Consider the following 72089-nt stretch of genomic DNA (forward strand, 5'->3'; position numbering starts at 1 on the left):
ATCGGTAAATTGATTACACATGGCTGATTTTATCTACAATCAACTGAGGAGTTTGCCTTCAACAATGAGAGACTTCTTATCCAATCAGCTGAAGGCTTTAAAAAGAGAAGTGAAGATTTCAGCAGTCAGAATGGAGAATTTCCATCTGGAACTCAGTCAACCAGCTTCACCTGGGGAATTCATCAAAACCTTCATCAGAGTTCTCAGTTTGTGACCTGCCGTATGGAATTTGGACTTGCCCAATGTGAGCCAATTCCTACTAAAAATCTTACAATATTTACAAAAATATATAGTCTGTCCATTATGTTTCCATAGAGAACCCTGATTAATAATGTACCTATTTATAGAAATATATCCCCAAATTCATTTCATGATAACTTTATTTCCCTACAAACTAATCTCTACCTAAAGACTTTTTTAAAAAGATTTATTTATTTATTTCTCTCCCCTTCCTCCCCCCGCCCCCATTGTCTGCTCTCTGTGTCCATTCACTGTGTGTTCTTCTGTGTTCACTTGTATTCTCATCAGGCAGCACTGGGGATCTGTCTCTTTTTGTTGCATCATCTTGCTGCATCAGCTCTCTGTGTGTGTGTCATCACTCCTGGGTGGGCTGCAGTTTTGCACAAGGTGGCTCTCCTTGCTCGGGGGCCACTCCTTGCATGGGGGGCACCACCCTTACACAGGGGCATCCCTGTGTGAGCCAGCACTCCTCGTGCACAGCAGCACTCATGTGGGCCAACTCACCACACAAGCCAGGAGGCCCTGGGTATCAAACCCTTGGACCTCCTATATGGTAGGACCTCCTATATGGTAGGACCTCCTATATGGTAGGTAGGCTTCCCCCTAATGACTTTCTAATTCCATTTCATTGCTCATATCAGATCTGACTAAATCAGCTCCACTCAGAGGGTTATGTGCCTATAGATTGTATACAGGATGGCTACAAGAAGTTAACGTCAGATCTTGCAATAAGTGTAACATCTGAGATTTATATTAACAGTGGAGATTGGCAGTAGACAGAAGTCTCAAATATCTTGGGTTTTCCACATTCAGAGCAGGAAGGAACAAGGATTTATGGGGACCCAAATAAGGTAACCAGAGTATATATTTTTATAACACTAGTTTAAACAACTGAATTAGCAAAGCTAAAGAAAGGAATAAGTTCTATACGAAGTTTAGGAAAAAATGACACTGAAAAACAAGAATGATCTATTGGTTATCTGACAGATAGGAATGTTTTGATTCACTGAAGAGGCATAGTCTGCTAGGCAGCAGAAACAGCTACAAGATTTTCTGTGGCCTGGATAAGCTACCTCTCCTCACATGCTCATCTAATATCATTTCTTCTGAGTCTACTCACTAAAAGACCCTCAGGTTACAAATTCTGTATACCCATTATCTTAGTCCCAGGAAGAATTTCCTTGAGTGGTAGGCATCATTATTATGGTCAAATGAAATCTTAGTTTATAAATTAACAAATGAACACTCTACTCTAAACATGAACTAGTTCACTGAGACTCATTAAGTCCAGGCACAGAGAGGTTCGGTTTCTGGGCCCAGAAAGCCAAAAAGCAGACCCTAGGATTGCCCACTACAGTTCTGACATCGCAAACCCTCCCTAAGAAGGCAGCCAGTGCAGCCAGCCTCTCTTTAACATCCAGAACTTATTATCTTGACTTTCAACATTCCTCGTCTGAAAATATCTTGACGAGTCTCATTCTTTTCACTATACTTCTCTTTCCTCTAAGAAACTAGAAAAGCAATGGAAAATCGACTTTCTCCAATTACCAATGAAATGTGAGACTGAAACTTCTCATGTCTTGACTTTGCAAAATAACTATTTTATCCCTTATATCTGGCTTTGAAGCAAAAGTCTTCTGAATCAAATACATTAACCCTACAGAGATTGAACTGATGGAAAGTGGGTATTTAGGAGCTAAACAGACAGGGTTTGAAATCTAGACCACCATTTTGCTTTTACTAGCCATATGAGTTTAGATAAATCCTTAATCTCTCTTACCCTTAATGTCCACATCTGTAAAAATAATAACACTTTAACATCACAAGATTATTATGAGAAGTCAAAGAAACAATACATATTCAAATATCTGGCATTTACTGGGCATTCATTTCCTTTTTTCACTGTAATCTTCTCTGGCTAATAGCTTTGGCATTCAGTAGTAAGATCTGCAGAATTTGTAGGATCTTACTGAAAGGTGCTACAACAATTACTAAATTCCAACCTCTTTTTCTGAAATTGCAAACTACATGTTTATGGTCTTGTGTCCAATATTAATTATACTCTTACCAGTTGTTAACTCCAAATGCATGGGTTTTATTCTTACTCATAAGGAAAACCTGTTCTTTCAATCCTTTAAGGGGCACTTGGATTTATTACATGCCCACTCTATGTTTAAACATCTAATGCAGCATCTGCCACAGAGCTAGCCCTCTTTCTTTCCTATAATTACCTTAGTAAAATTGTTAAAATCAGGATAGGTTACAGGCGGTTGAATGAATGATACAGAGAAAGTTAAGCCTAAGATTCAATAGATTTTTGATAGTTCCAAGAGAAAGTTCAAAACTGTAATTCCAGCTGACCTAGGAAACAAAAGATTTAACTATCCATCTATATCTATCACAACATTTCCCCTAATGGTTGACATCACCTGAAATTCTACTTTCTATCCCTGACCCTGAATGGTTTATACCCAAGGTTTGAAATCCAACTCTAGCCTCTGATTTACAGACTGTGTCCTTGAACAGAAAAGATGTAGAATGTAGAATGCATAATAATGCAGGCATGCAGATAAGCTCAAGTCCAAGATCTCAGGAAAAAAAATGGGTCAGAATGGAAAGAAATTGTATTGCAAATACTTTTCTTGCATTAATTTTAGAATTCATCAAGCTCTGTCCTATCCCTGTTGCCAGTTGTTATTGCTGAGTAAGGCACCAGGATTTGTGGGAAAATCCATTAAACATTTTACAAGGCAATAAAAATGTTAGGAGGCCAAAAAACTCTTTAACCTGTGTGGAAGGCAGAAGAGTCAGACTCAAAGGTTTTATTCCCCAGTCATTCAACTAAATCAGCCTTGCAACAATATCCCAAAAAAGGTATAAATAGAAACATTAATCACAAATGATGTACAGCCTTAAAGAAAAAGCTAACCCAGAGGCCAGCCTGCCCCTCAGAAATTCAGTTAAATTTGTTCTGACCCTCAAATCCATTGCCCGTAATGGTCAAAAGTGCTTCCACAACATCTGCAAGCTCAAAATTTCATTTACTTCTGATTCTCTCTGACTCTGAACACCTAGCTTCTCTTTAATTCCACAGTACCCTCTGTCCTTTTAGCAGTTTCCAAAAGAAAGCCATCAACCAAATCTAGAATTTCATGATTTGGGGAGGCTTTCCTGAAGATTTGGGGTTGCACATGGAGAGGGATTACCTCACGGTGTTCACATCCTTTCGGAATCCCCTAGTTTCACATTCAAAGGATCTGGGGCAACCAACAGAATCTCTTCCATCACTACACAAAACAGATTCAGGACCTACTCTGGCCCTGTGGGGAGTCACAAGTGCTACCTTAAGCCCTTACAAAAGCTCTTTCCCTAAAGACATCATTCACTTTCACAGGAGAATTCCAATGAATCTCCCTTTCTCCAACTTGTGGCACTGTAACATTCCAAATGCAGTCTTAGCTAGAGAAGAACACCAACATTTGTGAGTGTTTATCAGATGCCAACACTTTATGTTTACCTTCCTGATAAAAAAGACCCTGTGCAATCTATATCATACAGAATAGGAAACTGAGGTTCAAAGAGTTTCAATAACTCACGAGGTTTCAAGGCTAGTAAATGATGACCCTGGAGCTCTAACAGTACTCAGATTGACAGCAAACCATAGCTTAGCCCCCAACCTCCAGCTGTCTCCAGACCTGCCCTCTTACCAGAGCCTGAGCCACTTGACCTGTTCGGACTTAATGCTTCAAGCTATAGAATGCACTGAGGAGCTAGAACAAGGAAGTCTAAGCCACCGAAGGGAGAGAGCTCTCCTCAGTTCTCTTTTCTCTCTCCCTTGAGAAATCCCAAATCCCAAGTGTTTCCTGTGAACAACATTGCTATCGTCCTGTGAAAAGTCTGCAGGTTGCTCCAGGTAAAAATGCCAGAAAAAACCTATCTTACACTGATTTTGAAGTTTAAAAAAGAGCAAGGGACTCCTTCTAGAACTTCTGCTTGGAGGGGAAAAAAGAAATAAAAAAGGAAGAACTTCACTAATGTCGATACCGTTTTAAATCTCCATTTTATTTCCTCCATTTTAGAGAAACTAAAGCAATGGGCTAAGCAGCCCATTTTCATTCTGCACTTATGCTGACATTTCCCATTTTAAAAAACCAGAGGAGATCTGTAGGAAGATGGCAGAATAGGGAGCTCCAGGATTCAGTCCTTCTACCAAAACAACTATTAAACAGGCAGGAACTGTCTGAAACAACTATTCTGAAACTCCATAGGCCAGCAGAACACTGTACAGCATCCAGGAAAGAATAGGAGGAAGAGATAGATAAATTACAGTAAAGAACAGTAAATTGTGGGCTACCAGCACCATCACCCCATTCTCATGAAGCCACCTTGGGGTCTAGCCCATGGCTAGCTTACTGGTGACAGAAAGGGACATAAAAATCCTCTTCCCCAAGAACAAGGGTGGGCATAGCTAATCACTGATCATGGCTTTTGATTGGCAAATTGGGATTGCCGACTCCCCTGATTCTCAGCACCCCTGTTTCAACCCACCCTGGACAGGGTCAGTGGCAGCAGAGATTTAAAGACACTGCACTTCCTCAGGTATGCAGGGATTAGTTGAAGGGCTGCATTTGTTGGGCAGCCCAGGAAAGCTCAGCTTTGGGGAACCATCAGAGAAGCTCTTAGCACCCTTCTAATACCCTCCCAGGGTACTTAGAAGCCAGTCTGTGTCCACTTTGTGAATCCCTGGCCCTGTTTTGGCTGGAAAAGACTGACTTGGGAAAGCCATCTCTATTGTGCCCTCCTTCCAAAAGTTGCCATCTCGCAAAAGCAGCTTGAGACAACAAAAGGAGTAGGAGTATAAACAAACTATAGAGGTAGACAGTCTGGGACAAAGGCTCACTGGCTCCAAAGACCCAGGAGGGGGACATCTGTCTCCTGGGAAAACAACGGAGCAACTTATTAACAAGCCAAAGCCCAAGACAAGACAGAAGCCCAGAAAAACAGGGAAAACCTTGCACACTGCATTAGCCTGGGGCAGAGCTTCCTGATAGGAGGGCTGAAGTTCAAGGAAAGCTCCATACTATCACCAAGAAATGGACATCTCAAGGAATAAACCTGAGTTAATATTTTAAAATGTTAACTGTACAGTGTGCAATAAAAGAGTACAAGACAAAGAAAGAAACAGTAAATGATGGCTCATCCAAAGGAAGAGGATAAAAATCCAGAAAGCATCAATGAAGAAGACATAAATTGGGCATACCCAAAAAAAGCCTTTAAAAATTATCTTTACAATGTTCAAAATGATAAAGGAAAATACAGAGAAAGAATTAAAGAATATGAGGAAAACAATGATTGAGCCATATGAGAGTTTTAGTAAAGAGAATTTTGAAAAGGAAACAAACAGAAATACTGGAGTTGACAACCACAATAACTGAAATGAAAAATGCCTAGGATGGTTTCAAGAACATACTGGAGCTAGAAGAAGAATCAATGAACTTGAAAACGAGAGACTTGAAATGAGTCAGGCCGAGGAGCGGGGAGTAAAAAGAAATATTAAAAGCAAAAATAGCCTAAGGCAGCTGTGGGACACCATCAAGTTCATGAATATACACATTATGGGAGTCCCAGAAGGTGAAGAAAGAGAAAAAGGGGCAGAAGGAATATTCAAAGAAATAATGGCAGAGGGCTTCCCAACTTAGCAAAAGACATGAATATGCACCTCCGAGAAGTTCAGAGAACAACAGAAGATAAACATGAAGAAAAATACACCCTGTTATATATTGATGACATTACTGAATGCAAAAAAAAAAAGGACAAGGAGAGAGTTCTGAAAGCTGCAAGAGAAAAGCAACACGTTACATGCAAGGGAGTCCAAAATAGACTGAGAGCCAATTTCCCATCAGAATTCATGCAGGCAAAAAGGCATTGGGTTGAAATACCTACTGAAAGAAAACAACTGAGTCAAGAATATTATATCTGGTGAGACTTTCTTTCAAAAATTAGGGAGACATATAGACAGTCTCAAATAAACAAAAGGAGTTCATCACTGCTATTTCTGCACTATGAGCAATGCTAAAGGGAGTTCTTCATGCTGAAAAGAAAGGACACTAGAGAGTGGTCCAAAGCAGTATAAAAAAATAAAGACCAGTGTTAAAAGTAACCATTTGGATAATTACAAATGCCAATATTATTGCAGTGTATTGTTTGGTATGTAATTCTACGTCTTACCTCCTACAGATGTTAAAATACAAATGCAAAAAAAGTAAAGATAAATACAGGTTTGGGAACATAAAATGAACAAAGATATAATTGGTAACAAATACAAAAAATGGTGAGGGTACAAAGGGGTATGGGGAAAGTATATGTGCATGCTATTGAAGTTAAGTTGGAATCCAACCAAATATAGCTGTTATGTATTTAGGATGCTAAATGTTAGCCCCTTTGTAACCACAAAGAAAATAGATGGGAAATATATCCAGATAGACATGAGAAGGCACTCAATATGTTTTTTTAAAAAAAGCAAAAGCAAATAAATATAAAAGTAAGTATTAACAGAAGAGGAAAAAAGATATAAAACAAATGCTAAATAGAAAAATGGCAGAAGAAAGTCCTGTATTATCAGTAGTGACTTTAAATGTATATGGATTAAACTCTCCAGTCAAAAAGCAAAAATTGGTAGAATGGATAAAAAAGCAAAACCCAACTATATGCAGTCTACAAAAGACTCACTTTAAAGTCAAAGATACAAGTAGGTTGAACGTGAAAGGATGGAAAAAATATACATACAAGTAGTAAACAAAAGAAAGGTGGGGTGGTTATACTAATATCAGATAAAAAAGACGGTAAGTAAAAAACAGTTACAAGAAAGACCTAAATATAAAAGCTAAAACAATAAAACTCTTAGAAGAAAATAGGGAAACATCTTGAAGTCCTGGTAGTAGATGGTGAATTTTTAAACCTTACACAGAAAGCACGAGCAACAAAAGAAAAAAATGGATAAATGGGACCTCTTCAAACTTAAATATTTTATGATTCAAAGGACTTTGTTAAGAAGGTAAAAAGGCAGCCCATTCAATAGGAGAAAATATTTGGAAACCACATACCCAAAAAGAGTTTGATTTCCATGCTGTATAAAGAGATCATAAAACTCAACAATAAAAGAGCAGGCAATCCAATTAAAAAGTGGGCAAAAGATTTAAATAGATATTTCTCCAAAGAGGAAATTTAAGTGGTGAAAAAGCACATGAAAAAATGTACAATATCACAAGCTATTAGGGAAATGCAAATCAAAACTACAATGAGATATCAATGAACAATAGCCCTTATTTTAAAAAAGAGAGAGAGAAAAAAAACAGTAAGTGCCAGAGAGGATGTGGAGAAATAGGCATATTCCTTCACTATTGGTAGGAATGTAAAATGGTGCAGCCTCTGTGGAAGACCATTTGGTGGTTTCTCAGGAAGTTAAACATTGATCTGGCAATCCCTCTACTAGGAATATATCCAGAAGAAATGAAGACAGTGAACAGACATTTGCACACCAATGTTCAGAGCAGCCTTATTCACAATTGCCAAAAGATGGAAATGAGCCAAGTGTTCATTAACTGATGAATGTATAAACAAAATGCGATATATACATATGATGGAATACTACACTGCTGTAGAAAGAAATGAAACTGGGACATATAAGGTAATATGGATAAATCTTGACGACATTATGCTGAGTGAAATAAGCCAGACACAAAAGAAAAAATATTGTACAACCTTGCTAATATGAACTAAATACAAAGAATAAACATATAGTGTCAAAACCTAGAGAATAGATTACTAGGAGATAGGATGAAGGCTGAGAAGGTGTACTGATAATTAATGTATGTAGAATTTTTATTTAGCTTGACCGTAAAAGTGTAGAAATGGATAAAGTTGATGGTAATACATTATAGTGAGTATAATTAACATAGCTGGTTTATAAATGGGACTGGCTGAAAGGGGTAGTCTAGGGATGTAAATGTCCAGTGAAAGAAAGCTGGAAAATTATCTAGGGACTGAATAATATAGTGAATGTAGAGGTGGATGTGGATTGTAGTTAATAGTAGAAATACAAGAATATTCTTCTGTGAACTAAAACAAATGTACATCATTATCACAAGGTGTTAAGAATATGGAGATGCATGGGAAAATGCATTTAATGTAACTTATGGACTACAGTTAACAGCAATATTGTAATATTCTTCTATAAATGTCAGAAGTTTCTGTGTTAATAATAGGGGGGAGGGAAAAAATATACCAAATGTACACTATAGACCACAGTTAGTGGTAATAGTCTGATGATGTTCTCTCATATTACATAACAAATGTACCACAACAAGGTAATATGTTGGTGGAAGGGTATTCTATGGGAATTCTGCACACTGTGCATGATTGTTTTGTAAGTTCACAACTTCTCTGGTAAAATATATATATTTAAAAAGCAAGTACAGCTTAATTCAGGGATCATAAGTCAAGACCATGAGGCAGTGCATCAAGGGGACTTTTTGGGGTGCCAGTGATATTCTATTCCTTCATCTGAGTGCTAATTATGGGACTATGTTCATTTTCTGAAAATGTGGGTTATACATTTATGAGCTGTGTACTTTCAGTTTGTATGTTATACTTCATTAAAAATTTTACTTTAAAAAACAGTTATGAGGAACAAAGATGACCATTATGTACTGATAAAGGGGACAATTCAACAGGAAGGATATAACAGTTATAAATACATATGCGCCTAACAGTAGAGCCCCAAATATATGAAGAAATATTGACAGATTTCAAGAAAGAAATTGTCAGTTCTACATTAATAATTAATACACCACTCTCAATGATGAATAGACCATCTAGTCAGAAGATCATTAAGGAAGTACAAGACTTGAATGATACTCTGAACCATCTAGACCTACCACACATATATAGAATACTTTGCCAAACAAAAACAGAATATACTTTCTCCTCAAGAGCACATGAATCATTCTCCAAGGTAGACTACATGTTGGGTCATGAAACAAGCCTCAATAAATTCAAAAGTATTCAAATCATACAATGCATACTCTCTGACCACAAAGGAATGAAGCTAGAAATCAATAACAGAGGAAGAAATGGAAAATTCATAAATACATGGAAATTAAACAGCATACTCTTAAACAGTCAATGAGTTAAAGAGGATATCAGAAGCAAAATTTAAAAATATCTTGAGGTGAATGAAAATGAAAATAACAACATACCAAAACCTTGGGATGCAACAAAGACAGTAATACAAGAAGGAAATTTATAGCTCCAAATGTTTACATTAAAAAAGAAGAAAGACAGAATCAGAGAACTAACTTCAAAACTGGAAGAACTAGAAAAAAAAAAAGAGAGCAAATTAAATCCAAAGTGAACAGAAGAAATTAGAGTGGAGATAAATGAAAAAGAAAACAAAAAATCAATAGAGAAAATCAATAAAACCAAAAGTTGGTTCCATGAAAAGATCAATAAAATTGGCAAACCTTTAGCTAGACTTACAAAGAAAAAAAGAGAAAGGATGCAAACAACTGAAATCAGAAATGAAAAGGGGAATATTACTGCTGACCTTTTTGAAATAAAACAGACCTTAAGAGGATACTATGAACAACAGTATACCAATAAACTAGACAACCCAGATGAAATGGATGAATATTTAGATACACATACACTACATGCATTGACTCAAGAAGAGATAGAAGATCTCAACCAACCAATTACTAGTAAAGGAATTGAATCAGTACTTAAAAATCACCCAATAAAGAAAAGCCCTGGACCAGATGGCTTCATAGGGGAATTCTATCAAACATTTTAAGAAGACAACTCTAATTCTGTTCAAACTCTTCCAAAAAACTGAATAAGAGGGAATACTCCCTAATTCATTCCATAAGGCCAATCTCACCCCCAAAGCCCAATAAAGATACTATAGGAAAAGAAATCAACAGACCAATATCTCTTACAAATATAGATGGAAATATTCACAACAAAATACTAGCAAATGAATCCAACAGCATATTAAAGGAATTATACACCATGATCAAGTGGGATTTATCCCTGATAAGCAAGGCTGGTACAACATTAGAAAATCAATTCATATAATACAGCATATTAACAGAATGAAGGAAAAAACACATGATCAGGGAAGCAGGTGTGACTCACCCAGTTGGGCACCTGCCTACCACATGGGAGGTCCCGGGTTAGGGTTCAATGCCTCCTAAAAAATGAAGATGACCAGACTTCACTCCTGCTGCAATGAGCTAGACGTTGTTCCTGCCGCAATGAGCAGAAGCCACAAGCGAGCAGACACTACAGCCCCTGGGAAGCCAATGTGGCTCAGGCTGTTGGGTACTCATCTCTCATGTGGGAGAACCCGGGTTTGGTTCCCTGTGCCTCCTGGAGAAGGTGAGCACACAATGAGCAGGCAGACGAGAGAACAATCTGGGGAAGGGGGATAAATAAAGAAATATGAAGTAAATACATCTTTAAAAGAAGCATGATCATCTCAACTGATGCAGAAACGGCACTAGCCAAAATCCAGCACTCTTTCATGATAAAAACACTTAGACCACTAGGAATAGAAGAAACACTGGAACACTCCTCAACATGATAAAGGTCATATATGAAACACCCACCACTGACATCAAAGGTGAAAGATGAAAGCTTTCCCTCTAAAATGAGGAGCTAGGATGCCCAGTGTCACCACTGTTTTCACGATTGTACTGCAAGTTCTAACCAGGAGCAATTAGGCAAGAAAAAGAAATAAAAGTCATCCTAGTTGGAAAAGAAGAAGTATAACTTTCCTTATTTTCAGGTGACATGATACTATATACAGAAAATGCTGAAAAATCTACAACAAAGTTCTTAGAGCTAATAAATGAATTCAGCAAAATTGCAGGGTACAAGATCAACACCCAAAGCTCAGTTATATTTCTACGCACAAGTAATGAACAATTGGAAGAAAAGAATCAAGAATTCCATTCACAACAGCAACTAAAAGAATCAAATATCAAGGAATGAATCTAAAGAATATAAAGAACTTTTGCACAGAAATTACAAAACATGGCCAAAAGAAATCAAAGACAACCTAAATAAATGACACTCCATGTTCATAGATGGGACTAAATATCATTAAGCTGTCGATACTACCCAGAACAATTTACAGATTCAATGCAATCCTAATCAAAATTCCAACAACCTTCTTTGCAAAAATGGAAACGCATACCATCAAATTTATATGGGGGAGCAGATATGGCTCAAGTGGTTCAGCACCTGCTCTTCACATGGGAGATCCCAGGTTCAGTTCCTGGTGCCTCCTAAAAACAACAGCAACAACAACAAAACAAACAAACAGAAAAACCAACTCAGAGGAGTTGATTAACTCAGTAATTGAGTGCTGGCTTCCCACATACAAGGTCCTGGTTCAATCCCTGGCCCTATTACCTCAAAAAAAATTTTTTTATATGTAAGGGTAAGGGAGCCAGATTAGCTAAAGCCACCTTGAAAAAGAAGAATGCAGCTGGAGAACTCACACTTCCCAATCTTAAAACCCATTACAAAGCCATGGTAATCAAAACAGCATGATCCTGGCACAAGGACAGACATGTAAACCAAGGGAAGAGAACTGAGGGTTCATATATCAATTCTCATATTTATGGCCAACTCATTTTTGAAAGGGGACAGAGACCACTCAATTGGGTAAAAAAAAGTCTCTTCAGCAAATGGTTCTGGGAAAACTGGATCTTCTTGTGGAAAAAAAAGGATTCCTATGTCACACCATATACAAAAGCAACTCAAAATTGGCCAAATATCAAAAACAAAAGAGCAAGAGCCATCAAACCTTTAGAAAAAAATGTAGGAAAGCATCTTTAGGAACTTGTATTAGACAATGGTTTCTTTAGACTTTATACCCCAAGCTCAAGTAACAAAAGAAAAATATAGATAAATGAAACCTCCTCAAAATTAAAAACTTTTGGGAAGCAGACTTGGCCCAGTGGTTAGGGCATCCGTCTACCACATGGGAGGTCCGTGGTTCAAACTCCGGTTCTCCTTGACCAGTGTGGAGCTGGCCCATGCGCAGTGCTGATGCGCGGAAGGAGTGCCGTGCCACGCAGGGTTGTCCCCGCGCAGGGGAACCCCACGCACAAGGAGTGCGCCCCGTAGGGAGAGCTGCCCAGCACGAAAGAAAGTTCAGCCTGCCGAGGAATGGCGCCACACACAGAGAGAGCTGACACAACAAGATGACACAACAAAAGGAAACATAGATTCCTGTGCCACTGACAACAACACAAGTGGGCAAAGAAGAATACACAGTGAATAGACACAGAGAACAGACAACTGGGGTGGGGGAGAAGGGGAGAGAAATAAATAAAATTAAATAAATCTTTTTAAAAAATTTAAAACTTTTGGTCCTCAAAGGAATTTATCATGAAAGTCAAGAGAAAACCTACACAGTGGGAGAAAATATTTGGAAATATTCTATCCATTAAAGGTTTAATTTCCATGATATATAAGGAAGCCCTCCAATTTAAGAACAAAAAGACAAACAACCCATTAAAAAATGGGCAAAAGACTTGAACAGACATCTCTTCAAAGAAGACATACAAATGGCCAGAAAGCATATGAAAAGATGCTCAACATCATTACACATCAGAGAAATGCAAATCAAAACCACAGTGAGATACCATTTCACACCCATTAGAATGGTTACTAGTAAAAAAAAAAAGCAAATGGAAAATAACAAATGTTAGAAAGAACGGGGATAAACAGGAACACTCATTCCTTGATGCTGGCAACATAAAATGGTACAGCCTCTGTGAAAGACGCTTTGACAGTTCCTCAGAAAGCTAAATGTAGAACTACCATATAACCCAACAATCCCACTATTAGGCATATAACCAAAAGAGTTGAAAGCAGGGGCTTGAACAGATATTTGCACACTAATGTTCATAGTGGCATGATTCACAATTGCCGAAAGATGTAAGCAACCCAAGTGCCAATCAACAAAAAATGGATAAACAAATACAGGATGTACATATATTGGAATCTCATTCAACCATAAAAGGAATCAAGTCCCAATACATGCAACAACATGGATGGACCCTGAAGACATAGGGTTGAGTGAAAAAAGCCAGACACAAAAGGACAAATATTGTATGACCTCACTGATTTGAAACAATTATGATAATCAAACTCATAGAGTCAGAATCTAGATTAAAGATTACCAAGGTACAGGGTGGGGATAAGGAATGGGAAGCTGAGGTTTAGTATGTACAGGTATCCTATTTGGAGTGATGGAAATGCTTTGGTAATGGATGGTGGTGATGGTAGCACCACATTGTGAACACATTTAACAGCACCGAAATACATATTGGAATACTACAGAAGAGGGAAATGTTATATTGCATATATGATAACAGAATTTTTAAAAACCCATGGAACTACATGGCACAAACAGGAAACCCTGGGCTTTAATAGTATAATTAAAGAAATGTAGGGAAGCAGATGTGGCTCAACGCATAGAGCGTCCACCTACCATACAGGCAGTCCAAGGGTTCGATGTCCAGGGCCTCCTGGCTCATGTGGTGAGCTGGCCCACCCACAGTGCTGCTGTGCCAGGAGGGCTGGCCCACGCAGGGATGCCCTTATGTAAGGGTACTCCCGGGCAAGGAGTGGCCCCCCATGCAAAGAGGAACTGCCCCACAGGAAATCGCAGCCCACCCAGGAGTGGTGCTGCACACATGGAGAGCTGACACAGCAAGATGATGCAACAAAATGAGACACAGATCCCCAGTGCCGCCTGATGAGAACAAAAGCAGACACAGACGAAAACACAGCGAATGGACACAGAAAGCAGACAACAGGGGGGAGGGGAGAGAAGTAAATAAATAAGCCTTTTTAAAAAAATTAAAGAAATGTGCTTTTATCAATTGTAACAAATGTTCCATACTAATGCAAGGTGCTGTTGGTGGGATGGTGCATGGGAATCCTGTATTTAAGGGTGATTTTTCTGGAAACACGCAACTTCTCCAATAAAAAATAAAGTAACATTTAAAAACCAGAAGAGACACATTTACAAATTCAACAGAGAGGTAAGTAAGTAGGTTTGATCTAACCTACTTACCATAGCGTCTTTTAACTATTTCTTTCCTTGGAGGAGCAGATGTTGGACCCTGCACAAAGTTTGAGAAGGCAAATGCCTACTGCCTTTTAAAGGTACATAATCTCAAGATCCCACAGCTGCCTTCTTCGGAACTTCCATGAGAGGTGTGTGTGTGTATGTGTATGGGTGTGTGTTGAGAGAGTGGAGAGAGGAAGACAGGGGAGAAGGGAAAATATTACCTATTAGAGAAATGGGCTTCCTTGTGGTAGGAATGTGCAAGGCTTGAGAAATAGCATCAACCAGAAGCCAACCAGAATCTTTTAAGCACTACTTTAGGACACAATACAATAAGATTTGTACAGTAAAAATACGGAGAAAGTATAAATGTCCATCAACATGGAAAACAATACATTATAATGCAATCATGCAATGAATCCTATTTTCAAACAAATAAATTAGAGCTTTCTATTCCAGCATGGAATAATGTTAACAATATTTTGGTTTAAAAAACTATGAAGAACAATATGGGTAGTATGATCCCATTACATTAAAATGCATATATGATATATATAGTTATACATTTTTCATTATAATAGTCATACATACAATTATATTATATGCAAATGTATCATGTGATTTATTCTCAATATAAGAGGTTTGGAAGGTAACCATACTTGTCCCTGAGTGTGTGAAGTTATAGATGTCTTTTTGTTTTTCTTTTTTCTCTTTGTCCATATATTCTGGTCAAGCTATAATGAATATGAGTTGCTCTTTTTTAAAAAATATTTTAGAGCTATTTTTTAACTCAAAGATATGCACACACATGGAATCCTGTGGCATTCCAGTAGCATCCAGGACCCAACTGAGAGCAATTTCTTTAAGAGGTATTTCTGACAAAGCCATGTGTGTACAGCCTGAGATTCCCACACTAGAAAGGAATCTTCTCAGACCTCTCAATCATCCAGCCATTAGGGACAGGGTCCCCTTGACACCCACCATTTATATTCCTGCACAGCCAACGGCAAGCATGAGCTTCCATGCACAGGAGAACAGCAGTTTGGAACTCATGACTTTGAGGAGCCCATTTTAGTTTTGTAACTAATTTTTTCAGAAGCCTTAGGCAAGGGCTTTTCACTCTCTACTCCAACTGGAATGCATGGGTTGGGTAGTAGGGAAATATGATCAGAAGCCAAGCATTCTGAGAATGCAGCCCAACTTCTTAGTACGGTTTCTTTCTACATTGTTCCAGTTACGTATTGCTGCATAACAAAAGACTCCAAAATTAGTAATCTAGAACAACAACCATTGCATTATGTTCATGGATGCTGTGGACCATCAAGAATCTAAGCATGGCTTGTCTCTGTGCCATGATACTGGCATCTCAGCTGGGAAGAGACAGAGAGCTGGGGGATGACATCATCTGGAGGCTCCTTCATTCCCAGGGCTGGTGCCTGGCTGGGATGACTAAAAGGCTGGACTCCACTGGAACTGTCAACTGTGGCCCTTCCATGTGGCATGGACTTCTCACAGCATGACCATGGGTTCCATGAGGGCGTGTCTCAAGAATGACCATTCCAAGAGAGCCACACCAAAACTGCAAGGCCTTTTATGACCCAGCCTTGGGATTCATACAGTGTTACTTCCACCACGACGTATTGGTCAAAATAGTCACAAACCTGCCTCAATTCAAAGGGAAAGGACATAGACTCCACCTCTTGGGAAGAGTGTCAACAAATGTACGGCTATTTTTCAAAAGCACCACACACATTGGTGAAGTTTCCGCTTTGTGACAGACACTGGAGCTGAAGGTACAAAGAAGAAAAAACAGAGCAGTTCCTCTGACTTTGGACAGCATTCCAGGGTCAGAAGGCTAGATAAACGTCGGCCCTATTTCTCCAATAACATAGTATCTTTGTTAGGAATTTCATTTCTATTTCTGCAAGATAGAAACGGTAAAATTAGATTGAACCATAATAATTGTCATTATTTGACTATTTCTGGCCAAAACAAAAATTGCCATTTCTTCAGCCCAATGCTTGCCCTGTCTGCCTCAGAAATGTAAGGCTTTTTAAAAATGTGGGGGGAAAAAGATAAATATTCTCGGGGGGGATGAAATATTTAATGCTTATTTTTTGAGCTTTCTTAAGTAGGTTATCATAATATTTCTACAAAATTTAAAGAAAAGTTCCTACTCCCAACTGGCTTTTTATAAATGAAGTAATCATAATTTCCAAGCTATTACCAGGGTATATAACCTGTGATTATGATTTTATTCCAATGCATCCTGTCGAACTTCTTTTCTAAAACCTTTTTACATTTACGATACTATAACAATGTTTATTTTTATTAACCCAATTTTGGATCCTTGCCAATGTTACATTGTATTTGAGTCATGTTCTGTCAAATGTTATACTATACTAGTATGTAGCTTCCTTGGTATTTAATGGGTTATTTCCCCTAATTACTAATTAAACCACACTGATGGTCATTAAACACCATCTGCACTTATATTCTACCACATTTTCTATTACTATAGATATATGACCATTAAAACAAGTTTGAGGTGTAAAGATATAATGTTATAACTTAATAGAGAAAGGGAGACAGACACTCTTGGAAAACTCAATCAAGCCAAGAAAATTTCTTTTCAGGCCAAAACTAGAAGAGCAAGACAGATTAAACAAGAGGCAAATTGCCAAAAGGCAAATTTGCCACGAAATTTAACCAGAAAATAGTAAGACATGGTCTCTGGAATGGCCCTGAAAGTTGGGTCGGAGGAAAAAAAATTCCAAGATTTGAAATTTCCAAACATGTTTGGAGCAATGAATCGCTATGCAACTTTCAAAGACAATTTTTCAAAAAGTACAAGTCAGTATTCTTAATACTTGATTTGTTCATTCTGGTGTATGGCTCAAAATCACCTGCATTACTTCACTGACGGACTGGTGACTATCCATGTAAAAATAATAAAAGCAGAAATAAAGTGAATTAACACAGTACTTAAAACTGTATGTACCAGGGACAGCTGTGACGAACAAGACGGAATTCTGCCCTTGGATGGAAGACCCAGAATTGACCAATTTGACCCATTTTGCCTGTGATTTTCCTGGTTTTAAAACTGCAAGTTCTATGTCCCAGGAACTCCATCAATCCTGGGAAATTAGAGACAGTTTGTTAGCCTACTTACCAGGCAACCTTGGGTCAGTTATTTTTTCCTTATAAAATTTGGCTTCTCCAAATATAAATGACTAAAAAAAAAAAACTTCATTTGTAAACTTGCTATGAGAAAAATGGAAATATTGTTTCAAAGCACACTTTTCAATATCTATAAGCCTTTGTCACCTGACCCGATGCCACCTAGAGCCTGACCAGCCCTCTCGTGCTCTTGTGGTCTTCATCGCTAGCCTATCTTTATAAAAGTTCCACCATAAGTAAGAGGAAGACGCTGCTGCCCTTCTTTCTTCCAAATGGTCCTTGAATGCTGTCCAAAGTCAGAGGAGCCCATAGGACCCAGCCTTCAGTTTCTGGTGCCTCCTAAAGAAGATGAGCAAGACAGTGAGCTGATGTGATGGACAGGCAATGGTGAGATGACACTAGAGACACAAGGAGGAAAACATAATGAGAGGCACAAAAAAGCAGGGATTGGAGGTGGCTCCAGCGATTGGGCACCTCCCTCCCACATGGGAGGTCCGGGGTTCAGTTCCCAATACTTCCTAAAAAGATGAGCTGACAGCAGAACAGACACAGCAAATGCAAACAACAAGGGAGTGGGGAGAAATAAATAAACAAAGTAAATATTTTTTAAGAAATTTTTAAAAAAAGAGTCTCATTAACCATCCTTCATTTTGGAACTGAAGTCTCCTTCTCTCCCTCCCCAAACAAAAAGCAATAGGAGAAGCACAGAGAAAAGTCCTGAGAGCTGTTTTCAACAAAACCTGAAAATATTTGCCTTCCAAGAACTATCACACGTTTCTTTTCCCTGATGCAAATTAGCCATCAGAGGAGAAAGAAAGTGCTTTCAGACTATTACACTAATAAAGAAGATATTAAGCCACTAGTCAGAAAGCTGATCAGTAGTAATAATGGAATTTTTCCAGTCTATCATTTAATTAAAAGTTGCCAAAATTAGCATATGCACCCTTCTCTGGACTCAATAACAGTTGAGTCCACCCCCCTCCCCTTTCCCTCTACCTCACATCCTACTCCTACCCTCCCCTCCCACTGTGTCCTCTTCCTTTCCTTTACTCCAAATACTCCCCCATCTTCTCTCCCTGTGCCTCTCTCACACCTGGAGACAATAATGATATGCAGCTCCAAATGAGCTGAGAAAATGAAAATTACCTTCCTAAAGGAAGGAAAGTGCATTTGACATCCCTCTTGTTCTAGGACTTGAGAGACTCTGATATAATTATCTCAGCGAGGCTGCAGGCAGATGGCAAGCTCGACAGCGCCCGTGTCCTCAGTCAGCAGGACACTGCCGAGATGCTCTCTGTGACATTTTGTTCAAGATGTTTCCAGCACACAAATCCGAGAGCTGGCAACCGGGAAAGCAGTCCACGAATCATTCATTAGCCTGCAATGACGGGCATGTCGCACCTCTCCTGCTCTGTGTGTCGGCACTTCCATAGCTCTACCCAGCCCCCTAGGCAGAGATGAGAGACTTGCTCAGTGGTGAAACCTATGGGGAAGCTGCATCTGAAAATGGAGATGGGAAGGGAAAGGGGAGCACATGGGCGGACAGAGACCCAGCAGAAAAATTGGTCGAGTGTCTGACTCTGGCCCTCCTGGAACATCATTCTCCACTTTTCATCTGTGGGGGTCATGTGAGGAGGTCAATGTAAGACATTTAAGTCTAACCAGATGCTCGGGATGGCCATTTAAGAGAATAATGGAGGACTGAAGACAAAGAGGGTTGAGTGTGGTCCCACCAAACTTTGAATGTCTTCCTCCATCTAGAAATCCTCTAAATTCTCAACTCAACATGCCACTTTTTAGGAATTTCTTGGTCAGTGGCTATTGTTGTCAAGGTAATTAACACTAGCTGCTGTAACAAACAACCCCCAAATCTCAGAGCCTAACAAAGGTTTATTTCTCATAATGGCACAATCTCAGGTGCTGATCAACCTTCCTTAGTGCCTCTTCTACAAGAGGAACCAGGATCCTTCTATGTTAAATATATGCCCTCTGAAGTCACTGCTGAAAAAGGGAAGAGAGAGTATGAACAATTACCCAGAAAGACATATAGCCACGCCTGAAAGTATCCTTTGGATGTGACGATATTAGATTGTTGCTGGCCTTGATAGGAGTAACTCCAAAAAGGTCATGGACAACAGAAGTCAGATCGCAGGGTGCAAAATCTTCATAGTTAGGACTTTAAATGGAGAATTAAGTGTTTATTAATTTGTTCTCTACTAATGAGGAATTTCCAACAATTGAGACAAAACAGAGCTTACTTTGGTCATCAAACATCCTCCTAGACAAATCAGAGTGGAAATAGTGCCGAATAAGGAAAAGCTGGAATATCTAAGAAACCACGCCACTCTCAGCCAACTGCAAGATTCCTCAAACAGAAGACTGTCAAAGAGCACAGTCCAAGTCACAGCGTGTGATGGTGTATCTAGGAAGAGTCAAGTTGTAGTATAGACCTGACTCGGGGGTGGCCTTGAAGGAGGCAAGAAGTCCCTTCAGGGATAGCTGTAGTCACAGTAGAGGAGAGGTGGATCAAAGAGCAGAGGAACAGCTCCAGGCCTGACAGTTGTGACAGTGGACATCCATCGCCCAACTTCAAAATGTGTCCATTTTTTAATGCCACAGCACAGGGACTTCCTTTTCCTCCCCTTGTGCCTGTCCAACATTGGAAGGCATCGAGGAAAGTGGAGAAGTCAGAGCCTAAGGAGGCAGATGACTGGGCCAATTGTCAGCCTCCTCTATGCACATCTCATAAGCATGTATTTATGTCCTAGAAAATTAATAAACCAACTTAAAATCTCCTCTAGTTATAATTTAAACAATCTCCCTTAAATTCTTTATTCATTCAACTGGCATTCATTAAGCACAAATCAACTGTGTGGCAAGCACTGTGCCAAGTGCTGGGGTGAATATTCACTAGATTTCCTCCAAGAGATCATGACCTAGGACCTTATCACAAGCAGCACTCAGCTATTTGATTAAACGAAAAGAGGAGTGAAATGGGAAGAATTCTGCTGCCTCTAATAATTGCAATGGATATATCAAAGTTTTAGTCACTGTGTTCAGAGAGGTGAAACAAATTCCTCAAGGTCACACAAGTGGGAAAAGACAGAAGCAAAATTAAAACTGATAAAGAATTGGCCTTGTGAACCTTGTGAAACTGCATGTACCCTCAGAAAAACATGTTCTTAAAGCTAATCCATCCCTGTTGGTGTGAACCTATTGTAAGTAGGACCTTCTGAATAGGTTACTTCAGTTAAAGCAAAGCCCGAGGTCTTTTATAAGCAAATGTAATTCAGACAAAGAGAGAGAAAGCCATGGAAGTAAGATGAAAACGATGAAACCTGCAAGAGAAGGGAGAGACCAGCAGATACCGCCATGTTTCTTGCCATGTGGCACAGGAGCCCAGGAGCACCAGCAGCCAGTACTTGGGAAGAAAGCATCACCTTGATGGTGCTTCGATTTGGACATTCTCACAGCCTCAAAACTGTACATTGTAAGCCAATAAATTCCCATTGCTAAAAGTCAACCCATTTTATGATATCTGCTTTGATCAGTTTAGCAAACTAAAACAGAGCTTTTTGAAATCTATTCCATTTTAGAATTGGTACTACCTCAGACACCTCCTGTGACAGTTTGAGATTATTTTTGTGAATCCCAAAAAGAGAAAGATCATGTTTGTAAACTACTCTGTTCTTCCGGGTGTGATACCCTTTGATTATATTGGATTCAGTTGAGGAGTCCTTGATTAAACTACGTGTTAAGATTAGGGTAAGTAAGGCATGACTCAGGTGGAGTCCCCGTCCCCTTGGTGGCTGATTTAAATGGGCACTCACTCAGGAAGACACTTGGGAAGAGACAGAGATCTGTCATTTTTTTTTTATCCTGGGGATCCCGGGATAGAGAAGTCATTCACCTGAGATTTTGCAACTGACCTTGGGAAGAGAACAGAATAGCAGAGAAGGCCTGGAAAAAAATGAGCCCTATGCCAGTAGAGAGAGGAAATTCTGAGAGACAAGCCCTATGCCAGCCTGCAGCTGAGAGAGGAATCTCAGAGGGGACGGCTGAACTTTCACAGTGATCAGTGACCATCTTGCTTCAACACATGGCAACTGACTTTGGTGAAAAAGCAACCTTGAGTTGGACTCTTTGGGGCCTTGTAACTGTAAATTTTTATCCCAAATAAATGTGCTTTATAAAGCCAAAAGATTCCTGATACTTTGCTTCAGCCCCCCTTTGGTTGGCTAATATACCTCCCCACAATGTGTCTACCCTTGAGATGTTTCACTGCTTAATTTGCTGAGTTTTGTTTCTGCTTTCTGGAGTTCTTTGTTACAGTTCCTTCATTCCATACTTTGTCAACACACAAGGCCAAAATTGGAAACCTGCACTCTCTTTGCCAGAATGTCATGAAAGCTAATCATGTCTTTAAATGCCTTGATCACATAGGAGACAAACTCGAGCCGAAGTTCATATTGTTATCGTGATTATAATGATTGCAATTAATACTAGACAACATAATGATAAGAACATGTTGTATTTATCATGCCTAATTAGAGCCATTTTATCATTATTTTCTTCCTAGGCCCAATGATCATGATCATCATTATTAATAATGATCATAACTACAGGAAGACAATGACAGCTATGATGACAAATGGTGCACTGCCAGTTCACTGTTCTGTAGGGAAGAATGCTCCTCCAATAATCTTTCACCAGTGAGAATGACTTTGCTAGTTGTGGAATGACAGTGTAATTATAAATGACAAGTCGCATTATACCAGAGAGAAAGAAAAGGCAGCCAGTCCACCAACACATCCCTGGGACACTTGATAGGCATATGTGTATACAGCCATTACCCAGCCCTACCTGCAAGCAAGCACCATGGTTCATTCAGTCATCAAAAATCTCTATGTGCAGAACAGATGTGGCTCAAGAGGTTGAGTGCCTGCTTCCCACACGGGAGGTCCTGGGTTTGGTCCTCAGTGCTTCCTAAAAACAAAAATAAATAACAAGCAAACAAAAACTCAGGGGAGCTGATGTGGCTCAGTGATTGAGAGCCGGCTTCCTGCCTACGAGGTCCCAGGTTCAATCTCTAGCCCTGGTACCTCAAAAAAAAAAATCTCTGTGGGTAAGAAGGCCTGGGTCTGAGCTCTCTGCTTCCCCATTGAGGCTGGCTCCTGGGACCACCAAGGTGCTAGTCTACTTTCATCCAGGCACAAGTCAAGACACAGCATTTCTGAGCTGCCCAATGGGAGAGCTGCTTTAGGGGTCAAGCCACATATGACTGAGAGGTGTTCAGATATATTGAGGCAGGGGTTCTTAACCAGGGATGGACGAGCTTGAAGTGAAATTCAAAAGTAACATCATTCTTGTAGGGATGTATTGGTGCAGGTGTGATATATTTATTAAATAATACACAGTGTAGTGTGGACTTAATAAGAGGTCCATGGTTTTCAACTGACTAGCAAAGGGGTCCATGGAACAAAAATGGTTAAGAACCCCTGTATTAGGGCCAGGAAAATACTGGTTAAGATTTGAGTATATTAACTGAGTCATACCCCAATCCAATCCTACAAATTTCACAGGCCTCCCAAGGGACTGGAGCATGGGACTTTTTTTTGCTGGAAAATGCTACATAAATTATCCAATCTGAGTAACATCAAGGCTACAATGTTCCAGCTAAAGGAATCAAAGTCATAAAATAATCAGAGATGGGCATCTTCTCTACACCCTCCCACCCCACAGCTGCCCCACTTCGGCTGTTTGCAGCCCTTCCCTCCAACTGTGCTGAAGCGCCTGGCACCTCCTGCCGAAGAGGCAGAACAGGTGTGAGCAGCAAAGGAATTCATTACCAGCCTGCAACTCCCCCAAAGACAAGGCCATGCAATGAAGAACGCTACAGAGAAGGACCTTCAAACCATCACTGAGGAACAGAGGGTGGAGAGAGAAAAAAGAGCAGCCCTGCCCTAGAGAGAAGAGGAGCGTCGACACCAACACAGGGAGACCTTATTCCTATGGACTGAAACCTAATGAATACAAACAAGCAACCTTGCAAATACTGGAGGTACATGAACATTAAGCCACACCAACTCATGGACTCCAAGAAGGGTCACTGAAGTAGATTCATTCATTCAACCAGTAGGCCCTGTGCTAGACTATGAGGGTAAGGCAGCAGTTGAGACAGACAAACCTCTCATGGAGGAGAAGACTGGAAATACAAAATCAGAGATCGTGATGGGTGCTCCAAGGGAAGAAATTCAAACCCAGCCCTGGAGAAAAACAAGCAACCCTAGTGGTGGGAGTTTAACTGGTCCAAGTCCATTTTGCATCAGTGATAGACACTCGAACCTCAATACTTTTGAGTCCTTGGTATATGGTTTCCAAATATAAATATATTGTTCTATATTAAAAAGTATAATTTTTGAAGCAAATTCCAGGTAGTGCTCAAAGAGCAACAACGTCAGCCACAGAGAACACCAAGCTGACCCTAAAGTCATGGACTTCATGATGGATTTCTCAGTTCTTCCGTGCCCTCCAGCACTGAGATTCAGAACAGAGCTGCTGTTTCTCCCATTGACCCAAGAATATTCTTATGATTATGATGAGTCCAATCACTGTGTCACATTCAACAGTCTCATGCAGTACCAATACCACCACCCCCAAATTAATTCCAGAGCTTTGTTAAAAATGCATAGTCACACACTCCCAGGATTTGGGAGATAGGCAAAATGCTGCTGTAATTTTCCATCAAGTTGCCCTTCAGCCCACACAGTATCCACCTTATATGAGCATCCAGGAGGCCCTCCTCTCTCTAATCTCCTTCCTTCTTCCTGCCACCATTTCTACCCTTTGGCTTTCAGCCCTCATTCCAGGGGCTTGGGTCTACTCCATCAAGACACAGGAAGGCAGCCTCTGCCATTTGTAAGAGGAGGCTCAAAGCTTTCAGAACCTTCAAAGTAAAGCATCTTCGAGCTCATTCTCATTAAAATGTTAACTCCTTTATAAGGATAACTTAGATATATTACTGTGAGTCTCTGCCTCTTTGCATTTTCTTCCAAAAGTGAGAAGGAAAAGGAGAGAAGGGAAGAAGGTGGAGAGAAACCCAATCTGCCACACTTGGTTTTGCAAACGACATATGATTTCTTTAAACAGAATTTAATTAAATCCACAGCGACAAAGTCACAAAGAATAAAATGGGTCCTTTCAGACCTGAGACCTAACCCTTTGCCCCTTCCCCAAAGGCTGGGGGAGCTGGAGCCCACCTACTCTGAAACAGGCCCTGCCTGAGCTAAGACAGTACCAGACACATACCACCCTCACTCTCTTGAGTGTCAGGGTTCAAATCCCATTTTAAGCCAGATGGTGGCTTTGAGGTCAACACCTATACCCTTCTAAAATACTAGAAAGGACTGCCAAACTCTGGTCTGAAAGAACTGAACAATCTATTTCTTCAGAGGGTAAAAGGGAATATATGATAAGGAAACAAATAGGAAGCCATTGTCCTCCCACTCCTGGGTCTTTGATGGTTTTTTGCTTGAATCTTCTCATATTTTCCCCATCAAATACCTAGCATGATTGCTTTAGACTAAATTGAAAGGATGTTTCCTGTAGAAAGGCCTCTCTAATTTATTTTCCTAATAAACTACAGATCTGTGCTATAATATTAATAACATCTACTGAGAACTTACTATATGCCAGGTATTGTGCTAAGTTCTTTGCATATATTTTTGCTTATTTAATTCTCAAAGTTATCTTATCAATATATTGTTAGCAATATTATTAATCCCACGGTTCACACCAGGAAACTGAAGTTCCGGTAAGTAATTTTCCCAAGGTCACACAAATAGAAAATGATGGCACCCCAACCCTTTGTCATCCGTTTTAATAACTGGCAATCGTCCCTGTTTATTAACTACTAGAGTAGAAACCTGTTGATCATACAAACTTGTGAATTCCTCAAAGTCAAGGACTGTATGCCCTTGATCCTTAATTCTGCCCCCCAACCTACTACCACTAACATCTCCACTTCCTGTGGCCCACCCCAACGGGAAACCTGTAATATAGGAAACACCCAACACATTCCATTTTTAATTGAAATGACCTCAAGTTGAATACCAAGGGGCAGGGAAATGAATGCAGCTCTAACATAAGCTTAGTAACCTTGAAAGTGGGGTCTTGAGTGAACTGCAATGTGGCAATTGTTCCACTGCAACATGAAGAAGACTGCCTGAGCACCTGATAATTTGGGGATCAGAGGAACTACCCATCCCTGCCTAGGGAGGCATTCTCAAACAGACCAAAAGAGCTCAGACTGGCTGCAGGATTGTTGATTCTCACCGCCCTGCCCCTGCCACCAGAAGGGATATTGTACATAGCATTGTTCCAATGGACTTATTTATGAACGAACTTCAGTGGTCCTTTTCTATTGTTGTGTAACAAATCACCACAAGCATAATGGCTTTAAACAACATACATTTATTATAACCCAGTTTCTGTGGGGTCAGGAAGCCAGGCTTAGCTAAATTCTCCACTCGGGGTCTCACAAGGTTGAAATCAAGATACAGTCCAGGGCTTTGGTGTCATCTAGATGCTTGACTAGGGAAGGATCCACTTTCAGGTTTTCTTGGGTTGTTGGCAGAAGTCATTTCCTTGTGGCTGCAGAACTCATGGCAGCTTGCTTCTTCAAAGCCAGCAAGGAACAGAGAGAAACCTCTGCTCCTTAGAGTCTCAGACTTCAGAGAAGGGCTCGGTCCTCTTTTAGGGGGCTCACGTAAGTGAGTCAGGCCCATCCACGATAATCTCCCTTTTGGTTAACTCAAAGCCAACTGATTAGGAACCCTAATTATATCTGCAAAGTTCCTTCACCTTGGCCATTCATGGAAGATAATCATGGGAGTGGTTCTGTAATTTAGAAGCAAGTCACAGATTCTGCCCACACTCCAAGGGAAGGGTCATGCAAGGCAAAACAGCAAGGCGGGAAGACTGCAGAGGGCTGCCTTAGAATTCTGCTACCACAACTTCTCTCCATCTTCCCATCTACCTCTATCTGCTGCCTCAAAATAAAAGAGTTCAGACTCAAGTCTGGGGCAGGCTAACTTGACCTTGTCTCCCTTCATGGAACGCAAATTTCTGAATTAAGTCTCTTCTAAATTATTGACTCTATCACTCAGATACTAATTCATCCCAATCCTCACCATAAAGACACACAAAGGTTTATTTAGAGTCCTTCTTTTCTTCTCCTTTTCCTTGCTTTGAAGATGTTCCCATTATTTCCCGATAATCACTGGGGTCACAGTCAGGCGTTCCTCTCCCTCCCTCCTGTTGTTTCTAACACAATAACATTAATGGCAATGACAGAGCTAGTGATGATGGGGATGGCAGTGGCAGGCAGTTCTGACAGAAGGAAACCATTCTCCCCCACCCCTTTTAAAGACTTCCACATTTGCACATCTGTCAGGGGCTGATGAGAAAGCAAACCGAATTAAGTTTAATGTCAAGTTGTATCACTTCCTATTTGTGAACTCTCTCCAATTCTTTGTCTCCAAATCTGTTGAACATGATTGATAGCAGCAAACCTCTGATTAGCATATTTCCTATTGCCATTTCAGGTAAATGAATCTTCCTACACCAGGATTTGAGATTCTAGTTAGATTCTCAATTCCATCTAGCTAGTCATTCTCATTATTATGCAAATGTCAGCTTTACCTGAAGGCAAGAGCTTTCTTCTTAATATTTAAATTCCATCTCATTTTCATTGATCTCTAAACAACAACCCATCTTTGAACTTTTCTTGGAGAATTTTTCAGGGATGAGCTGTCCCCTGGGGTTGTTTGCTTCCCTCTTTAAAAATAGATTGGGATGATGTAGAAAAGAACAGGGGAGGATGGAGAAAGGGCTATTGCCCTGCCTCTGCTTCCTGAATAGGATTTTTGGGTGACTGGCTAAAGTGTGATACCAGTTGCTTTGCTGCTAGGGAAAGGCACCCAAGGGATAAATCAATTGACTGATTCCAGGCAGGTCCCAGTTTTGGAAAGGGCACAAGAACCAAAAGAAGGTAGCCCAGGAAAACTGTCCACAGTAGGCAACTAATAGGAACTAAGTGGCTGGCAGCAAATGGAGCTCAACGCTGGGACTCCAGAGTAAATAGAAAACATGTGGGGAGTTGGGGTTAAAGACACATCTACCTACCAGCCTCTTGCCTGCTGCTATTCTCTCTGACATTAGTAATCTCTTAGAACCCATGGATGCTACTGGTTCACCTGTAGCCTGTGCCACTTCCAGGTACTGCCCAACAGCTTGTCTGAAGATTCTCAATGACTCTAAGAACAGAGTATAAGCTGTGTCCTTGGTCACAGGCAAGGTTTGGGACAGGCTGTAAACAAACTCTAGGTCTAAAGTGGGCATGCTCCGAACTTGCAAGGGTTATTCCAAAGCAGAGGAAGGCCAAAGAAGGCGATTACCAAGAAAAGATAAAGCCATCTACAAAATATCAGAAAATGAAGCAAATGCCAAAGTGCATTCATGATGAAAGGTACCTGCTCCCAAAGCCTCTCATCAGGGGCAATTCTCTTCCTCTCCCCTCCACTTAGACAAGGTTATCTTTCCACACACAGCTCTTTTGAGCCTTAATTCCACCACTACCACCTTCTTTAAAGAAAAAAAAATATTTTTAAGGGACTCTCACTCATGCTCGTATTTCTACATTCAATTCCATGCAGCTATGTAAGGAAGCGTAGAGCTTGACTCCCACCTACGTTCACAGCTTGGGAGGAAGGAGGCAGCCTGCTGGCACGGCCATCTGCTACATCTGGTCCCTCTGAATCCCAGTCTGGCCTGGCAGCTGAGGCTTTGGCTCAGCCCAGCCCGGACCACTCCCTCTAGCCCTCGGGTCCTCAGGTCAGGATCTTTCCCTTCTCCAGCATGCTATGATGTAGACTCTTTTCAAAAGCCAAGGTTGTCCGGCAGCAATTATTTTTCCCTTTTCTTCTCCACAGGGCACTCTGGGGATTTGCTCATCTGAAGTACGATTCTGAGGACTTCTTCCTTCCTCAAGTCTTCATTGCACTGTGGCCACAGGCCAGGGCATTCTGTTAGCTGTGCTCTGAGGCCCTAGGTCTCCTTCTGAAGTTGAGGGTCCCGCTGAGACCATGCCAGCTCATGTTTTCCTGACTCTCTAGAACACGAGGATAGCTTTCTGTTGTGGTTTCCATTATCTGCACCCCACTGAATAGCCCAATTAAACTGATTAGGCTTAGAAGTTCCCTTTATCACATAGCTGTAATTTTCAGGTGATAATAATAATAAAAGAAATGATAGCCACCATTTATTAAGTATCTTAGAAGCAGCTAAGAACATTATGCTCTTTATCTTCATGGAGAAAATGAGGTTCTGAGAGATGAAGAAACTTTTCCAAAACTAAAAAAAAATGACTTTGCCCCTTTTTTCCCCTACTCTCCATTCTATCCTTCAAAAGAGAATACCGCCTGCCGCTCAAGTTTTGTTTTTCTAATCCTGGAGGGCTCTTTTCACCACTAGGATAATTGGCTTCCCAGAAATTAATTTCTCAACCCAGCAAGTCAAGGGCAACACATGTGACTTATTATTATCATTTGTGTTATGCCATAGTAAGAGTAACTGTTTCCATGTCAGAATTCTGAGCAAGATGGTGCACACCTCAAGATGAGCCTTCATATTTACAGAGACTAGCTTAAAAAAGCTCTTACTAGGGAAGCAGGTATGGCTCAATGGATAGAGCTTCCACCTACCATGTAAGAGGTCCAAGGTTCAATACCCAGGGCCTCCTGGCCCATGTGGCAAGCTGGCCACATGGAGTGCTACTGTGTGCAAGGAGTGTTGCCCCACACAGGGGTGCCCCCAGCACAAGGAGTCGCCCCTACGCAAGAAGCATTGCCCAGGCAGGAGAGCAGACCGCCCAGGAGTGGTGCCACCCACACAGAGAGCTGACACAGCAAGATGATGCAACAAAAAAAAGACACAGAGAAGAGACAATGTGAGACGCAGCAAACTAGGGAGCTGAGGTGGAACAAGAGAATGATCACCTCTCTCCCACTCTGGAAGGTCCCAGGATGGGTTCCCAGAGCTGCATAATGAGACTACAACAGACACAGAAGAATATACAGTGAATGGACACAGAGAGCAGATGATGGGGGGGAGGGGGATAAGAAAAAAAAATGAAAATAAAGTCTAAAAAAAAAGGCTCTTACTAATGGCTTGTTGATCTTGCCACAAGTTCAAGCCCATTGCTATGGAATCTCCTTGGGACTTGTAGGCTTATGGTTCACTCCCTTGCTGAACCCAGAAGAGGGTTAAAGATACCTTGGAGGCCTCTGACAACAGCAAGTTTTGCCTTTGGTCAGAGAAGTCAACTTTCCCCTCCTGCTATAGTCTGCCTGCTGCCTAAGACAGGAGATAAAGGACCTCCGGCATGAGGGACAAAGACTTGTATCTGCAGAAGGTCCCACTGATGCCAGGAGTTTTGCTAGTCTAGTCCTCCACATGCGAATGTCCCTGACCCACCTGGCTCTATGAAAGTAATACTGATACCAAGTAGAAGATGGTGCCACGGGTGGAAATACCACTAAAAGTATTGTGAGCCGATGAGTTTGGGACCGAGGTAACTGCTACTGCAAGCCATTCTCTGGATCCCATTGGCCTTTCCCTTCTGGTTAGACATCAGATCCCTGATCAGCAGGGGAGAGGAACAGTAGCTGAGAAAGAGGGAGCAGGGTAAGAGGGGTGAATTTAAACAAGATCCATAAGGAGAGATTGCTTTGGTGAGCCAAATCCACCAAGACTGTACTTGGATCTGGAAAACAGACCTGTGGTTCCTCCTCTTGGCCTATGCAGCTAAGACCTCCTACAGAACACAGGCTGAAGAGTTTAGTGTCAAGAGACCAAGGGGTGTATTTTTTTTTCCTAAAGATTTATTTTGTTTATTTCTCTTGTTGTTTGCACTTGCTGTATCTGCTCATCTTTGTTTCCTTAGGAGGCCCCTGGCACCTGATCTCTGATAAGGGAGGGAGGTGCCTAATTGCTTGAGCCACCTCTGCTCCCTGTTTTGTTGTGTCTTTCATTAGGTTTTTTCCTTGGGCCTCCTGCTGCATCATCTTGTTGCATCATCTTGCCACACCTGCCCATCATGCCAGCTTGCTGTCTTCTTTAGGAGGCACCAGGACCCGAACCAGGGACCTCCCATGTGGCAGGCGGGAGCCCAATTGCTTGAGCCACATCTGCTTCCCACCAACAGGCTTTTAATCCTACACGCTTATCATTTAGAAGGGACATCAAGTTCCCCTTTACTCCTAAAATGGAAATTCTGGAACTTCTCGGAGGCTCAAAGGTCAAGATAAGGATTTGCTCATAGCACCCGAGATATTTCTAGGGTAAAAGAGTCAAAAAGAACTTCTGCTTCCTGATTGTGAGTCCAGAACTCATGTAAAGAGGGGGGGAAAAGTGAGAATTTAAATGATTGGTACCTTGTTCCTTCTTCAACTGTATTTTCCCTTCTTTGAAATCTCTGTCAGTTAATTCAGACTGCCAGATCTAATCCAGCTCTCTCATATCACAAATAAGAAGACTGAGTGTCTGAGGGATCAAAATACAGCCACATGGTTCAATCAAGTTCTCAGTAGAGGCTGGAACCAGGCCTCCTAATTCCCTATCGCAGCCGCCTTCCTCTGTGACAGGAGTCTGCTTTCAACGTGGATATCAGACTGTTGGAAGGAGGTGGATAGCAAACTGCAATCTGCTGAAGTGGAAATTAATCAATCATTTGGAGAGCGGGGCTGTGCAGGGTCCCTACGCGGAGCCTTGCCACTCAACCCCAGGCCCATATGCTGCTTCCCTTCGCCAGGGCGGCTCCTGGACTGCTGGGTATCCTTCTGCTCAAGCCATTGAGCCATCTAGGTCAAACAGAGAAGTCAGCAACCTTTCTTAGGCTTTTGAAGGTCAGCTCGGGGCTCAGCATTTTCGCATCTTTACAAACAGATCATGAAAATGGAGATTTCTCAATATGGCCTAACTGGGATGATTCCCTGGGAGCTACATTCACACCGAGCCATGTACTGCCAGCATATGTTTCTCCTTGCAGAGTAGATGCCAAATTGAGATTACATTAGGGGATAAATTTTCATAAAGAACTAAGGACAACAAACAGTAAGTCAGGAAAAAATGTACTGGGGAGCAGTTCCGTTCACAGTAGCAATACACAACATAGAAGTTTAAGAAGTTAATTAAATGCTATAGGGTCCTTAAAACTACTAAACGTAGCCTTAAAATCACCATGAAGACAGAACTACACATTACTGATGGATAAAAGTAAAATATTGCACAAATGTCAATTCTTCCAAGATCATTTAACATATATTTAATACAATAAAAAAAATTATTCTGATGCTATCTATGGCAGGCAAACTAATAATCCCCCCAAAGATGTCCTTGTCTTAACCCCCGGAACCTGTGCATAAGTTACCTTGTATGTCAAAGGGACTTTGCAGCTATGGTTAAGGGTACAGACCTTAGATAGGGAGATTATCCAGGACTATCTGGATGTGCCCAATCTAATAATGTGGGTCCTTAAAAATTAGAGCCTCTTTCCTGGCTGTGGTCAGAGGGAGATGTCAGGATGGACAAATGGTTGAGAGATGAAACACTGCTGGCTTTGAAGATGGAGGAATGAACCACGAGCCAAGGTACACAGGCAGCCTCTAGAAGCTGGAAAGGCAAAGAAAGGGACTCTCTCCCCAAAATTTCCAGAAAAGAACAACTAACTATTTTTAAATCTTACAAAATGCAGCAAAAAGTAAAATTATACATGTTTAAATATGTGCAGGAATCAAAACTTTTTAAACTTTAATTGATTAGGAAAAATCTCAGATTTAATATTATAAAATATTCATGTGTAATTTTAAAATAGCATTATTAAGATAAAGAGGAAAACAAGGAACTAACATGTTAAAAGAAAGATGAAGGGTTAATATCTATAGTATATAAAATGCACAATTTATATAAAAATAAGGTGCTCAGTAGACAAATGAACAAGGAATATGATCTGATCATCTATGCAGGAGAAAGTGAAATTAGTAAACAAACATATGCAAAAATGCTCCACCTTGCTGTGATCCAAGATAAACAAATTAAAATATTCATTAAGTACCATTTTACACAGATTACATTAGCAAAATAATGATAATACTCAAAGCTAACCAGGTTCCGATGAAGGTGGTACATTTGTATTATGTTGACTGCAAATTAAATAGATTCTATTTGCAAAGTAATTTAAGTATATACATCAAAAGCCATTAAATATTAACTTAACCATTCTCTGTTTGTTGGATATTTAAGTTGTCCTTAGTTTTTTGCTATTATAAGTAAATATCTTTATACAAAGAATTTTCCCTCTCTTTTGGGTTGTTTCCTTAGGAGAAATTCCCCAATAATGGAATTATTGGGTCCAAGAATATTAATATTTTGTGATTTTATGCTAATGAAAATTGAGGATTTAGATTTTTTAACCTCTGCTATTTTTCTTGCTCTCATAATTCCAAAAATTCCAAAATTAAAGACATGGTTGATATATGGAAAAGGATAGGAAATAAGATGGACACATAGAATTCTCCCTGTAATTCTTTAATTCATCATACAAGACTCAAGAAATTGAATTTCCAAATGGAGTAAGAATTTGTTTAGCAAAGACCTAATCAAAAAGTGTTAACTACTTAGTAATAAGGTAGCATGGCAGGTACCAGGGTCTAATGTCAAACCCCATTTACTACTCATGAGACATTGGAAAAACTACTTACTTCATTTAACGTCAATTCACCTATCTGTAATATGGGGATGCCAATGGTACTTAAGTCAAAGTTGTCACAAAGATTGATTGGATGATGAATATCAGGAGTCTGGAAAAACAATTAGTCAATAAATATAAACAAGTATATCATTATCAATGAAACATAAGCAATTTGGGTCTTTAAATGAACAATAACAGAAAGCAATATTTACAAAATGGTACTTCTACTTTAGGTTGGAAATGATTCCTGCTTATACAATAATTTTTTAGCTCTTCTTTTCTAAAAAATACTCTTAAAGGAGAACAGCTAAGCCTATGTCTGTGTAGAGTCTTCTTCAGACTTACAATGTTGTTAGAACATAAATCTTTAGAGAGAAGTGCAAATGTAAATTAGAAACAAGGTCTCTTTCCCTATCTTAATTTATAAAACAAGGCCAAGTAGCCTCAGGTCATAAAGCACAATGAAGTGTCAACTTGCAGGAACAGTGCCCAAACAATCTTTCCAGGAAGACAAGGCAGATAGTTTCTTCACAGATAATATTCGCTTCTCTTCTAGACCACCCCAAAGCTCATGAGGTGGACTCATCATATATGTAGAGTGCTGATACGATTTGACATAAAAATCATGGCAAATTATCACCAATATAGGATTCTCAGAAATGGGGAAGAGGTAAAAGATCCAGTGATACCAGCCAAAGAAATGACCCCTTATCCTTCAGTGTTGTGGGGACAGAACAAAGTGAGTTTTCTGGAGGAATAGTATTTTTGATCCCTGCATAATTATAGCTTCTCAAATCTCGATGGTAAATCACAGCCACTTGCAAGCTCTGTTGCAAGTAACTTATTACTAACAATAGTATCATACCTAAATTCGCAAACAATTTACATTTTCCATAAATTTGCACAATCTCCATTTTGATCTCACGAGCGCTCCCACACATTACACAATGTGCCCTACTTCACAGAGAAAAGATGGTTATTGGGACAGAAATTGCAGTCTTACACATAATAATAGTCATCATGTGTACCTAAGTGAAGGGAAGATGTGGAGAATGCACCAAAAGTGAGAGGGATGTAGGAATCCTTCTGAACCCTAAAGTGTCATTAGGATTGCTGATGGTTCTACAATAGCAGTAAAGCCATCCTTACCAGGATTGCAACTTCTGCTAGGTACCCTTTATGTACTGGGCACTTTCCTTTTATTTTAAACCTCTTAACTAAACTATGAGATAGGTCTTGTTATCTTCTTGTTTTCGGGTGACTAAATTTGGCCTCAGAGTGCTTGAGTACTTGACTAAGGTCACAGAGCAAGTAGCAGAAATTGGACCAGAATCGAGTTTTTGCCTGCTGTCCTCTGCATTAGCTAGTGTATCTCATCAATACCTCCCATGAGTTAATTCCTAGTTATATAAAAACAAGGTGTTCAGTAGATGGATGAATAGGAATATGATCTGATCATCTATGCAGGATGACTCAAGCCCATCACACGCTCCAGAGTTCTATGCAAGTTCTATGTTGCATGTAGGAACTTTACTTTACTAACAAAACAGACAGCCCATCTTTTACAATTTGAATATCAATTCTAATTGCTAATTAATGAGGTCTGTGCCGTGGAGAAGGTCTAGTTTGTCTTCTGTTTTCTGAGAGCAATGTCAAATCTGTCATATCTACCAGACACTTTGATTTACAGCCAAGAAACATCTTGGTAATTTCCATTAGGGTTTATCAGTGATTCAAATGCAATGTTGTCCATACTTCCAGTTATATCATTTTTTTAAATTTTTATTGAAGTATATCATTCATACATGAACACGCATAAACAATAAGTATATAGTAAAGATTGTGAACTTACAAAATAAACATACATAACATCACACAGGGGTCTCACACATATCACCCCTCCACCAACTCTTTTTTAAAAATGATATCACTCTTTGCATTGTAACAAATGTTTCACACCAATGCAAAGAGTTGGTAGTTACATCATTTTTTAAAATGCACTTGGCTGGTGCTAAGAAATGCTTATAGAATGAACCAATCAATGAATCAAAGAATAAAATGAATGAATGAATCAGAATAAGTTAAAACCAGACAACCCTTTTCATTCTGGTTAGGTTTGTGCTGTTTGTATGTGATGGCAAAGAGGAAGAGCAGAATGTGATCCATAAGATCAAGGAAACCAAGAGATCTAGGGCCACGAACAGGTAACCTCGACTTCTGGCAAAACCACTTCCTTATATTAATCCTTCTTGATTTTGCTTCTTATCTACATTGGTTCTGCCTGTGTCCCTCCTTCATAAAGAGCACCATGGTTGAAAGAGAATTTTGCCCTTTCCTTTGGTGAACCAGTTTTCGGGCAAAATGGAGGCTGGAGCCAGCATGGGTGTCCTTCTTCAAACCAAAGCAGGAAGAGCTGGGGGACCCATGTTCACCATGCCCTGCCCATACACCTACTAGCAGGGTGGTTGGTGGCTGGACTGAGCTGCTGCTGGAGCTCAGGCCTGATCAGGATTTGGCTCAGGGACTGCTGCAGGCTTGTATAAATGTGGTCAGGAACAACATTCGCCAGCTGAAATGTTTCTGAGACTGTCCTCCCCCACCCAAGACAGCTCTAGAAATCAGAAACATTTCCACTAGAGAAGCTAACGTTGCCCTGTCCAAGCCTGCCTGCCTTCTTTCCATTATTCCTTCCTTCTTTCCATCATTCCTGATAAGCCCAAAAGGGGCCTAGAAAACTCAGATCTATAAATGTATTCCCTAGGAACTCACTTTGCATAATAAAAGAAAAGAAAATGAGAACTATGACAAGATTGTAGATAAAAAATAAAACATAAGCCCATCTGACTCCACATTTGTGTTCTTTCTCCTCCACTGCCCTACTCCAGACTTTCAAACCCGTTGAAAGTAATTCCCCAAGGAAATCTTTATAAAAATGTCTTGACAAAGACCTTGGAAGGTCCAGCCAGGAACTGAAGCCCTAACTCTCTTGCACCTAAAATTAGAGCCACTCCCTCCAGAAATGCCAGGTTCAGGACAAAGTACACTGTTTGCCGAGATCACTTTGTGCAAGTGAACCTGCTTCATGCAAACACCTGAAAGCTGAACAATGTCCTTGCTCCATTACCAAGGGACTTCTATGTGATGTCCTGTGGGTGAAATTCTGGGTTGGAAAACACTAAGGCTGACAATGTACTAAAGGAGCTGGAGTTGGTATAGGGTCAAGGTGGACATAAGATTCTCTGGGCAACTGAAAGCTTGGTGAGCTGGTTCTCCATGGCTTCAGTTGTTCACATCTTTCCCACTGCAGTAGTCTTGATAAGCAAATAACAAACTATGGTTTTTTTCCCTTCTCTGGTAGTTCAATTAACTTGCCTGCCCTTCCCACATTCCTGCTCAGAGCCTCGACTCCAACAGTTTCAAGCCAACCAAATTCTCCTAGCAATAAAAGATATAGCCAAGGATAGAGAACAGAACACATTGAAGCTAGCCACCCCATTAGCTGGACAAGAACCAGCCAATACCCAAGATAATTTAAACTGAGATATATGTATGCTGAAAGTCAGATAATGTTGGGCATTGCAGCTTGAAGGGCAGACACATGATCCAAAGTTTATATAAGCCAAAATTATGGAAATTTGGAGACTGGAAGGCTTGCAGAGAAAGCTGGGGTGCAAGAGGAAAATGGAGCAGATGTGCAGAGAGAAATAGACAGAATGCAGCACCAGAGAGAGATGGAGAGAGCAGCTGCCTGACAACTTTCAAATATCCTGTAAAGCCCAGCTGCACTGCCTACAAGTGGGTTTCATGAGATTTCCCAGGAGCCTTTCCATATTTCCTGTTTACATAAATTAGCCTAAGGGGGTGGGTTCCTGTGCCTGACAACCAATTACCTCATTTGACGAAAACATAACCACTCATTTAAAAATCATTTATTGAGTGCCAGCCAAGCACAACTGTGCTAAGCATTGTAGACACCCAAGTGATGCATCGGTCTCCTTCTATTGGAAGTCTAAACTCAGGCATTGGTACTTACTTTAGAGCAGGTATATAAAAAGTGCTTTGAGAACCTAAATAAAAGCAACATGCTGTCTGCCTAAGGGAGGTAAGAAAGGCTTCCCAGAAGAAGGGAGTCAGAGAATTGAATTGGAAAGGTAGGGAAACAAGTCCTAGGTAGGCAAAGAAAGCATCCCAGGAAGAGGGAAGAACCCATGTAATGATACATTGGTACAAGCAAGCCTGGCACCAGTTGAGGACTATAAGAAAGGCGTTCTTATAATGTGTCAGTAACTAGAAGCGAGAGGAGGAGGGTAAAGGAAGAAGAGGGAAAGTTGGACTTGTCAGCAACAATTGGCATGAGGGACATGCTAAGGAGCTGAGACTTCATGTTCCACCCAAAAAGAAGACCACTGAAGAATTTTGAGAAGGGAGTAGTATTTTAGAAAGGTGACTCCAACAATAAAAGGGAAGTGGGATTGCAGGGAAATAAGATTTGAATCAGGAACACAAGTTGGGGGCTGCTGCAATATTTTGAGCAAAAGAATCTTGTGACTAAGGAAGACAAAGTGGGATTCGAGAAAAAGGCACACATACAGGGGATATTAAGGAGGAAGAAGCAATAGGAATTAGTGACTAAATGGGATGGGAAATGGTAGAATCAAGGATGATGCACAGATTTCCAGTGGGGTGAGTGGGTGGATGGCTGAGCCATTTACTTAAATGAGTAATTCCAGGGTGAGGGGTAAAGGGCATAGGTTGAGTGGGAAAGGATGAATTCTGATTTCCACATGTCTTCAAGATAACCATGTGAGGATGATCAATATCCAGTTGTATATATTTAGTGCTCAGCAAATATTTGCTGGGCACCTATGATGTACCAGGCACTCCGCTAGATAGGTCCTGGGATGCAGCCTAAGTAAAACTAGTCACCATTCCCACCCTCATGGAGCATACAATCAAATAGAGAGGACTATTATTAATCAAACAAGTACATTATTATTGAACTGCTAACTAAAACAAAGTTCATGTAGTGCAAGAAGTAGAAGCTACAAAGGCATATGAATGGGGAGACCACACATGGTAGGTGAGGGAAGCTTCTTTGCAAAAGCAATCTCTGAGCTGGATGTAGAGGATTGGGATGTAGAGGATTGGGAAAGCAGTCTATGCAATGGGGAAAGTATGCAGAAGCCTTGAGGTAGGAAGGAGCCACAGTAGAAAGAATCAGAACAGAGTAAGATGAAGTTGCGGAGGCAGGCAAGAGAGAAATGATATGGGCAGTGGGGGGGTGGGGATGACTTCCTTGTAAACTGAGTGAAGGACTGTACCTTATTCAAAGAGTAATATAAGATACCGAAGGGCTTTAAGCAGAGAAAAAGATGATAAAAGATCATTTTGATCTATTGTAAAAAATAAACCAAAGAGAACAAAGTGAACCAGAAGAAACCACATCTTGCCATTGTAAGGCAAGAAAAAACTGTGCCTTGGTAGTCGCTGTGGAAATAGGGTACGATGTATGGATTCAAGAGTTACTTGGAAGGTAATGGTGATGGCTGGGTTGGGATATGGTATGTGAGACAGACGGATTTCTCAGGAAAAGCATCTACAGGTTCTGACTTGAAATGTCAAGGGTCATTCACTGGGATAGGGAACTAGGAGAAGCACCATGTTAGAAATGAAAATTATGAATTAAGCTTTGGATACATTATGTGTGAGGAGTGTTGGAGAGAAACTATTTAAGAGGTAGGTTATGTGGGTCCGGGGATCAGAAGAGACATGTGGGCTATATTTGTAAGGGTGAGAGTTGCCTCCATATAGGTAGTCAATGAAGCCTTGGTTAGAGGTGAAGTCATTTGGTGATCAAGTGTAGAGCAAAGAGAGAGGGCATGGAACGGAACCTTTTAATGATTTGTTATTGGAATATGTGCAAAGGAAACACAGAAGGGGCCTCCAGAAAAGCAGAAGGAAAACCAGGAGAGTGCTATGTCGTAGAAGCCAAAGTAAGAGTGATACAAAACTAATGGAGTGGTTCACCATGTTGATTTCTGCTACGAAGTCTCATCGGGTGAGGACAGGAAATGGCACTGGACTTAGTAACAAAGAAGTCACTGGTGATCTTAGCAAGAGTCATTAAGGTGAAGTGATGGGGCAAAGGCCATATTGGAGCAGGTTGAGAAACATGGATGGGAGGTGAAAAAGAGAGACAGTGAGTATAGAAAATGCTCCAGAAGGGTTAATGCGAAGGAGAGAGGAGAAACAGCTATAGATACAGAGGGAACTGGGTTCAAAGATTTGCGGAAGTGTTATTTTTTATTTGTTTTAACGGGAAAAATCTGTATATGTTAAAATATTAATGAGAAGGATACACAGGAAATGAAAAATTAGGATTCAGGAGAGGGAATGAATAAAAGGATAATATATGATTCCTAAAATATGTGCAGAAAGTAGATACTCGTGAGCCAAGAGATTGTCATTAAATGAATCTCGATCGTGGGAGATTGGTCTGGACTGGAGATGTGAATTTAGGGTTGGTGTTAAAAGCCATAGTGGAGAACGGGTCACTCATGCAAGTATGCGGAGTGAGAAGAGAAGAGGGCCAAAGGCCAAATATTGGGAGATGCCAATGCTTAAGGAATGGGCAAAGTAAAGGGAACTACATGGGAGTCTGCGAAGAAATGCCCAGATGGATCACACGAGAGTAGAGGTCTGGAATCCCTCTTCATCTCATATCTGGTTCACCAAAATAGACTCCTAACCAGTTTTCCAACTGTGTAATCTCTAACCCAATGTATTCCAATATTCCACCAGAACAGGAATGAGAAAAGCATGGGAGAAGAAAGGTAAACACAAAGCAGATATTCGATGGATGAAAGTAATGAACAACCTAGGTTTCCATTTACCTCCATTTCCTTGCAGTGTAACTTTAGGCAAGCCTCTTTGTCTTTCAATTTAAGCTCTTTGATCTGAAAATTAAGGGCAACAACATTTTATTTAACAACTTCATAGCGTTGTCACAATAATTACATGAGTTACTGGCTGTTAGAGCATTCTGAACACTTGTAAATCACAACACAAGCATGAGGAATTATTATTAATCTTGAATCACTATTAGCTTCATGGTTCATCCTTTTTCAAATAGCTCCACTGGCTCCCTTTCTTGGCTCCCAGCAAGGTAATAGATGGTTCTGTCACCACCCAAAAACCATTGCCCTTCCCTTTTTTAGGTCGTTCCAAATCTGAGTCACAGTTAAACTAATGTAAAGCACTTCACAGGTAGAGTTGGCAAGATGTGCTCCATTTGCTTTTTGGCCCAGTCTTTTAATTGGACTTGGAAGTAAACAGCACCCTATAGGGTGAGGATGAGAATGTGATTTGGAAAAAGAGAGAAAAAAAGAAACTAATAGATTCATTTTTTAAAAAAGAAGTACAACACACAAACTTAAAATAATTAGGAATATATGCAGTTTCCCAAGGGCATTTAGAGCTTGAACCAACTTGCTAAACGGACCCATCAAAGTCTGCACTGCTGTGCTGTATTTCAAGACCCTCATGAAGTTACCCCAACACTAGCCTCCATTTGTTTCATGCAAATCATTTAAGAATCCCCATTGCCCACCCATTTCTGCTCCCACACCTTCCCCCATATGATACCTTCCCTGAGCTATAACCAGCTCAAGCCTCCCCCCATTTCAGAAAGCTTGCTTCAAACACTCTAGCTCCCACTAATTTCCTTCTCTGATTGTCTGCAGAACTTAGAGTCCAAACCACAGTTTAGCACATCACGACAGTGTCTGCCTGACTCTGCCATTATTTCACATGCATAAACCTTTTCTCTGCAACTAATGTCATTGACAACTGACAATATCACTAAGCAATTGTGACTTTCCAGATGCTTTATACCCATTATCTAATCTTAAGATGCACACTCCTCCCATTCTGCTTTTGAGGAAATTAAGTTCCACAGTACTAAATGGTTTGTCCCAAGTTGGAGGGTATTAGAACCTACTTGGTATGACTCTAAAGTAACCCCTATATTTCTCCTTAAGAGTAGCATCTGTCTCTCTGTCTTCACTGTGATTCCTATCACAGCGCCAGCAACAAAGGAGATGTTTGTGAATGTGGGAGAGAGATAAGAGGGAGGTAGGAGGACTGCAAAGAATTCTCTATTTCAGTATTCTTCTGCATGCAGGGCATTCCAACAAAATTCTAGTCCCAATCACCATAATACTAAACCAGATTCTCAGATAGCTTTGGGGACAATGAGGATTTTTTTTTTTCCTATTCACCATTAAACAATATTTTATTTGCTAATATTTCTAACGATATTTTAATCAGAGCAGACTGTGATTTTTCACAACATTTTAAACAGAACAATACTTTCTGTATCTTAACACTTTAGCCTACCAGAGTGTTATTTGTGTTACTGTGAACTAATATATGCACATTCACTGCAATTAGCCATCGCCATGGTAATTTTATGCCTTTTGTTTGCATCTTTTGTTGCACATGCTCATCAAGGAGATTGAAGCTTTACTGATGAAGCAAAATTCATTACCTATCATTGTATTTAAGTGCATCAAATTTAAAGAAATGTTTTCAAACCCTAATGGCATTCCCTTTCTGTCTTATTTCTCAGGGATAAATAAAACATACTGCCCAGTGTCCCGAAAGCCTCTTCCTTAACGTGGAACTGGCAGATTCTCGGGTAAAATGGTCACGGCTTTCAGTGTGAACATAGGGCCCTGAGAGCTGGCAAAGTCTGCAAACCTTTCAGGGCAGGGGTTCTTAACCTTTTTTGTTCCATGGACCCCTTTACCAGTCGGGTGAAAACCACAGACCCCTTACTAAGTCCACACAAGAATAATGTTTTTTTGAATTTCAGTTCAAGCTCATGGACCCCTGGATAAATGACCTCAGCTACCACATGGCTAAACTCACTTTCTACATCGCTCAAGGCTAAGTATGCAGCTACAGTAGGTTGACTGCAGAGATAGCTGCTGTAATTAGCCCATCCCAATACTCACATGTTACTCCTCCCGTCAAGAAGTGGAGTCTCTTTCCCCTTGCCTTGAAATGGGCTGGCTCCGTGACTTGGTCTGACCAGTGAAATATGGAAAAAGTGATGTTGTACAAATTCTAGAGCTAGGCCTTAAGAAGTCATTTTTACTCTTTTAGGGTCCAGCTGCCATATGAAAAAAGGATGAGGGACCACGCAGAGAGAGAGTGAAGTCTACCTAACAGCCATCCTCTCTAGCCACCTGAGATGAGGCTGCAGGCATGTGAGTGAAACCATATTGCGCATTTTAGTCCCAGCCAAGCTCCCAGCTGAGTGCAGACACTTGAGTGACTCCAGCCAACACCATGTGGATCAGAAGAACTCACGGTGAACCTCAGCCAAACACAACTCATAAAAAATAAACGGTGGTGTTTTAAGACACATAATTTAGGGAAGGGGGTTTAATGCAGCAGGAGCTAACTGATGTAGCAGCTAAGAGAAAGGAAGATGCAACAAGATCTCTGATTGTCACTGTAATTTAGAAGAGAAGGTACCATCCCTGCTTCTTCCTTGTGCATACCCTTCCCCTCCAACCAGACCTTATTCATTGCCTCTACCACCTGCTTTTTTTAATAACACTTCTTGAACCCTAATTGTGTGATTTTTCCGTGTGATTTTTTTTTTTACCCTTTTCCCTCCTCCCTCCACTCCTCTAGGCAACCTTTGATCTCTGCTCCCACAATAACTATTTCTCTGGTCATCACGTAGCCAAGCTCTCTGTTTACCCGTCTATCTCCTCCATTTATCCACATTGCCATTTTCAGCTTTACGTCTCCCCCATAAGGGCTAGCATAGACTCAGCCCTCAATTCATGTTTGTTAAATAAATGAGTAAATGTGTTTCTACCTCTGATCCCCTTCCCTCACCTGGATTCCCTCTTCTTACCAGCATCTTATATCTGATTTTTTTCAATGGGATCTTTCTTGTCTTGCTGATCACAGTAACCACTTATCCTCTAGCTCGTTCTAGGTATAAAACTCATTTAAAAGTTAAGCATTAAAATAATGTTTAATCTACCTGCTCCTGGCATACAGTCTCTAATTTAACCCTCACAGTCACCATGCAACAGGACTCAGATCTTCTCCCTTTACTGTAACTTTTGTCCATCCCATTGCTGGCACACCTATAATGGTGTAGGAGTTGCTAATCTAATGGGTCATAGCTGCAACTTTCAGCTGGTGCACTACCCTGCCATAGAAGCGGGATTCTAGGTCCCATCCTTTCTTCCCATCTCCTGACTGAGGCCTAGCTCTTTCAGACAGACCTACCATTTTCTCCCTCCTTTTCTAGCACATGTACCTGAGATAGATAAGTATGCCACCTGGAAGCTTACAGCCCTTACTTTGGTACTGCTCGGTAAATGGGTCTCAAGATTTAGGTGTTATAGGATGTAGGGGGAAGGGATAAGTGGGAGTTCCCACTACAGACCAGACTCCCAGCCATGTGCTCCATTCAGCTTATATCAAAAAGCCCTATGGTGGTAGGGCAGCCTCTAAGATGATCCCCACCTCCTGGTATTCCCACACTTGTGTGATTTCCTTCCCTTTGAGGCTGGGCTCCCCTAATGACTTGCTTTTAACAATAGAATATGGCAAAGGTGATGGCATATTACTTTTGTGATAGACTACCTAAGATTGTGGCTTGACACCTTGCTAACAGATTCTGCCTTATTGACTTCAGCAAAGCAAGTTTCCATATTAGAGAGCTCCACTTAGAGGCCCTCAGTCCAACAGTCTGCAAGGAACTTAATCCCACCAACAACCACATAGGTGAACTTGGAATCAGAGCCTTCCCTGGCTGAGTCTTCAGATGAGATCCCAGCCCTAGTCAACCTTCAGATTGCAGCCTCATGAGAGAACATGAAACAGAAGACTCAGTTGAGCCATGCCTGAATTTCTGACCCACAGAAATTGTAAGATAATAAATGTGCGCCCTTTAAGCCAAGTTTTGGAGTAATTTGTTATGCAGCAATAGCTAACTAATACAACTATATTGGAGATCTGGGGCACTTGCTTAGATATCCATAATATATTACTTGGAATCATACTGTTATTGTGGGTATAACTTCCTTGAGAACACTGTAAAGATGAAAGGTGGTGGGAAAAATAGGATTTGGCCATCCATGGATCCTAATATTTTCAAAACCACACCCTAACCTATGAATGAGTATTAATATCCCCATTTTAGAGTCAAGAAAAGGGGAGTTCAGATACGTTGCTATTTGCCCACATTTCATACATATACCAGTCACCTAACTCCAAATACTATGCTCCTTCCTCTCCAGCATGGCTGCCAATGTCATATTGATGACTCAGATACTTTAAGCAAAGCCTCTGAGTTTCGTTAAGTAAATGGTAAGCAATCTGAGTGCAGGGGCTCCTCAAACACGTTTTTGTAGCATCACATGGGTGGTGCTGGAGGGGGACCAAGGCAGACACCTGTCATTGCCTTCCTATTACCCCCACAATCCCCACCTTCCAGGCAAACCACTCCAATGCCACCTAACAACATCACTCACAGGAATACCTCCACCACTCTCCAAATACAGCCGTTCAAATGGGGGGATGTTTTTCTGGACATGAAATGGTCCTGCTATTTAACATAGATTGTTTTACGATATTAATAAAATTGAGTGTTCTGGGAAATGCCTTTTAAGTGAATGGGTCTAAGTCCAAGGTTTTAGAAAGCTTTTAGTTTAAATGCAAATCCACTGGACGTTTGAGACCTGTCAGCAATTAAGGCAATGTCCTGCAGAAAGCATAGGATCCAGAAGGTCTAGTTCCTCTAGGCCATTCATCCCTTTGGTCCAATTTATCCAGTAGTGCTTGATAAAGGTCAAAGACTTGGGGGTAGAGAGTACGGAGTAGGGTGGGAAGCACCAAATAAAATGAAAAGTAACTGCTGCTTGCCAGCAATTAAATTCAATTTTTTAAAAAAAAGGCTCCAAGGTAAAAAGAGGTAGAATTGGAATTTTAAATTTTAGTTTGCAACTCAGCAATCTGTGACTAGCTATGTGACTTTGGGGAAGTCATTCTGCCTCTCTGAATTCAGTTAAGTGGTGATAACAGAACTTTCCTCACAGAGCTGTCATGAAAAACAACCAGGAAAAGGTGACCAGCCCTCCTCCGTGGACTGCAAGATGCTATGTATGTGGGAGGTGCCAGTACCACCGGGAGTAGCACTGGTGATCAAAATAGCAATAAAATAAGGTAGTACTCCTGAGTGAACACTTTGGGTTTTGTCCACACATAACGGATGCTCTTCGAGTTAACATCCCCCCCTCAGAATGAGATATGAGGAAGCACCAAGGTCCAGGCAAGAGATAGAAATCACGTCAGCTGGTTCACAAGAGGAAACGCGTTATAAAGAATCGTATCCTGGTACAGAATCGTTCACGAGGTACCTGGCAGGTGGTGAAGACAGCCACTGCAGAAAGTAGCTGCCACCTGAGGGTGACCAGCCTTCCTGATTTGCCTGGAACTGAGAGAAATGCCACAAGGTAGGTCTTTCTGTACTCGAAAGTCCTGGGGAAGTCAGAGGAAGTTCCACCTTCCACCACCAACAGGGCGGGGAGAACAGGGACCAGACTGTTAAAGCCACGGTTTGCAGGGGGAACCCCGCGGAAACAGGGCCCACACATCTGAGGAGGGGGTGCCCCCTGGCAGGTGCCGGTGTCTCCGAGGAAGCCCAAGGAGGCTGGTTTTGTGAGTGCTGGGGAAGCTACAGACCTGACTGAGCGGCTGCCACGGGCATGACCTGGCGCTCTCGGGGTGAGGGAGCATCGCTGGGAACCACTCACAAGGATGGGAGGGACACCGAAAGAAGCAAATCCCTTCTCCCTCGCGTGTCCCCCACGGACCGTTGGCAAAGCAGAAAGGTGGTTTGCAGATTCCCAGCCCCAGCATCGTAGCACAGAAGCGCAAAATGGTGGCTTTGAAACCAGGAGACAACAGCTTAATAACTGGCACAAAGGATATCAAACGAAGTGGGGAAGAGTATTTTGTAGGCCCTGCTTTGGAACGTATGCCCCTCAGTGTGACAGAGTTGACTCAGTTGTGGTCTCCGTACACATGGCTCTTCCACCCCTTCTATCTGAACCTGTAGTCAGTGCTAGCGTTGATAGGTTTATGTCCAAGAGACTTAAATCTTTGGGCTTTCCAAAGGCGGGCCCTGAATCTCAACAGAATTGCGGTAAAGGATGTAATCAGAGAAGCGGCCTTTTCAAACTCCTTCCCAAGTCCCTGGATCCATTCCACCTAGGAAGTCAGGAAGGAGGGAATCCTGCCAGGTGTCATTCCCTCAGCTCCTGCCCCCTGACCCATTTAGTGGGTCTACCCATGCCTCACCCGTCCCTGCCCTGGAGGGCCCCCCAAGGAACAGCTTAGGGTACCAGCAGTCACAGCAGCAGACCTGACACTCAGCCAGGGCTTCCTCAGAGTCCTGGGGCCTTCTTCTCCCCGGAGCCACGCCACCTGCTTTGCAAACTTTCAGACAGCTGGGCTGAGAGATGCATTAGGCAGCTTTAAAAATTGATGTGGGTTATTATTCTTTCATGAGTCACCACAAATCCAATAGCCACAAGGCCAAAGGTGGGCTCATGGGAGCCACCATATCACTCTGCTCCAGTCCTTACGGATTTGAGTCTCTAAAAGAGGACTCAGAGAGGCCCCAGAAGACACCGCACAGCACTCGCCACCCACGGGGATGACACCAGACGATGGCAGTGAATGTGTGCCCCACTCACACGGCTCAAGACAGCCAGCAACCGTCTCCTACGCCCTCCTCATCCTCCAACACACACATACACACATCTCTGCCTACGGGCCAGCAATGGGACAGGAGACAAAACAGCCCACAGCTGCAGCTCCACTCTATCTCTGTTGCCCTGAGAGAAGAAAGCCTTTTCCAGGGCTTTCTGTTCACTCGTTTCCCATTAGCCTATTCTTTTCTCCCTTCTCTCTCCTATTCCTCCCTTTTGGCCTGTCTTCTTTCCCCCTTCCTCTCCATTCATTCCTCTGTATGTTGGTCCTCCTTCCCTCTTCCTGGGAGCCAGGACCCTACCACCCAGTGAACGCTCTCTCTCACTTCCCTCTCTCCCTGAAGCTCTGCCTGTCCGTGTGTGTGTGTGTGTGTGTGTGTCTTTCCTGGTGCTTTCTCTGTCTTCTATGACATCTACACTCCCCCTTGGCTGCCACTTCCAGCTTTGAGCTCTCTGGGTAGAATAAGAGTGATGTACCTCTGTTTCCTAGGGAAAGAGAAGACTCCATTCAATTCCTTGTTGCCTTTGTCAATGAAAAGATTAATTCAAACCAGGAGGCAAACATGGACTCACAGACACATGCAAAACAATGGACCACAAATGCGCAGGTCAGTCCCAACACGTTTATTAAGTGCCTACTAAGCACAGGCTACACGCTCATCACTAGGGACTTAAAGAGGCGTCACATGGAATATGTGTGCCGCCAGCCCCATGGTCTGGTAAGGGAGGTAGACCCGTGAGAGAAGCTGTGTGAGGGGTCTCTAAATCAGGCTGGGAAGGAGTCAGTCCTGGAAAGCTTTCTTAAGGAAGTGATGTTGAATCTTGAAGAATGTGTAGACCTTAGCCATTAGGAGAAATGAGGAAGGGCATCCAAGGCAGAAGGCATACAGAAATAAAACCATCTTGGAGTATTCAGGAACCCACAAGAAGGGCAGAGATTCTAGAGCACAAGGAATGATGGAGGAAGTAGAGGAAGAAGGAACTAGAGTGTTGGGAAAGGGTTGCGTCATGCAGGGTATCTGCAGCCAGGCTGTAGGGGGTACTGTCAGTGCCCCTGCCCTTTCTCCCAGGCACCCACCATTCCACTGACAGCTTCTTCCTGCAGGTGCCTGCTCCTCACTGTATGAAAGCATCCTCTGGCCACTGGAGCATGCTCGGTCTCTATGCAGAGTAAACCAGAACTGCCAGACAGTTAACACCCCAGAAGTGCTCTCAGCTAACGATCAACGGGAGTTTTTAGAGAAAACCTAAGTTCATAACCCCTTGGGTGGCATCTGTGAGGCACATTCTACACTGCCTCGTGGGGGTTCCCTGCAGGACTGTGCTCCAGTCTGCTCATTAGCACACCTGTGTCGGCTACCTCAACTTCCGTAACTGCATCCCCACCTCCTCTAGCGTTGGCTTCTAGAGAAACCTACACTAAGACAAGACTCGGGCTATTTAAGTCCCCTGTAGGCATGAGGGAGCCCGCAAAGGCTTTCTAGGTAGAGGAATGGCACACTCAGATTTATATTGTAGAGGGACACTCTGGTGGATGGTTTGGAGGGCAGATTTGAAGCACAAGCCAGAGAACTATTTAATAGGCTACTGCAATGGTCTAGGCTAGAGATGATCATAGCTGGGGTGAAAAGGAAGGGGCAGGTTCAGAAAGACAGAGAATGAGAGGAGCTTAGGCTTAGCAAATTTCCATTCATTCTTTTATGGGAGCAACAACCCCCCCCTCTAATGTAGTGATGAAAACCAGAAAAGAGGAGAGATCTGGCACCAAGAGGTCCCAGAGTGGGTGGTCAAACCTAGACCTAAATACGTCTTTCCCTCTTCCCAGCCTAAGTCAGCAGAGCCATGCAGGAAGGCTGAGGGTGGGGGCAAGCCTGAGGCTCTCTGTAAACTAAGCTAACCTCCAGGATGATTCCCATCATCTCCTGTACCAGCCCTTTCAGATGGCACCTCTGGTATGCATGTCCTGGGCTGCCAAGCCTAGCCCCTAAAGCGCATTCTGCATTGTTTCAAACTGAGTCCATCTCGAAGGGACAGAAATACGTCACTTTGGGAACCAGAGAGACCTGAGTTCAAAACCCTGGCACTTCCTTGCTTGTAACCTTAGGCAAGTCACCCAACCTTGGGGTGTCCAACTGTCCCTTTTGCCCAGGACTGCGAGGGTCCCCAGGATGCCGGGCTTTCCTGCTGAAACTGGGAAAGACCCGGGGAAATGAGGGCAAGTTATCAACCTGCGAAGCCCCTCGAAGCTTCCATTTCCTTCTCCGTAAAAGTGTAAGGAGAAAACCTAATGGTTGTGAAGACTAGATGACTGTGTTTGTGCCAGACACACCCCGTAAACCCTTAATATTCCATCCTAGGGACTCTTCCTTGCCTCAACAAATCTACCAATCATGGTAAAAAGGAAAAATAACCAGAGAAGCAACACTGGAGGTGGTGGGGGAAGGAAAAGGGTTCGGATGGGGAAGAGAAAATTAGCAGAGCTGGCAGTCCCAGCCAGTGGAGCCGGTGGTCACTAGGCTCTTTCAAATCCTGCAGGAACATTACAGTGACTTGTGGCAGAGGGACAGAATGGGAAACAGCTCCTTGTCTGGGCACTCGGCTCAGAAATCACCAGAAGGGATGTGCAGGCCACTGTCTGTGCTGTGGCCTTCTTTTCATGCCCTTCTCCTTAAAGACTGACCTACTTCTCCCCACTCCCCTCCCCACTGCCTGCTCCTGAGAATTTACCCAACCTTCTGGTGCGGGACCACTGCGGCGACAGCATCTAAGTTCAGGTGTCCTTGCAGGCAACATCCACGCTGCAAGTTTCTCTCCCATCAGGCATAAGCTTCTGCTATAATTGCTTAGTTGCCAGGTACTGTTGAGTGAGAGTTTCCATTGCTTCCTTTTGATAAAGACTTAATTGTCACCGCCACCTAAGTGGCAAGTGCATCTCTCCGTGCTGAAGGGTTATTGGGAAAACTGCGCTTTGTTCAAACATGAGTTCTAGGCAAACGAGGTACCTCAGTAGAGTGTCAGCTGTCAGGAAGGGCGATTTTACAATCGCCCACAAGAAAAGGAGAGGTCCCTGCGTTCAGGCTCTGGGAGCCAACGATTTCAGGGGCAATGCTAGCAGGGTTACAGGAAAGGTCACTGGACCACAAGTCAAGACCTGGGTTCTAGCCTAGCTCTGCCCCTATGGGGCCATGTGACCTCGGCTGGGTGAATCACTCGACTTCTCAATGAAGGCTCCCCATCTATAAAATGAGGGTAGGCAGACTTGGCCCAGTGGTTAGGGCATCCGTCTACTACATGGGAGGTCCGCGTTTCAGACCCTGGGCCTCCTCAACCCGTGTGGAGCTGGCCCACGTGCAGTGCTGATGTGCGCAAGGAGTGCGAGGCCATGCCATGCAGGGGTGTCCCCCGCGTAGGGGAGCCCCACGCTCAAGGAGTGCGCCCCATAAGGAGAGCCGCCCAGCGCGAAAGAAAGTGCAGCCTGCCCAGGAATGGCACTGCACACACGGAGAGCTGACACAACAAGATGACGCAACAAAAAGAAACACAGATTCCCATGCCTCTGACAACAACAGAAGCAGACAAAGTAGACACAGCAAATAGACACAGAGAACAGACAACCGGGGTGGGAGGGGGAGAAGGGGAGAGAAATAAATAAACAAATCTTAAAAAAAAAAATGAGGGTAAGGGTACAATCCCCATCCTGACTATTGTGCAAGCTTCTTTGGGAGTAGAGCATTAAATCAGTTTATAGACACTAAGGTCATACTGAAAGTATTAAACTACCCAGACTCTGGAAGCAATCCAATAATAGAGTAAACTGTGCTATGTTCATATAATGGACTCCTATACAAATATTTAAAAAGAACTATGTAACATATAACTACATGGAATAATCTTACATATATAATGAAGAGCCAACCAAAGAAGCCAGATACATGAGACTGGATATTGTATGGTCCTATTTATATCAAGTTCAAGGACAGGAAAACAAATCTGTGGTAAGAGAGATCAAAATAGTGGTTATCTCAGGTTGGGGTGAGGATAAACTGGAAAGGGGCATGAGAGAATATTCTGGGTGGTGGAAATATTCTATTTGATCTGGGTAATGGTTCCATGGATGTTTGCATGTGCAAAAATATGTACAGTTGTATACTTAATATGCACATAACACCCCAATTTAAAAGAAAAGTATAAAAGACTAGATTTTCAATCTGGATCATGGTACTGGGCAGAATTCATAATTAGGAACATTTTTTCTGGGCTAATTCATCCTTCTCTATGACCTCAACGATTCTCGGAAATTAAAGTACAAAATATCCGGCATTTCAAAACGGGAGGCAGTGCCATCCACAACTTAAAAGCAAAATGTGCACGTGCCTTCACACACAAATACAAAATATACTGCCAGCCCGTGGCTACGAAAACCTCTAAATGATCTACTGTCAAGCTTGATCACGCTGATTTGTTTCTGATCCGAGCAGAAGGAAAGCAGAGTCTCTGTAATAAGACTGAAAGTGCTGCTTGGTTTAACAGAGGGAAATATGATTAGAATGCATCGAGGCAGAAATAATGACTTGCCTCCCCCCAGGACCAGCCTGCCCTCCCACCTGGACCCACAACAAGTCTTGCATTGCTAACGACAGGGTGGTGGGCAGCCGATGGCATCCCAAATCCATCCCAGCTCATCATGCAATCAAATAACCTACAGCCTGAAAAGCCCAAGCACTTGCAAAAGAATGATTCTCAGGGGCACATGGCACAATCATCCACATGTCTCCAGGAACTAGATGGAATTCTCTCTTTAGGCCAGATTCCCTAGAAGAGCCTGGGAGTAGTTTATTGAGGGGGGTCCCGGGAGAAATCTATAAGGGAGAGGGGGGCGCTGAAGAGGTGTAAGGAAGGAAGGATGTCTGTGGTCTCAGCTTGAGGCAAGCTTCATCTTGATTCCACCAAAAGCTTATATGAATTGCATCTCGGGCAGTCATTTGCTGTGGACTATTTCCCAGGAACTCTTTCCCAGTGGGACAGTGGGCAGGTAGGTTGTTTACCTAGTGGGGTGGGTGCCATTTGGCTGAGGGCAGTTCTCTGGAAGAGGGGGCAGCTGTGAACCGTTAGCAGCCAACCTTCACAACCTTCACAACCTCCTGGGCAGGAAGGTACCCGCCCAGAAAAAGGGGCCTGGGCAGGGCACCAGCAGACATTGAACACTACCTGCTTGCTGGCAACCCCAAATTTACATCTCTAGCCGGACTTCTCCCCAGAATTCCAGCCCCATCTATCCAACTGCTGCCCACCATCTCCAGGTGATAGCTAATCTAATCAATACCTCAAACTGAATTTGTCCCATGTTCATTCCAAAGCCAACTCCCTTTGCGGGCCTCCCCTTGTCCTAAGAGGTGAATTCCAGTATTTCAGCTGCTTGGCCTTGATTTCTCTCTCTTGCCCGCTCTGCAGTCCATCAGCAAATCCCATTGGCTCTACCTTCAAACCGTAACCTAGAATTGGGTCTCTTCTCATAATTCCCACCTCCATCAGCCTAGCCCAAGCCACCATCACACCTTACGTGGAACACTGCAGGGTCCTCCTCATTGGTCTCCCTGACTTAACCCTTGAGGTCTATCCTCAACACAGTACCAGAGAGATCCTGTTAAGGAAATCAAACCATATCATGCCTCAGCTCCAAGCACTCCAGTAGTCCCAGCTCATGCAGAGAAAAGCCAGAGTCCTTACTTCTAAGCCCACAAGGGCCATCCCTGGAGCTGGTGTCTTACCACCCCCTCCTGCTACCTTACCGCTCCACTAGGTTCACTGCTCCAGCCGCCCTGCCCTCCTCACTGTTCTTCAGCCACTCCAGGCATAGCCCTACCCCAACCCACTGCACTTGCCATTTCCCCTCCTTCTCCAGACAGCCCACGACTCTGCCCTCACTTCCTTCCGGGCTCAGCTCAGAAGTCTCCTTCTCAGGGACAATTCCCCTTGGCCCCCAACCCCCACCCCCAAGCATTTCATATCACCCTTCCCTGATTTAACTGTTTGGTCCTTAGTGTATATTATTATCTAAAATATTACGTATTTTATATCTGTTTCTTTGCCTATGCTCTGTTTCTCTCACTAGAATATAAGCTCCATGAGAGTAGGAATCTTTTGTGTTTTTCCCCCATTACCATAACCTCAGTACCTAGAACAGTGCCTGGCACACAGATGGCAATCAATAAATATTGTCGCCAAAATAAATATTTAAATTGAAGAATGAAATATATAAATATGCACATAAATGCCTATGTAAAATATCTGGAGGAAATAGACCAGTAGAATTATGAATAACTTTTTTTTATCTTCTGGGTTTAACTGTCTCTTTAGGATTTTTTAAAAACTTTCCACGATCACTGTTTATTTTATATATTTATATATATTTTTAATACTAGTTTTTAAGATTTTTTTAAAATCCCCCTTCTCAGAAGACGTTGCCTTCTGAAACTTCCCCTGATTGATCAGGAAATTCTATTCCCACATTCGGCCCCGTGATCAGCCAGACAGTAGATGAGCCCGTCGTACCCTTTGGTTCGGAGACTCCAGAGTGATGAATGTGAAGTTCACAGACAGGAGATGGGCATTAGGGCAGAAGGAACAGCTCCTCTTCCAGGGGCTTAGCAGCCATTCCTGCATCCAAGGCTGGTCTCACTTGAGAACATCATAAATGCAAAGTTTTTGCCCCTCCCCCCACCCCAGAGCTATGAAACATGGGGGGACGCACCCAGTAACCATGTCAAACTAACCCTCCAGGTGTTTCTTAGCCCCACAAAACTTTGAGATCAAAAGATCTAAGTCGGGAGCAGATGTGGCTCTGGCGGTTGAGCACCTGCCTCCCACATGGGAGGTCCCAAGTTCGGTTCCCGGTGCCTCCACGGAAAACAAAAACAAACAACAAGCAAAGCAAAGAAAAAAGCCAACTCAGGGAAGCCGATGTGGCTCAGTCATTGAGCGCCGGCTTCTCATAAATGAGGTCCCAGGTTCAATTTCTAGTCCCTGGTACCTCGGGAAAAAAAAAGAAAGTGAAATCCTGTTTTGAATGACTTAGATCTTTCTAAACAGGATTTCAGACAGAAACAGGGCACTGGGAAACAACTTGGGGTCAATAAGAATGAGGGAGGCTGGGGAGAGAGGAAGAAAGTGCCCCCTTACTTCAGGAACAAGAAACGCGGTGATCATTGGAAATAGTTCATGGAAACACTTCAAAAATGGTGTTTGTGTTTGCTCACATGCTGGACCCCATACCGGGCACAGAGCCTAGAGCATATTAAACATTCATCGACTGAATTAAAAATGAATCAGTAAATGAACTAGTCAAAGAACTTGTGAATGTATCGTGGTTTCATGTGTGCTGCAATGGTAAAGATTGCAAAATTTTCCTCAAGACGTAAGAACCCAGAAATTTTCCCAGTGCCATCTCACCAAGAGGCCCACCACTATGATACCCACATTCTCAGGTATTGAATAGGACATATTTTTACTAAAAAATTATTTGTTGTTTATCTGAACTTCAAATTTAATTGGTCATCCTGGAATTTTACTTGCTGAATCTAGCAACTCTATTGTGCCCTAAACTATCTCCTTGGAACGGTCCTGGAAAAGCCTCCCCATTATTCAAGGGAAGAGTGAGGGCTTATGGGCTCCTGCTGTCCCCCCTTTACCCCTAGAAATGTGCAGGGGTATCTTGGAAAGCTCCAGGCTTTGCTCTCTAGGATATGTGCTTGTTTTCTCCCATGCTTATGAGCTTTATTCCCTTTGCTTAGTAAAATTCCATCCGTGTCTCCCCATCTGCCTTAAAATTCCAACTTGCTCTTTAGGGCTCATTGCCTCTGCTTAGAAACCTTCCCTGAAACTCACACTCACGCACCCACAAATCTGAGTTAAACTCTTCCCTTTGCATGAGTAACACCCATCCTGGCAATCACCCTTAAACAGGAGGCACCTCTAGAAGTAAATGTCTCTTCCCAGCCTCCCCCCGCCGCCATTCGCCCCAGCAGCAAATCCTTGGGGCAGGACTGAGTTTGATCATTAATCTGTTCCCAGCACTCTAATGCCTGTCTGGTGGTTTGAAGTTGTATGTACCGCAGAAAAACACTCTTAAATCTAATCCATTGCTGTGGGCGGGAACCCATTACAAGTAGGACATTTTCAAGAGGCTACTTCAGTTAAGGTAACACCCACCTCAGTCAGGATACGTCTTAATCCTATTCCTGGAATCCTTTATAAATAGAATGAATTCAGACATGAGAGAGAGAAAACCAGGGAAGCAAGAAGCTGAAATCAACTAAACCCGGAAGTGCCATGTGACAGAGGAACCAAGGCTAGCCGGCAGCTAGCCTCAGAATTCCAGAAGAAAGAACCACCTTGATGATGTCTTGATTTGGACATTTTCTCAGCCCCAAACAATGAACAAATAACTTCCCCTTGTTTAAGCCTACCCATTTCACGGTACTTGCTTTGAGCAGCCAAGGAACCTAAAACAACCTGGCTCTCAGAAAGTGTCTGAAATGAATGAATGATTAACACAGTAACTTTTCAGGAAAAGTCTTTAATTCCTTGGCAAGCAACCAACAGTAGATTTGAACTGGTGGGGAATGGAGGAAATCCTTACATGTGTCTGGTCTTAGAAAGCTCTCTCCTTCAGGATATGCCGATGCCTCTCAGCCAAGGAAAACACAACCTGCAAGGCGGGCACACATTGCCCGCAGCGTAATTCAAGGTTTGGTAAATCCCATGGACTTGGACTGGGACTTGGATTAATTCCCCACAGGCTATTCAGACGGTGGGCCTGACCCAGTAACCAATCCCAGTCACACCCATGTCCCAGCAGCTTTGCCAGGGACCTCTCAGAACTGTTCTCGAACTACATTTCATAACTTCTGCAACTCATTCTACTGAATTTTGTCTTAGTGCCCATTAAAGTAGGAGCCAAGTTCTGCTCCTCGCCCAGCTTTCTCTCGCCTCCCAGGCCTGGAGGACGTCTCTTTTTTGGATGGTAACCTGGCTTTCCCTCCTAATAGCTGCAGGGTCCTGAACACCTGGTCTTTATGCCATTCTATGAAATATTTCCCAATTAAAACCTAGGAGAACAATGAAAAACAAAGCCCATCTGCAAACAGAGAATTACACATTCAACAGCAATAGCAATACTAGGTCATGGGATGGGTCATTAAATCACTGAATATATACATCTACCACAGGAAAAAAAAAAGCAGACTCCTGAAACATTTATGGCCGAGATTTAAATCTACTGGAGTTGAGTGTCCCAGGACAGCTCTCAGCCAGGCTCCCAGGCCTCAGCTCAGAGCCAGCGCAGGCAATCTTCATCACTCTGCTGGTAAGTGCCTGGGAAAAAAAAATCTGTCTCAAGAGATGATGTAGCAATCTGCATAGTTTCAAGATGAGGTTAGAGAATGCAGAGAAAATTTCAATGAGTATCTTTTGCTATCTCTTCTAAACTTTGAGTATTAATTACAGTCTAGACAGAAGTGGAAGGCCTACTTTTCAGCAAAACCAAACCTGGGCTTACCTTCTTTTGTGTCTGCATGGTGTCTGGAACGTGGGGTCCATGAGACGGGCTTGCCACTGAGGGTGGCTTCCATCCGAATTGAGGACGATAGTCTTAAACCCCTTGAGGTGAGAAAGTGGTCCCTGGATTATGCACCATTACTGCTCCTTCCTAGTCCACATTCTTTTATCACCGAAACACTTAGTGAGCTTCCACAATCTCTCTTGCCTTGGAACCTTCGTCCTTTATCTTTTTACTGGCTGACATATGCAAACCATGTAAATGCAAACTTGGTGTCCTCCAGGATGCAGGACAAAAGACGTTGTGAATCAAGTGATACCATCGATGGCAAGATGTCCAGCAAAACCCTTCAGGGCTAGAGTGTGCCAAAAAGTTAGGGGGTGGGGAGACAAAAGGAACATCAGACCTCTGACTGCAGGTCCAAAACTTCTGCCCAGAGCCCACATGAAACGTGCCAGAGTCAGAAGTTTTATAGATGGCTCCCTCTACTAGAAAAATGAATGAGCTGGAAAAAGAGATTGGAATTAACCAGGTGGCATCCTTGGAACCAGAATGGGCATCTAGAACAATTGCAGGAGTGCCAGAGAAAGCAAAAGGCTGCCAGGAGTTCAGTTTTTGTAAGGGAAAGTGGGACCAGTGACCAGCCCCTGTTTCTCACCCCAGGGGGGCTTCAGCAATGCTGCCGAGTGCTGGGTTCTGGAAGCAGCCAGCTGGGGCCAGGGCTGGCAGAGGAAACCTCCTCCTCCTCCTCCAGAGATGGAGTTGAGGGTTGAGGTGGCTCTGGGAGATCCCTGAGGGACCAGTGAGGAAACTACCCTGAATTTCCTCCCTCAGGGCAGCAGCAGCTTCTTACCTCCCACCCCAATCACCCAGCAGGAAAGAACCAGTGCAACTTCATTGCCTGCTGTTTTTGTTTTGTTTCCCTGGGTGTGGCAGATCCCTGAGGGCTGAACCCAGGGGCTAGCTCAGTGTCACCCTTCTCAGCAGCAGCATCTTCTGGCCATGTACCAGCATCTACCAGGACATAAGGAATCCGTGTATTTTAGGGCAGGGTGTTGGTTGGTTTTTTTCTTTTTTTTTTTTTTTTTAATTAACACAGTTGTAGGTCTACAGAATATTCATTAAGAAAGTACAGAGTTCCCATACACATACCTGCACTCATGCAGTTTTCACTATCATTAACATTTTGCATTAGTGTGAAATCTTCGTTACATTTGATGAGCCAATGTTATACTTTTAACTGTAGTCCAAAGTTTGTTTCTGTATTTTTTTTTCTGATAACATATATATACCCTAAAATTTCCCATTTATCCACTTTTAATTGTACAAGTCAGTGGTGTTAATTACATTCACAATGTTGTGAATCACCACCATCCATTACCAAAACTTTTCCATCATCTCAACTTGAAACGCAGTACTAATTATGTATTATCTCCCCATTCCCCACCCCTATCTAGCCCATGGTAACCTGTATTCTGATTTCTAGCTCATTGAATTTGGAAATTCTAATTATTTACTTCGTGTAAGTTGATAGTACAATATTTGCCCTATCGTGTCTGACTTATTTCACTCAACATCATGTCTTCGAGATTCATCCTCATTGTAGCACGCACCAGAATTTCATTCCTTCTTAAGTTGAATATTCCATTGTATGTGCGGACCACATTTTGTTTAACAATTTATCTATTGATGGACACTTGGGTTGCACCCACCTTTTAGCAATTGTGAATAATGCTGCTGTGAACATGGGTGTGCACATATCTCTTCAAGTCCCTGCTTTCAATTCTTTTGGGTCTATGCCTAAAAGTGGGATTGCTGGGTCACATGGTAATTCTATACTTACTGAGAAACCAACAAGGGAAAATTCACAGTGGCTGCACCATTTGAACATTCCCATCAACAATGTGATAAGATTCCTATTTCTCCCCATGAAAATAACACGTTGTTTTACATTTTTTAAAATAGCAGCCATTCTATTAGTTGTGAAATAGTACCTCATCTTGGTTTTCATCTGCATTTCTCTAAAAGCTAATGAGGATGAACATCTTTTCATGTACTTATTGACCATTTGTATATCTTCTTTGGAGAAATGTCTATTCAAGTCTTTGGCCATTTTTTTAATTGAGTAGTTTGGTTTATGTAGGAGTTCTTTACATATTCTGTATATTAAACCCTTATCAGATCCCAAATACTTTCTCCCATTCTGTGGGTTATCTTTTTACTTCCTTGACAAATTCCTTTGCACATAAGTTTTTAATTTTCAAGAAGTCCCATTTATATATTTTTCCTTCTGTGGCTCATGACTTTAGTGTAAAGTCTAAGAAAATATTACCTGACACAAGTCCTGAAGATGTTTCCCTATGTATTCTTTTAGAAGTTTTACAGATTAGGTTGAGGTAGGGGTCTATTATCCTTTTCCATATGCCTATGCACTTTTCCACTTTTCCCAGCACCATTTGTTGAAGAGACCATTCTTTCCCCATTGAGTGGATTTGGCACCCTTGTCAAAATTCAGTTGCCAAAATCATCAATTGCTGGTTCTTTTGTGCTTAGGAGTTTAATTCTCAGATTATTCCTTTCCTCTTGCATGTGATTACAGGCTGCAAGGAGAAGCCAGACTATACTTCTACACTAAGCTTGGAAACCTCCTCAACTCAACTGCTTAAAATTTCTAGTTTCAACCCAATATCAGAACACGACTTTGCCATTTACCCTGCCACTTTATAACAAGGATTGCCTTTCTTCCACCTTCCAGTAACACGTGCATCGTTTCCTTCTGACGCCTCACTGAAGGTACCTTTAATGTCCACAGTTCTACAGTCTCTTCAAAGCAATCTAGGCTTTCTCTGTCAAGTGCCTCACAATTCCTCCAGCCTCTACCCATCACCCAGTTCCAAAACCATTTCCACAATTTTAGGTATTTGTAATACCTAATGCTTTCCAGTACCAAAAACTATTTTAGTTTTCTAGCTGCTAAACAAATATCATAAAATGGGTTTAAACAATGGGAATTTATGGGCTCACGGTTTTGAGGCTAAAAGTCCAAAATCAAGGTGGCAGAAGGGTGATCCTTTCTCCCTGAAGACCGGCTGTTGTATTCTGGGGCGGGCTGCCAGCAATCAGTGGTCTCTGGCTTTTCTGACACATGGCAGTATACAAGGTGGCACCTTCTCTTGGGTTCCATTGAACTCCAGCTTCCAACTGCTCCCCACAGCTTCTCTTTCAGTTGCCTTTGCTTAATACAGACTTCAGCCTGAGTGGATTAAGACCATCATCACTCAGTTTTGGCACCTCTTAACAAATAACATCTTCAAATGTCCTATTTATAAATGGGTTCACACTTACAGGACCAGGGGTTGGGAACTGAGCATGCCTTTTGTGGGGGGCATGATTCGATTCCTAACAGATTTGGTTTGCTACTATTTTGTTGAGGATTTTTGCATCTATACTGATGAGGGATATTTACCTGTAATTTTCTCTGCTTTTGATATCTTCACCAAGTTTTGGTATTAGGGTGATGCTAGCATCATCATAGAATGAGTTAGGAAATGTTCCCTTCCCGTCAATTTTTTGGAAGAATTTGAGCATCATTGGTGTTAATTCTTCTTTGTATGTTTGGTAAAACTCATCAGTGAAGAGATCTGATCCTGGGGTCTTCTTTGTTGGGAAGTTTTTATTACTGATTCAATCTGTTTACCTGTTATTGGTCTGTTGAGATCTTGTATTTCCTCTTGTGTCAGTGTAAGTAGATGTGTGTTTCTAGGAATTTGTCCATTTCATCTAGGTTATCTAATCTGTTGGTGTATATTTCTTCATAATGTTCTCTAATCATTTTTGTTTCTCTGGGGTAGGTAGTAACGTTCCTCCTTTCACTTCTAATTTTTGCTATTTGCATCCTCTCTTTCTTAATTTGTCTAGCTAAAGATTTGTTGATTTTATTAATCTTTCCAGAAAACCAACATTTGATTTTGTTGGTTCTCTCTATTGTTTTATTATAATCTATTTTATTGTCTCCACTGTAATCTTTGTTGGGTCTAGTTTGCTCTTCTTTTTCTAGTTCTTCCAAGGATGTGGAGGTTAGATGTCTAATTTGAGATCCTTCTTTCTTAGTGTAACCATTTAGAGCTATAAATTTACCTTTCAGCACTGCCTTTAATGCATTCCACAAGTTTTAATGTCTGTGTATTCATTTTAATTTGCCTCAATATATTTCCTAATTTCCCTTGTGATTTTTTTTTTATCCATTGGTTGTTTAATTTCTTCCAATTTGTAAAGTTTACAAATTTCCCTTAATAATTTCTAGTTTTATTCCTTTTTGGCCAGAGGAGATACATTGTATGATTTCAATACTTTTCAATTTATTGAGACTTGTTTGAGGACCTAACATATGGTCTATCCTGTAAAATTATCCATGGGCACTACAGAAGAATATTCTGTATATTCTGCTGTTATTGGATAAAGTGTTCTATATGTGTCTATTAGGTCTAGTTGATGTAGAGTATCATTCAAGTCTTCTATTTACATATTGATCTCCTGTCTAAACGTTCAATCCATTATTGAAAGTATTTTATTGAAGTCTCCTAATATTAATAGAGAGTCCTCTATTTCTCCCTTCAAATCTATCTAAATGGGTTCCAAATATCTTAGAGTTCTGCTGTTAGATGAATATATTTTTATAATTTTTATATCTTCTTGTTGAATTGATATATATTCTTGTTGAGTTGACCCTTTTACAAGTGTATACTGTCCTTCTCTGTCCCTTGTAGCAGTTTTTGAGTTCAAATCTATTTTAACTGCTATTAGGATAGCTACCTAGGTTATCCTTTTGGTACTATTTGCATGGTATATTTTTTCCATCTTCTTACTTTCAACCTGTTCATGTCTTTGAATTTAAGGTGAGTATCATGTAACAGCAAATACTTGGTCATACCTTCTTATCTATTCTGCCAACCTCTGCCTTTTGACTAGAGAACTTAATCCATTTGTATTTACGGTAACTATTGGAAATGCAGGATTTTCTACTGTCATTTTACTCTTGGTTTTTGTAAGTCATATACCTTTTCTGTCTCTCAATTTTTTCATTACAGGCTACCTTCATATCTTTGGTAACAAACCATTTTTAGGCCCTTGTCACTTCTTTCTGTGTATATTTTTCAGATATTTTCTTTGCAATTACCATAGGGCTTAAATTTAGTACCCTAAGTCTATAACAATCATGTTTGGTTTCATACCAACTTAACTTGAATAGCATATACAAACTATGTTCCTACACCCCTCATCCCAGAACCTTTTGTTGTACTTGTTACAAATTATATCTTAATACATTGTGTGTCCAAAACCATAGTTCTATCATTAGTTTTTATGTCTTTGCATTTTAGAATTTGTAAGAAGTAAAAAGTGGAGCTACAAATCAAAAATTCAACATAATTATACAGGCATTTATAAATACCCATGTGTTTACTTTTACTGGCAATCTTCATTTCATTATGCTACTTCAACCTACTGTGTATTGTCCTTTCCTCTCAATCTGAAGAACTCCGATTATCATTGCTTATAAGACAGGACTTGTGGTAAATATTTCCTCAGGTATAGTTTCTCTGGGAATGTCTTAATCTCTCCCTCATATTTAAAAAACAATTTCACCAGATATAAATTCCAATGGAAATTATTTTCTTTCAACACCTTAAACATTTCATCTCACTGCCTTCTTGCCTCCATGGTTTCTAATGAGATATTGGCACTTAATCTTGTTGGAGTTCCCTTGTATATGAAATGTTGCTTTACACTTGGAACTTTCAGAATTCTCTTTGTCTTTGGCATTTGACAGTTTAATTACAATATGTCTGGATACGACTCTCTTCAATTTTATTCTGTTCAGGGTTCATTGGAATTCTTGAATGGATCTATGCATGTCTTTACTAAAATTGGGAATTTTTCTTCCATTATTTCTTTGAATATTCCTGCTGCCCTTTCCTCTCTTTTACCTCCTTCTGGAACTCCCATAATGCATATATTGGTACTCTTAATGGTGTCCCACTGGTCTCTTAAGCCCTGTTCACCTTTCCTCATTCTTTTTTATTTCATTCCTTGGCCTGAATAATTTCATTTGTCTTATCTTCAGGTTCACTGATTCTTTTTTCTGTCAGCTCCAATCTTCTGTTGAAGCCTTCTAGAGAATTTCTTATTTCAGTTATTGTGGTTTTCAACAACAATATTTCTGTTTAGTTATTTTATATAATTGCTACATATTTATTGAGATTCTCATTTTGTGCATATATTGTTTTCCTGATAGCCTCTAGTTCTTTCTTCAGTTTTCCTTGACCTCTTTAACATATTAAAGATCATGTTTTTAAACCTTTGTCTGTTATGTCCAAAGTCTGATTATCTCTGTTGATAGTTTCTGAAGTTTTATCTTATTCCTTTGGATGGTCCATCATTTCCTGTTTCTTTGTATGTCTTGTAATTTTTGTTGCATATTGTACATTTTAACATGTTCATTGTTTTAACTTTGGGATTTAGTCCCTGAGCTTTCTATATCTTAAGTTTTTATCCAGATAATAATATGACAGAGATTTGTATGAGTGCTAGCAGTTAACCAAAACAAACAAATTTTTAAAATGCCTTTTTGGTCTTTGAAAACTGGCTCATGTTGGATGAAATTCTTATTTGGGGTTTAGCCTTCCTATCAAAAAGATCAGTCTGAGGCAATGTCTTCTCCATCTTTCATGAGCATTAAGTCTTCTCCTGGGCAAGCACTTGTAACCTTAGCAATTCTTTCATTCATTAGAAGGATCCAAATACCTCTGTACTCTCTACAAAATGAAATAGACATATTTCTCCCAGGTGCTCTATTGTATGTCTTCAAGCCAATGATCCTGTGCCCAGCTGTTTCTTACACTGCTTTAGCTCTCCACAAGTTGCTTCTGCATGCAAGGCAAGTTGTAAGATGATGAACTAGACATGACTGTCTTGGTTCAGTCTTTCAGGCTGTCATCCAATACACTGCACAGTCATCTAGGCACCCAGTGTTATATGCTCCCTGTGAAATAGGGCCAGGGGCCCAAAATGTTAGAGTAGGCTGGCTCCAAACTGCACTGGGAAGGTGCTGGTGGAGGGGCCAGCAAGGGTACATCCAGCATCTCCTACCATTTTTAAATTGTGTTTTCTTTTTTGGCACTTGCCCAGATACTACAACTCTTTAACTGTTTTCTGGAGATCTGTGTGGGAATGGAACCCTGGAGCATCTTTTGTGTCTATGAGATTGACTGGAGGTCTGGTTGGTTTTTTCTTTCTCTCTTTTGTGTTCTGGGGTTCAGCATATCCCTGAGGGATGAGCAAGGAAGCTAGCCTAGGTTTCAGCCTCAAGAGTAGCAGCTTCTAGCTTTCCACTGGTGCATTAAAAAAGACATTGAGGGGAAGTGCATTTTCTTTTCTTCTCCTTCTCCTCTCTCTCTCTCTCTCTCTCTCTCTCTCTCTCTCTCTCTCTCTCTCTCTCTCTCTCTCTCTCTCTCTCTCTCTCTTTCCTTTTTCTCTTTTTTGTTTTCTTCATCTGGTGGACTGAGGAATGGTAGAACAATACTTCCAGTGTGAAAAAAAAAGTACTCAGAGTGTCCAGTTCTGCACAAAAAAATTACAAAAACTACAAGGAAGCATACAAGTATGGCCCAGTCACAGGGGAAAAAAGAATTTAATGGAAAATATCCCAGAGGAAGCTCTGTCTCTGGAATTGTTAATCAAAGATCTTAAAATAGCTCTCTTAAATAGGATCAAGAAATGAAAACATGGACAAAAAACTGAAAAATCAGGAAAACAATATATGAACAAAAGGAGAATTTCAATAATGAGATATAAATTTTATGCCAGAACCAAATGAAAATTCAGGAAGTGAAAAATACAGTAACTAAAATAAAAATTTTAATAGAGGGGTTTAACAGCAGATTGGAAGAGGTAGAAGAAAAGATCAGTGGACTTCAAAGTAAGACCACTGAAATTGTCCAGGTTGAGTAGCAGAAAGAAAAAAGAGTTTAAAAATTAACAGAGCCTGAAGAACCTATGGGACACCATCAAGTAGGTAGGTAGGTAGATAGGTAGGTAGGTAGGTAGATAGATAGATAGATAGATAGATAGATAGATAGATAGATAGATAGATAGATAGATAGATAGACAGATAGATATCATAGGAGTCCCAGAAATAGAAGAGATAAAGGTCCAGAAAAATATATTTGAAGATATAATGGCTGAAAACTTCCCAAATATGATGAAAGATATGAATATACAAATCAAAGATTTTCAATGAATGCCTAGCAGGTTGAACCCAAACAGATCTAAACCAATTCACATTTTAAAACCATCAAATGCCAAAGATAAATACAGAATCTTAAGTAAGAAGCAACATGTCACATATAAGGGCTCCTTAGGATTAACTTAATAAGATCAACATGTTATTAATCTTAATAAGAATAACATCCAATTTCTCAATAGAAACCATGGAGTCAGAAAGGCAGTTGAAGGATATATTTAAGGACCTATTTTTTTAAATCTGAGGGAGTTGATTATCACTAAACCTGCCTTACAGGAAATGCTAAAAGGAGTACTTAGTGTTGAATAAAAAGGACACTAGATGGTAACTCAAAGTTGCATGAAGAAATAAAGACCTTTGATATAGATAACAAAATGGGTAAACCTAAATGTTAATATAATTGCATTTGTAATGCCGTATTTTACTTTATATATGGCTTAAAATTCAAATTCATAAAAATTAAATATAAACCTTTGTTACTGGGCACACAATGCATAAAGATGTAATTTGTGAAAAGAACAACGGAAAAGGGAGGAACAAAGGGATGGGAACAGAGTATGTTTAGGCTATCAACTCAGGTTGAGTCCTCGCCCCCTTGCTGGGTCTGATAAAAAGGGACTCACATGAAGAGACACACACACACACAGAAGAGTGAACGCTTTCATTTTTATCCTGCTATGTGACAAAAAGGAGAAGGCGCAAACATCTAAGGCCCCAGGGAGAGATAGACCTTTTGCCTGATAGCTTACAGCTGACCTTGGAGAGAGGGCTGAGCCTGACATGGTTATCTCAATAGAGGCTGAAAAGGCATTTGACACAATCCAGCACCCTTTCTTGATAAAAAGACTTGGAAAAGTAGGATTAGAAGGAATTCACTCAACATGATGAAGTCCATTAATGAAAATCATATAGCTAGTCTCATATTCTGTGGTGAAAGAATAAACTCTCTGCTCCTAAGATCAAGAACAAGGAAAGGAGGCCTGCTTTCACCACTGCTATTAAATACTGTACTAGAAGTTCTAACTAGAACAATTAGGGAAGAAAAAGAAATAAAAGGCATTAAGATTGGAAGGGAAGAAGTAAAACTATCTCTATTTGCATATGACATTATCTTACATATAGGAAGCCCAAAGGAATCCACAATAAAACATTAGAACTAATAATGGGTGGATGGGGGCTAAAAGTGGCAAGGGAAAACGAGAAAAAAATGTCCTTCCCATCCTTTCCAAAGTCTTGTTCAGAATACACAATGTGGGAACCTAAGTGGAAATGGCCCAGGTCCTGGCTGCCCCCGTTGGCCAGTCATGAGGACATTAGCAAAGTTCCTGAGGTTCTCCTGATTGTATGAGTCCTTCCTTTTCTCTTTCTCCATATGACTTTAAGACCCTAAAAGGCCACAGTTACTTAAGAGGATTGTTGGCATCATTCAGCCTTATTTGTGGGGTTTGGGAAAAAACATTTCAAGCCATGCCCTACTTCAAAATTGGAATTCTAAACCAGACACAGGCCAAGTACCTTTTTATGGAGGTCTCCTCTTCCAACAAGAGCAAAATGGAAGATTGGTGTAGCTAGCAGAGAAATGTAAGCCTCCACAAAAAAGCCACCTCCCAAAAGCCAAAGACAGTTCAGACAGGGACACTTTTTCCACCCTCAATTAACTATAAAATTGTTTCAAATCTCTGTTTCATTTTTTGCTCAGGGATATGTGCTTGTTTTTCTCAAGATAGAGAGGGAAGGTCAGTCTTTTCACAAATGAGGCTGTATTTTGTAGATGTCAGTTTCCAGAGAAGAGAACTGATTGTCATTCCTTCATCCCCAAACCATGTCTTGCCTCCCTAGTCCTCTTCTTCATACTCGGCAGAGTAAGCAACACGTAGTTTACTCCTCCAGTCAGTAGGGAAATATTCTGGAGCATCATGGAGAAGGTAGGATGGGGAGGTAATATATTACGTACCAAGTACCAGCAATGTGCCAAACACCATACTGGTACCTGTACCTCATTACCTCATTTCCTAACACAACAACTCCGAGAAGTAGGACTTACTGGCTTATTTTACAGATAAGGAAACTGAGCCAGAGCAGTCCAGCTCCCTACAGCACACAAGTGGTAAAGCCAAAAGGTGGTCTGAGGTAGTTGGTGCTGGAAAACAAAGAGACCTTTTCTTGGATGGCTCACAACTTGTTTTGTGATTTCCTAAAACTCACTTAAACACCCAGGTAGGACTATTAATATTATCGCTTCTCCTAAATTGGAATAATCTTGTCTGTTCATCCTTTCCCCCTTTCCTACTTTCTTGTCCTGTGGCACTGCTGAATTAGATAATGTCCACAAAGCTCTCTGAGTTCCTTGAAGGGAAATTTTGAATAAACACAAGTTATTAACCTTCAAAGCACCCAGAGTTTTGAATGCAGAAGTTATAAAAATTATCATAAAGTCCTGCTGGGGTTTGATAATGAACAGAAGCTTTATTGAATTTCAAACACTTCCTTTTCTTCCTGAGAGCAAAGGTGAGCCCCTCTAGCTAGAATGGATGTTAATTCCAATGCTAGTCCCTGACTTTTCTCTCTTCTGATGTAAGGGAAGGTCAAGTGCCTCTTTCCAAACCCTTCCTCAGTGGCCTCATGGAGATTCAGAACAGCAGACGCCTGAGGCTTCTAAACAATACGGCTCTATCAGTCTCTGGCTCTAACTCCCCAGGTGCAGCTGAAATGATGATGTGACAGCGGCAGGCAGAAGCCAAGATGCCACCACTGAGAAGTCAAGACCCAGAAATTCTGCATTCAAAAGGGATTTTATTCCTCACTGCTACGGCTCTCCTCACACTGGCTGCAATTATATCCGAAAAAGACCTAGCTTTGTCCACCCATGCCGAATGTTCACAAGGCATGCAAGAATAAAACTGCCTCTCCTCCTGAGATTGTAAGTTAGTGGGAGATGGGAAGGAGAAGCGAAAGGGAGAAGCTAACAGACACACCCCACTTCCTCTGCTAGGTCTAGAAGAGACAGCATGGCCATTCTGGAGTGTCAAATACTGAACCAGGAGAAGGGATTGAGGGAAGGAAGAGAGCTCAATGGCAAAGAATTCCTACCGCCTTCCTAACCTTAGTCTTTAACTTTGCTCTGGGCTCACCGTGCACCAGCATGGACAGCAGTTATTGCTCGGGAGAAGAGTGGTTACAGAAGAGCCTGCTCCCTCTGCTGTGTTCAAGGTTCTAACCGAGCCAGCTAAGATGATAGTCATGAGGTACTGCTGTAGAGGAAGGCACCTGATCATCACACCAGACCGGTGAGATTTACCAGAACTCGCTGCCAAAAACATAATTTGCATAGAACCTATCAGCCTTCCTGAGAAGAAAGGCAAAGTGGAGTTGAGCCTGGTGGGTGAATCCTGAAAATTCCAGAATGGAGACTCTTAAAAAACAATAAAGAACCAAGATGGCTTCCTATAAGAGAGAGAGCCTCTCTGGAGGGGAGACTGAAGTTGAGGGGCCTGAGCTCTGCCCTTAAATATTAGTTAGAGGTTGGCAGAGATGTCCAGTTTTGAGGACAGTAATTGTGAATGTCCTCTGATCCCACCCCAGGCAAAGTGGGGGAAAGGAAGCTGTAAGAAAGACCATATATCTAAAGTTTTCCCTTTACAAACTGGAACACTCATGAGGAGCAAATTCTTTACCATTCATAGCCCAACTAGACCATCTATGGTCTCCACCAAGTGCCAGATCCTGGCACAGAGATCTGTACTTACAGTAGCTACAGAAAAGTTTTACTGCTCTACCATAAAAGTGCTGGAACTTTAGAGACAGAAAGAACTGGGACATCAGTCATTTTACCCAGAAAGCCCTCAGAAAAAAAGATAGTTGTTGCTAAGCCTTACATTGTGAAAACAAGGATTGTGCCATGTGGCTTTAAAAGCGAATGGGTTGTTTTCCTTACTGCTGTGATGTTTATTCATCCTGACCATGCAAACTAAAACTCAGGATTTTTTGGAATCATACAGATATGGGATTCAAATGCTTATATGACCTTGGAAATGCTTAACTTCTCTCAGCTTCAGTGTTGTCGTCTTTAAAATGGAGATAGTAACAGCACTTATCTTATAGTAACATGTCAAGGATTGACTTTGTTAATTGCATGAAGGCTCAGTGCCTACCACATGGTGAACAGTCAATAAAGGGACAGGAGTTCTAATTAGTGATGAAGCAAAACAATATTAACCATATGAAAAGAATCTGGAGGAGGGAGCGAGAGAGTCACTGAGAAATGCTTCTCTTTCTCAGGTAAGGAGGGCAGCTCCCTTAGGTGCGAAGAAAAAGATGATCAAAAGACAGAAAAGGTGGCCTCCTGGCTATGTAGAAGACATACTTGGCCAGAACAGAGAGGATTATTTTCCCTGGAAATAAGTCTGCTTTGCAAAAAAGGACCTTGAACTTCAAGCAGATGGGTAGTTGCTGCTGCAGTAGGTGATGGGAGGTGTCTGCTGGAGTCCAGGCTTTGGGCCAGCTCTATTCACCAATGGACAATAGCACACATCCTGGGATGGAAGGACTCGCCTCGGTAGTGTCACCTCTCCACCCTGTCTTTGGCCCTGCTGGCAGTGGGCAGAGCCTCAGAAAACTGTGCTACCCATGCTCTGACTTACCCATGGGAAGGAGGTGGCTGCCTTCAGTCCTTCACCAGCAAGCTATGTTGGGGAGTGGCAGAGGTGGAAGGATCCAAGACTGGAGCTCCCAGCAGGAGTCTCAGAGGTCCGTAAATCCTTGAGTCATTGTTTGACCCGAACCATGCTTGCCCAGCTGGCTCTTCTAAATCACCAGCCCAGACAGTGGGCCAATGCATCTTCTCCATTAACCACATTTTCACCTTGAAACCCCCACTCCTGGAGAAGCAGCCTATTTTTCTCAGCCTCCAACAAAGAAAGCCCAAGGAATTAAGAGAAATGTCCTGCAGCTGAGAGTGCTCAGGAGGAGGCCACCTTGATTAAAGCAGGTTGTTCTGCCAAGAAGTCTTGAATATGCTCTCTTGGTTTGGGACTGTTAGTGTGGTATGGAGGCAGCAGGCAACATGAATTGCCTTTTATCTAATTGGAAAACTCCCACCGAGTTTAGAAGCACTCATTTAGACAGGCAGATCAATAAAAGAAATGGGGAGCGGATGGCTGTGGAGATGTTATGGAGACGAGCTGGTCCTCTCTACATCTGCTTAATAAAGATTAACTCATCTTAGTTGCAGTAGAAACCCCGATTACCCTCTTGGCTCTAGGCTATAAGTTCCATTTCTTTTCATGTGCAAGACAGTTCTCAGAAGGAATGGGACAGAGACTTGTGTCTAGTCTAATCTTCCTCTGAATTCAAGTGTTCTGGTGGAAGGGAGGGGAGAGGCAGGAAGAGGGACCTTAGGAATTTTACTAGGATGTTTCTAACATACTCCCCAGATGGAATTCTCTAGACCCTGAGGAAAGTAGAAGCAGAGATCCACAGAAAAAGGGTAGAAAAAAGGAGAGAGAACTGGGGAGCAACGTCTACCTCCCTTGCCATTCCATAACATTTTATTCTGAACAAGGCACATCATACAATAATGAACACTTGATGGGCTTCTGTTTTAAGAACTCCCCTGTCTGTCCCTCACTCTCTTACTCATTATTGAGTTAGGGGCTCTAAGATTTCTCTCTTATTACCACATCCTCACCCTCACAAGCTTTTCCACCTTGCCACCACCTCCACCCTCTCCCCCACCCCCATCCTATGCACAGAAAGTCTTGAACTGCAGAGCCCACCTCTCATTTCAAATACCAGCTATTATTCCAGGCCACCGTATCTGTATCACTTCAAAAGGAAAAATACTCTGTGGCTGAAGGTCCAAAAATAGAAGTGGGGTGTGTGTGTGTGCGCGCGCGTGCGTGCGTCACATGCATGCACCTACATACACGATCATGCACTGGGGTGGGGGTATTTCTTATAATTGGGCGAAATTTTGAGGAAGAGGGAAGCCTGTTTTCGATTCATGTGTCCCTCCTTTGACTCCTGCAGAAGGTCCTCTCTGGGCAAGGGCTGCGGGAGGGAACCTGCTGCCACTCAGCTTTAATAAAGGCCTTTTCTCTTTCACAGTCCTATGGCAAAGGCACAGGCTGGTACCTGGGCCATGGGTCGGTTGCCATGGAAATGACTGCAAAGTCACAAATAAGGCAGTTTATGTTCTCTCAGCAGGACCAGGCCACAGCTAGAAGCTTGAGAGAGAGAGAAAGGAAGAGGGAGAGTGGAAAAGAGAGCCAGAGAGATTAGAAATGCCATCTATCAGGAGCAAGTCAGAGAGGTAAAAATACGATAAAATAAAGTGATGGGGTGCTGCTTGGGAGAAAGCAGATTTTAGATGGCCTGAGGCACAAGGAGGAGAAAGTGGCATTGTTTCCTTCCAGAGGGGGCTTTCATTTTCTTCATTTTCAGAGAGGGAGGGAAGGAAATCCATTCCAAAAGGTCCCCCTGCACCTCCCTCCCACCCACTGGCTTTTTTCTTTGCTCTCTCTTTGGGCAATAGTGCAAAAAGCCTGCAGAGGAAGGGGTAGGGGGTATGGAAATACAGAGTGAAGCAGGAGGCTAGAGGGGGTGGGAGAGGAGCCAGGCCTTTCTCTTCTCTTTCAGTCCCAAGATGCAGAAAGACCCTGCTGATCCCAGCAGAAAAGCTGTAGCCTCTTGGCCCCTTGTCCTTAATAAGTTTCACACCAATCTTCTACCTCTCTAAAAGGCCAGAAACCCTCTGGGACCACTGAAGCTGCTCTCAGCACCTTATTCAGTTGCCTCTGGGGAGAGGGGCCATATTGTCTTCCTGAGGTCACCTTTCCATTCAAAGCTTCATTGGTTTCTAACCGTGTAAGTTTGAGAATGCAGGCCTAGATTTAGACTCTACAAGCCAATAAAAAGCACCAAACTTATTTCAGCTAAGCATGAGCCTTTACATACAACAAGGAACCCTAAAGATCTGCCCTTTCCTGTATGTTATTTTTTTAATGGATGTGTGGTGTATAGATTACAGTGTACACAAAGCTTTTAAGTAG

The sequence above is a fragment of the Dasypus novemcinctus genome, chromosome 31 (genome assembly GCF_030445035.2).
Source record: "Dasypus novemcinctus isolate mDasNov1 chromosome 31, mDasNov1.1.hap2, whole genome shotgun sequence".
In the NCBI taxonomy this organism is placed as follows: domain Eukaryota; kingdom Metazoa; phylum Chordata; class Mammalia; order Cingulata; family Dasypodidae; genus Dasypus; species Dasypus novemcinctus.